Here is a 72,089-nt window from a genome sequence, read left to right on the forward strand (position 1 = left end):
TCATAAATTTGAGAATTTTCTATATATATCCTAGGTATAAAAACTGCTTTACTTATATTCTTGACATTGTTTTATTTGGATAAAACCTTTTTGATTTAATGTACCCAAAATTATCCATTTTACATTTCACAATCTTCACTATCTTTTGTTGATTCATATATTCCTCTCCTCTCCTTAAATCTGATAGCAAATGTGTTCTCTGATTTTCTAATTTACTTATTGTATTTTAATCTTATTTTAGTGAATGGTGTAAGGTACTGGCCTATACTTAGTTTCTGGCAAAGTAATTTCCATTTGCCACAGCATATTTACCAAATACTGATTTCTTATCCCCCAAAATCTGAATCTATGTTTTTTTAAATACAAGCTTATTATAATCTTTTACTATTTTTATGTCTGATCTGTTTCATTAAATCATCTTTTTTTATTTTTTATTAAGCACCAGGTAGCTTTAATAATTATTGCTTCATAATACATTGCTAGACCTCTTTCCTTTAGTTAGTTTTAAAAATTCTTTTGATATTCTTGTTTTTTTTTTTGTTTTTGAACAATTAATTAATATTTCCCCAATTATTTAGATATGATTTTATTTGTGTAAAAAGTTTTATAAAATTATATTCCTGTAGTCCTTGGATTTTTTTTGACAGGTATATTCCCAGCTATTTTATACTATCTGTGACTTTTAAATAGAGTATCTGCAAATTTTGTCTCCAAAATTTTTCTGTGGTTATTTTTTTTAATGTTTGTTTATTTTCCATCCCTTTTCTTGACTTTCACTTTTATTTTAAAGGTGGAATCTGTTCTCAGGGAAGAGAGGGCACTCTTAAATTTCAGTTCTTCCTGGATGCCACCTTGAGCATTATTTCTTGGTTTCTTCAAGTTTCAGTTCTTCCAAGGTGGTATGATGTCCAGGTTCTCTGAAAGTCACTTCCCATTGCTGATTCAATCACCCCCTGAGACTGATGATAGTTTTCAGAGCTCTAGGTACTGTGAGCCACCCTACTCTGGGGCACAAAGTATAGCCCCAAGATTGGCCAGCGCTCTTGTTCTCACTCAGGGCTTGACCAGGTCAGGTTTACTGTGGATTGCCTTGCCCTGAGGTTCTACCTAGAACTTTGATAAGGACTAGCTATGTCTGGGCTCCCATGAGCCAGCACTTTGGGGACTATCTTTGTTGGGGATTGGGGAAAGGAGACTAGTTCTGGGTTCAGATTTGGAGTGTCTCACAGACTGTCTCCAATTGGGATTCAGGTCCTCACAACAAGCCTAGGATGGGACTCTTGGTCTTGCTCTGGGCTTACACAGCTCAAGAGCACAGTGCAGACTTCCTCATTCTGGGATTTGGGATCTTACTGCAGGCTTGCTTGGAACTTTGCTGGGTATGTTCTGAGTTGCATTTTTGTTGGCTTAGGCAGGTTCTTAAGTTTGGGAAGTTGTTTTGAGCCCAAGTTCAGAACCTGGAAGAGTAGATGAGGAGTGTTGGGGCTTGCTGTTAGGTTGTATCATATTTCTTGTGGTAGCCTCCAGCTGGCTATGATATCCTTTCAAGCTGATCTCTGTATGTAAGTTGCTTCACTCAGTATTCTTGGTGGTTCTTTAATTCCAATATATATATATATATATATATATATATATATATATATATATATAGGTATTATTTTAAGGTCAGTTAAAAAGGATTCTCATGGTGGTTTAAGCTTTTCTTGCTTCTATTCCACCATCTTGGCTTACCTCTATATCTTTAAATTTTTAAAAGAGAAACTAATTTTTTTAGAAATGTAAATTGATGACAAAAAATAATAGTGGGAGATTTTAATTTTTTCCCTCTCAGAATTAGTTAAATCTAACAAATTAAGAAGGAAGTCAAAGAGATAAAAATAATTTAATAAAAGATAAATATTATAGATATCTTTAGAGAATTGAATGTGAACAGAAATGAATATGACTTTATCACAGTGGTATATGGCAGTTTACAAAAAATGACCATACATTAGGGCGACAAACATTTTTCATTTTTCCCAGTAGTTTTTTGTCAAACACTGTGTTCATGTCCCAAAAGATGGGATCTTTCAGTATTTTGTAAACAATTCCCCTGAGGACATTTATCCCAAGTCTATTCCAGTGATGTGCCCTTCTGTCTCTTAGCCAGTACCATATTATTTTCATGATACTGCTTTGTAGTATAGTACTTTTTAGTATAATAGTGCTAGGCCCCCACATTATTTTTTCATTATTTCCATTGATATTTTTGATCTTTTGTTCTTCCAAATGATATAATTACTTTCTAAATCAATAAAAAAGTTTCTTGGTAGTTTGATAGGGATGGTATTAAATAAGTGAATTAATTTGGGTAAAATTGTCATTTTTATTATATTATCTCATCCTACCCATGAGCAATTAATGTTTTTCCAATTATTCAGATCTAGTTTTAATTGAGCAGAAAGTGTTTTATAATTGTGTTAAAATAATTCCTGTATTTCTCTTGGCAAATAGATTCCTAAATATTTTATATTGTTTAGGTGATTATAAATGAGATTCTCTTTCAAATTCTTGTTGCTGAGTTGTGTTGGAAATCTATAGAATGATGATAACTTATGTTGGTTTATTTTGTGTCCTTAAACTTGGCTAAACATGTTGATTATTTCCACTATATTTTTAATTAATTCTCTAGGATTCATTAAGTATGCTATCATATCATCTGCAAAAAAAGTGAAAGTTTAGTTTCCTCATTTCTTACTTCCATTTCTTTTTCTTCTCTTTTGATACTTCTAGATTTTCTAGTACAATGTTAAATAATAGAGGTGATAATGGGCATCTTTTCTTTACTCCTGAACTTATGGAAAGGCTTCTAATTTATCCCAATTGCAGATGATATTTGTTGATGGTTTTAAATATATACTGTTTATTATTTTTAGGAAAGGTCCATTAATTCCTATACTTTCAAATATTTTCAATAGGAATGAGCATTGTGTTTTGTCAAAGGCTTTTTCTGCATCTATTGAGATAATCATGTGATTTTTGTTGGTTTGGTTGTTGATAAGGTCAATTATGTGGATTGTTTCCCTATTATTAAACAATCCTTACATTCCTGGTATAAATTCCACCTGATCATAGTGAATAATCTTTGTGATCACTTGCTGGAGTCTTTTTCCTAGTATTCTATTTAAGATTTTTCCATTCATGTCAAATAGGGAGATTGATCTGCAGTTTTTTTTTTGGTCTTTCTAAGTTTGGAATCAGCATATTTTTGTCACAATAGGAATATAATAAAAAACTCCTTCTTTACTTATTTTGTCAAATAGTTTCTTTAATATTGGGATTAGTTGTTCTTTAAATGTTTGATAGAATTCACTTGTGAATCCATCTAGCCTTGGAGATTTTTTCTTAGGGAATTCCTTGATGGATCATTCAATTTCTTTTTTCTGAGATAGGCTTGTTTAGGGAATTCTTGTTCCTCTTTTGTCAATCTAGGCAATTTATATTTTTTGTAAATATTCCCCAATTTCACCAAGATTGCCTTATTTTTTGCTAAACAATAGGGCAAAATAGTTCTTAATTATTATCTTAATTTCCACATCATTAGAGTTAAGCTTGCCCTTTTCATCATTGATAACATAATTTGATTGTTTCCTTTTTATTTATTAGATTAACCAGTACTTTATCTCTTTTTTTTTCAAAGTACCAGCTCCTAGGCTCATTTACAAGTTCAATAGTTCTTTTATTTTCAATTTTATTAAATTCTCCTTTGATTTTTAGGATTTCCAATTGAATTTTTATCTTGGGATTTTTAATTTGTTCTCTTTCTAGTTTTTTAAGTTGCATGCTCAATACATTGAACTCTAATCTCTCTGTTTTGTTGATATATTCACTCAGGGATATAAATTGTTCTTTGAGTACTGCCTTGGCTATATCCCCGATATTTTGATAGGTTGTCTCCTCATTGTCATTATCTTCAATGAGATCAGTAATTGTTTCTATGATCTGTTCTTTAACCAGAAAATTTTGGAGAATCATATTATTTAATTTCCAATTAATTTTTTATTTGTCTCTCCATGGACTCTTACTAATTATAATTTTATTTCATTATGACCTGAAAAAGTTGCATTTATTATTTCTACTTTTTTGCAATGTTTTATGCCCTAGTATATGGTCAGTCTTGGTTAATGTACCATATGCTGCTGAAAAGAAAGTGTATTCCTCTCGTATTTCTTGTATTCAACATATGGTAAGATTTTGGTTTCTAATCCTCTCCGTTATTTGCTTGTGCTTTGTGGGTGAGTCCATTCCATTCACTTTCAGAGTTATGATTACCAGCTGTGTATTTTGCAACATTTTGATTTCCTCTTTTAGTCCTGACCTTCTTTCTCTCACTACTTCTTTCTAAAACAGTGCTTTGCTTTTAATCACTTCCTCTTTTCCCCACTTTTAATTTCCTTCCCACCCCCTCCCTTTTCATTCCTGTCTTATTTTCTTTAAGCTCTATTAATTTCTCCCCACTATCTTTCCCTCTCTTTTAATATTCCCTGACACATTCCTCTCCTTCATTTTTTCACTCTCAACTTCCCTGTAGGGTAAGATAGAATTTGATACCCCAATGGATATAGATACTCTTCCCTATCAGAACTGATTCCACTGAGAGTAAGGTTTGATTATTACCTATTATCACTGTCTTCCTCCCCTTCTTATAATACTATTCTTCCACACTCCATCCCACTGTGTGCCTCTTTATGTGGTATAATTTATCATATTTTTCTTCTTCTTTCTTTCTTTCTTTTAGTACCATCTTCTATCCTCCCCCCCTTTTTTACATATCATCTTAAACAACTTATTACCACAACCTCTGCCTATGAATGAATCATACTTCTATCTACTATGATGATGAAAATAATTTTCAAGATTTATAGATACCATTTTCCATATAAAAATATAATCATTTTAACATTACTGAAGCCTTTAATTTTTTCCTCTTGTTTACCTTTTTATGTTTCTCTTGAATTTTGTATTTGGACATCAATTCTCCACTTATTTCTGGTCTTTTCTTTAGGTATACTTGGAAATTTTCTGTTTTGTTAAAACCACATACTTTCCCTTGAAAGTATATAGTCAGTTTTGATGGGTACTTGATTCTTGGTTGTAGACACAATTCTTTTGACTTCCTGAATATCATATTCCAAGCCTTGAAGTTCTTTAGTGTGGAGGCTGCCAAATCCTGTGCAATCCTGACTGGGACTCCTTGATATATGAATTTCCTTTTCCTGGCTGCTTGCAATATTTTCTCCTTGGCCTCAAAGCTCTCTAATTTGAATATTACATTCTTGAGGGTTGTCTTTTCAGAATTTAATGTAGGGGCTATCTCATGGACTCTTTCAATGTGTATTTTGCCCTCTTGTTCAAGATTAAACAGGCAGTTTTCTTGTATAATTTCTTGTAATATGATGTCAAGGTGTTTATTGATTTTTCCCAGGCTTTGAGGTAGACCAATATTTCTCCAATTTTGTCTCCTGGATCTGTTTACTAGGTCAGTGGTTTTTTTCAATGTGATATTTCATATTTCCTTCTATTTTTTCATTCTTTTGATTTTGCTTTTTTAATTCTTGCTGTCTCATGATATCCCTAGTTTCTACTTGCCCAATTCTAATCTTTAAAAACTTGTTTTTATATATAACCTTTTGATTTCCCTTTTGGGTTCAGTCTATCATTCTTTTCATGTCTTCCTGCTGGTCAATTCTAGACTCCAATGTGCTTATTACTTCATGTGATTTCTGTGCCTCTTTTCCCATGTGGGAAATTTTGTCTTTTAATCTGTTATTTAATTTTTAATTGCTTTCATTTCTTTTTTCCCTCTTTTCTTCCCATTTTTCTTCTATTTTTCTCACTTGACTCAAACTCTTTTTTAAGTTCCTCAAGAGCTTGTGGCTAATTTCCATTTATTTGTGGGAAAATTTTGGATGTGTTTGCTTGCTTGTCACTCTCTGCTGTTGCTGTTGTATTTTGTTCTTTTGTTCCATAAAAATTATCCAGGGTCAAAAGTATTTTCTGCTACTGTTTATTTCTTCTGATACTCACAGATTATGGTTCTTGCATGTTGGTGGACATTGCTTTCTTAACGTCTATCTCACAGGGCTTTGTCTTGGTAGTATCTTCAAGGTAGTTCTTTGTGTAGCTCACTTTAAAGCAATTTGTCCTGAGGCTACTCTTCCAGTCCCTGCTGCCTCTCCTGTGGCCATCTTTGTTTCTGTCTAATCTCTGGGCTGTGCTGCCCAGGTCTGTGTTCTTCAGCCTTGGGTCCAAAGTCTCATTGCCAAGATCTTGCACTGCCATCAGAGATAAGTTTGTGGTCAGTCAGTCCCTGAGAATTTATTGTCTATCCCTCACTCACTCTGACTCTGCTGTAGTAGGTGGTGTAGGGAAGGGGTAATCAGTTCATGCTTTGGTAAGTGTAGTTTCACCCTCTTTTAGCATGGAAATCCCCCAAAACTACCTACCTATAATGCTACATCCCATGAGAGAGCCCCTTTACTCACCTGATTTTGATCTCTGTCCTTTTGTGACCCTTTGTATCGATTGGTTGGAAGGAGATTCAGAACCTTCCTGCTTCAGCCAAAATAATTCTGAGATATCACTATACACCCATTAGAATAGCTAAAATGACAAAAACATTTTATCTGATCTTTTTCTTTTTACAGCTGTCCTGTATAAGACCATCTACAGAGCCCAGAAGCCATGTTCCCTGTATTACCTTCAGGGGGAAAATTATTCAAACCATGCAAACTCACCATTGTCAATAGTATCTACCCATCCCACCTCTCATCAGTGGGTGTTTAAGCAGAATGGTATTTTGAAACATTTTGCTTGTTTGATGATTGTTTGGGCTTCTGGAGCACATTTCTGTGTGGCATGACCAGTGGGGCTAATTATGCCCCTGTTTAAACAATTCCTGAGTGCTTTGGAGTTTGGGGGGTTGCTGTTTTAGGACTTGCAGGGAAATATATTCACTGTGAATGGAACTCTTAGTTCATATGTACTCCTGCCCTGCAATTATATACATTGTCAAATGCAAACCTTTGTTTTTGATTAAGTATTTTTCTTTGTTACACAGGAGGATTCAAGTCTAGGACAGAGAGAAATAAAAGGAATTATTATAATTTAAAAGCAAAAGAGTAATTTTTAAACAATTATTTTAATAATAAAAAAGAAAGAAAAAAGTGAGGCAGAGGGCTAAGAATCACATTATCTTTGAGCCCTTCCTTAGCATCCATTTAAATATTCTTATTTAATTCTGTAATATTTGTCCAGCAACCAGTGAAAAATTTATTAATGGAGGTAATAAATGATATACTAATGGTCATTATTTTTATAAATGAAACTAGATTAAATGAAGAAAGAAACTGAATGGAAGGATTTTACCTATTCTCATAGATTTTACTTGGAAAGATGAATGAAGAATTTTGTTTCAATGCATGACTGTCGGAAGAAGAAACACCATTTTATTGGGGCACTTTGTTATCTAGCAATATAGTGCTTACAAAATAAATCAGGCTACAAATAAAGGAAACTGCGGCTTATATGTCAAGAGGTCCCAAAGCCCAGCCTCTTCATTTTACAGACAGAAACTGAAACCCTTGAGATTTAATAAATCTCCAAGTTCCCAGAAGGAGTAAATAGCAGAACTGTCATTCAAACTTTGGTCCTTCAGATATACCAAAAATTCCTTCCAATCTGACATGTTTCCATTGTTTGCAGAAAAGATGAAGAAATGAATGGGCAAATGAATTAAATACCCTTTGTATATGCAAAACACTGTGTAAAACAATAAATATAAAATGTCAGCTAATGTAATTTATGCTTTTTATACGCCAACAATACCAATATAACCAATATAAGGGGTGCTATAGCTACATGGCATAGTTGATAGAGTGCTGGGTCTTAAGGTAGAAGACTTCTTTCCTTGAGTTAAAACCTGGCCTCAGACACTCCCTAGCTGTGTGGCCTTGGGTAATTCACTTAACCCTGCTTTGAGTTTGAGTTTCTTCATCTATAAAATGAGCCAGTGAAGGAAATGATAAAACACTCCGGTATCCTTGTCAAGAAAACCTTAGATAGGGTCAAAAAGTTCCCCAACACAACATAAAAATGAGTGAATTACAACTAAACAAAACATAGAGAAGATTATAAGTCAAATGAAAAGGTTCTGTAGTCTTTAGAATAAAGAAGCAAAGCAGATGGTTATGCTTCTTATTTAATACCATTTTCCACTGTTACAGTCATGCCAAGTTTTTGTGTTGGACAATTTTATAATTTTGAGGATCTGATGACAAGAAGCTTCTTCATTTTTAGCAGCTGTGTTTTCAGAACCCTTATAATAGACGCCTGATTGCATTTCCTTAAAGGTTGCTTCTACATATGACTTATTTTCCAGGGTGTGCTGCCACTCCCAGAACTATTGTACCTACTTCCCTGTTGCTGGCATCTGTCCAGTAGTTATTATTGGTAGTTACAAGAATGAGGAACATTGGAAGCAAATAAATTCCAAGAAGATATTACTAAGATGCTTCAAACAAGAGCAACATTTACCATAATAGCAAAATAGCATAATAGCACAATAAGAAAATATTGTATGTAAAAACTAATATTATTAAAACTATATGAGAAATCTCATTTAGGACCAAAAATAAAAGAAGAAAATAAAGATACATAGATGTATAAACATATGTAGATTTGTGTATTTATCTACAAATGCATAGATAAATGTGTGTGTCTGTGTGTGTATTTTTCAACAGAATTTTTCACCTATCAGGAGGTGAATAGCACCATTTATTGTGGACTGAAACTGTGGAGTTTGGGTTTGGTGACTATGCTGATCATAGTTCTTAAAACTTTCCAAGTCCTCTTTCCTTACAGTATTGTTGTCATCCCTCAATTGACTCTGCACTGCTTCATTCAAGTCTGCCCAGTTTTTTTCTGATACCTTCTCCTTCATTATTTATTACAACACAATAATATCCATCATATTTATATATGATAGCATGTAAATCCATTTCACAACTGATAGGTACCCCCTACCATTGATTGATTCCAATTCTTTGCCACCTCAGAAAGATCTAAACATATTTGGCACTTTGGATAAAGGGCCAGGCATGAAGTCAGGAAGAATCATCCTTCTGAATTCAAATCTGACCTCAGACAATATATATGCAAAATAAATAAGTCATTTAACTCTGCCTTCATTCTTCACCTGTAAATTGAGATGATGAAGGAAATGGCAAACTACTCTAGTATCTAAGCCAAGAAAATCCCAAATATAATCATAAAGAATTTGACACAATTAAAACAACTGATGACAATGAATGTGAAATGTATTTCTTAATTCAACTGTGTACATACTTTCTTCCTTTGACCAGTTCAGAGGAGAGTGATGTTCAAGTGTTATATCTATGTCTTCCTTATTTGTATAGGCACCAACTTGTGCGCCCCTATTATATGAGATAATTGCTCCTAATCCACCTTTCTCTCCTCCATCCCAGTGCATTCCTCTTCAACCCTTTCTTCTTTTAAGAACATCAACACCAAACCACTTCCAGACATCCTATTAATTAGACTTCCTCTATGACACTTGATCAAGATGTAGTTCAAATGAGATATGTAACATCTTCCCATATTATAATGTAAACAATTTATCCATTTTTAATTTCTTATTTTTATTCATTTGTACTTCCTTTTTACATTCTTCATAACTTTTGAACTTGATTCTCAAAGTGTTCAAATAGTTCTGATCTTTTCATTAAGAATGCTTGGAAATGATTTGTTTTGTTAAAAATCAATTTTCCTCCATATGATTATGATTGACTTTTTCTGGGTAAGTTATTCTTATAATACTATGTCCTTTTCTTTCTATCCTATCATATTCCAATCTTTACACATTTTAAGGTGAAGGTTAAATCTCATGTGATCTTGGCTGTCAACTCTTTGATACTTTAATTATTTCCTTCTGAGTTCTTGCACTATTTTTCATTTGGCCTAGAAGTTTTGTATTAAGTTATGCTATTCCTCTGAGTAATCTGTGGGTTTTTCTCAGGAGTTAAATAATGGATTTCTATTTTTCCACTTGATCTAAAAAATCTAAGGAAGTTTCCTTAAATATTTCTTGACATTATCTAGTAATTTTTGATCATACCTTTCAAGTAGTCCACTGATCCTTAATTAATTTTTTCTTCAATTCTTTTTCCAGAAAAACTGTTTTAGCTATACAATATATTACATAATCATCTCTTTTATTTTGCTCTTTGGTTTTAGTTTTTATTTCTTATTGTGTGAATTTTAAAACTATCCTTACAATTGTCTCATAGAGACATTCATTTTTATTTGTTCCTTTCTAATTTTTAAGACATTTGATACTTCAGCTAAAGGTTGTGCCTCTTTTGTCAGTTAATTTCCTTTCAATTTATTTTCTTCCACTGCTTTCATTTCTTTTTTTAGGTAAAATTATTGTCACAATAAATGAAAAACAGAAACAGAACCCAAAATGGAACTAAATTTTTTACTATACATTTAGCAATCAATACGATTTATTGATTTTTTTTAGCAATGGAACCTCATCTACTGGGGCAGAAATTACACAAAGGAACAAAAAAGACGAAGCTTATAGATGTATAAATTTAGGCGAGAACTGATTCGGATATGAATTTCTTAGGAATAGACAGAACTATTGCTCAGGGCAGGTAGGATAGGAATCGGATATGTAGCATCCTTTTATTGATGAAGTCAGTTCCTTGACTAGTAAAAAGAAAGACTTTTCTTGATGTTAGCTATCTCTTATGTTGTTCAGTCATTTCAGTTGTGTACAACTATCTGTGACCCCATTTGGCATTTTCCTGTCAATGATACTAGAGTTATTTGACATTTCCTGCTACATTGACTTGCCCAAGATCACAGAGGCTAAGATCAGATTTGAAATCAGGGAAATATGTTTTCCTGACCCTAGGCCATGCACTCTATGCACTGTGTCACTTTGTTGCCCTACCATCTCTTATAACCCCAACAAACAGGACTGTCCATGCTATTTCATCAATAAAGGAAGATTGGAGATAGGGAGAAAAGCTGCAATACCAACAGCATTAGAGGAAAAATAGAACTGCGTACAAAATAGAGTTCCTTTAGCTTTCTATGATATCTAGATTTTCCATTTCACCACCAACCCCTGACCAACACTCTCATCACTCTCATTATTTAAATGACTCTTTTTGTCAATGTTTTTAATCTTTTCTTCCAGGAATTCTAGCTGTATATGTGTACAAAATGTGTTATTATAGATATTTTATAGTCAATCTCTTCTGAGTTTCTGTCATGAACATCCCTATCACCATAATAGCTTTCTATGGTGTCATTATTATTACTGTTATCATTATGCTTATTCTTTGAAATACTTTCCTGTTTTGGTATTAGAATCAAGCTCTGTGCACTCCTCAAAGTTATATCTTGAATGATCCTGTTGCTGTTTTCTTAAAGACTGGCGATTGTTGTGTTATGTCAAGCTTTCAGATACAGATAATAGCCCTAATTAATTAGCTTGGCCTGAATGGAAAGAAAAATAATATTTACTAGATAAAAAGGAGTATCTGGCATCCTCACTACCTGTTGTTATAAATGGGGGTAGAATTCCGAGGGTCTGGATGACAATCACTAATTTTGTCTGATGTAACAATACTCAAAGCACATTTTAGTATTGATACTATTTACAATATTTACTTAATTAGAGCTTAAGGCCAAACAATTAGATAAAGTTGAGGCTTGAATTGATCTATTAAGTACATTCATGGTTTAAGGAGATTCTGGAGAATCTGCCTTAAGGCAGTGCAAACTATAGCACAGGATTCTAATGGGAGACTCCAAAGTGACTGAACCAACTTCTTAGTGACTCATGATTTTTTCCTTCACTTTCTGCATCAGTATTTCATCTTTTATACTTTCTAATTTGTTTAGTGAAATATTTTTGTTGAGATGTAGTGAGGTAGAGGGTAGAATTTGCTCTATTTCCTGCTACTCTCTCATCTTGGCTCTCATATTATAAACTATTAATTCAAGGATCAAAAATCAATATCCAATTAGAATAAAATGCCAAATTTTATATATATATATATATATATATATATATACACATATAATATAAAAGAAGTGCCCTATTATTTGTTTCAACAAGCCTTTGGTTCCTCATATGGATAATGCTCAATATCTATATCATGAATAATTGTAATTGTCAAAACAATTTCAAAAGTATACACTCACAACTTAAATCACTTAATGTTAACTAGTTGGAGAGTGAGTTATCTAAGGAAAACAATGATGCCTAGACAAGTACAAAGTAATTTATAAAATATTATTAAGTAATATTAATAAATATTAAGAGAAGTATTACCTCATTAAAACAAAAAAGGGTAAATATTTTGCAGATAGTGTACTCCAAGACTCATATGAATCAGATAATCCTAAGAAAATATGAGTGAAACTAGAGTGAATACAGCAATTAGATGTGAAAAATATAGATCTGCAGTTTTTATAGAAATCTGTCTCCATCAGTAAAATTAATGTAAAAAAGCTATTTTGGGTACACTATTCCTGTGTACTTGATCTGAGGAAATGGAAATGGGAGTTAATAATGTTAAGTTTATAAGAGTGGTTATATCTGACATAATAAGCAAAATAATTTAAAAACAATAAAAGCTAGTTGTATAATCTGGTCTACAAATATGGGAATGTATTTAAAACCAAAAGACCACAGAGTTGTAAACCTCAAAATTTCTTAGACTTATAAATGTTGGAAATTTCACCATTGGGAAATTTCATACTTGAAAAATTTCCTATTGATAGTGGGTCTTGACTATTGGAATGTGAACCCCATTGGCATGGGAGGTTCCTTCTCCTACCTTCTTAAGATTACTTTAGGACAGAAACCTTTTGCTGAACAATGGAAAGGACTTTGACCTATGCTTAAGCATAGAACAGGAATTTCTTTGAGTCATGATTGATTTTAGAATTGATACAATGGAGATACTTGGAATCAATCTCCACCCTATTCAGTCCTAACAGGATTGAGTAAGGGCTGCAGCCTAGATCAAAATTTAATTATTCCAATCTCTACCATACTCAGGTTAACAGGATTTAGAAAGGGCTGTAGCAAAGGAGCAAAGATTTAATTATTTGAAAATATGACCTTCAACAGACATGTGCAAAAGCCAGAGACCTCTGGGCGGTCCTGGGTTAAGCTAGAGCCTCCATTGGCACAGGGAAATTGATGGACAGGTGATTGGTAGATGTGATGACTGAGGGGAGGGAACTTGGATGGTTTCCTTAAAGATAGGGGGGTCTGAAGACTCGAGGGGGTGGTTGAGAAGTTGGTCGGTGTGGTTGGTGTGTGCTCTGAGAAGCTTGCTCTGAAGGAAGCTGAAGGTGGGGGCCTCTGAGACTGTTTCTCCATTTTGGTCACGTGAGTAATAGGGACTGATCTCTTTTCTTTGCCCCAGCTATCTAAGGGCTTGGGCCTTTTGGCCCAGCCTAAACAGAAGGGGTATTTAAGCCCTATTCCCTTCTCTCCTTTTTTCTCTCTATCTCTAATTCCTTTCTTCCTCCTATTGTAATTAAACTCCATAAAAGATTGACTGCTGATTTGAGTTTTCATTTAGGAATTACATAGCTGAATTCCTTGGCGGTCTTAAATTAATATATATCAGTCTTTTAAAGTGATTTCCTTGTCACATTGTGCCTGACCACATGGGAGTCTAAAGAATCGTCTCAATAAACTTTTGAAATTCCTTGCCTTTTTACTATACCGTCTCACACTTAATCCCTTCTTTTAACAAAAAAACTTGGCTTAAAGACAAGCTGCTAGAACACGTGAGTATAAAAAAACTTTTTCTCTCTTCTCCTTTCTCCTTAAGTTAAATTGGAATCAGCAGTTTTTCTTTTTCTTCCCTTTAATCTTAAAACTATGAACAAAAAAGTGACTAAGCAGAATTAACAACCTTGCCCTTGTCAGTTTTGAGAGTAAAATTATACCACTAGGATCTTATCTCAAAGAGACCTCATATTCATCAAAAAAATTTGTTAGAGCAATTTTGAAGAAATCAAACCTATGTTGATGATCATTTATTAGAAAATGGCTAAATAAATTATTTTTGTGTGTGTTTAATGGAATATTATTGTACTATAAGAAATTAAGAAAATGATGAATAGAGGGAAAATAGAAATTGTTAATAATCTTATTCAGAATGAAGTTAGTGGAACCAAGAAGACAATATTTACATTGACGATAGCAAAATAAATGGAAAAATAATTCCAAAACAATAAAAAAGAATCTCATAAAACAGTTTCTGACACATACTGTAGATTTAATAAAAGTTTGCTAAATTGAATTGATCCTCCACCCTAAAATTATAGATTCTATTGTCTAAAAAATGGATCTGCCTTAGATGATGAAAATAATTTTCTTGCATTAATTTAATCATTATATTGGCAAGTATCCATTAAAAAGCCCTACATGTAGCTGCTATGTGTACTCCTTAAAGGAACATCCAGGTTTTCTCACATAGCAGAAACCATTGCCTCTAAGGAATTTTATGTAATATGATGAGAATGTTGATCGTGTGTTAAATAGAATTTTGATAAAATATTTGAAACATGAAATAAATTTAAAAAGGCAAGGGACATAATACATTTCTTATAAATTTTTTATGTGCAAAACTGGAGCTTAATGACCTAACTATTATAAACAAGGCAAGGATACCAGACATTCCAATAGACTCAAGACAAAAATAAATTCTATCTACAACCATAGAAGCAAATACAAATTGAAATATACCATTCTTTAATTTATTTCCTCCATGAATTATCACCTAGAGAAAACAATATCTGTCTTCTTCTATAATATAAGAACAACAAAATATATAGCATGTGATAATATCTGTTCAATCTATATGGCTAATTGAGGAAGGGGAAAGTCTGACAGGGAGAAAGAGAACATGGGTTAAAATATAAGAAAACAAATATTAAAAAATATATTGACATGTAATGTGGGAATTTTGGAAAAATTAGAATGATGCATGAAATCATGAAAAAAAGAATCAATAACTTGAAAAATAAGGAATGAAAAATATTTAAGAAATTGGTAACTTAAAAACCAGAACAGGTCACTTGGTAAAAGAGGCACAAAAATCAACTGAAGAGAATGTCATAAAAAGCATAATTGGACAAATGGAAATGGTTATAAAAAATGTACTGAAGACAGGAATTGGTCACATGAAAATAGAGGTACAATAATTTACTGAGGAAAAGAACTTTTAAAAAAGCATAATTGGACAAATATAAAAGGAGATATAAAATGCTTACTCAAGAAAATCATCTCTGTTCCAGGGGCTAAAACAACATGACAGAATCAAACGCAGCTGCTCTATGCCATCGTGAGAATCCTCTCTGACTAAGATTAAAATATCACCACATAACAAATATAGGAGTAAAAGAAACAAAAATGAGCCAGACTGAAAAAACTTTCAAGAAAAGGAAAAAAAAAGATAGGCATAGAACATATGGGGCACTGTGATGAGAGGAGAACAGATCCAGTTAGATACTATAGAACTGAGGAAAGAGTAAGCTAAGAGCAAGGCACACACCCCCTATTCACATTTGCTGTCACAGATTTAGAAAATAACCCAAGCCAACATTCACTCTATGAGATCTTATTTTTTTTTATTTTAAACATTATTTTATCTGGTCATTTCCAAACATTATTCACTGGAAACAAAGATCATTTTCTTTTCCTCCCCACCACCCCCCACCACCTTTCCCTCTCCCATAGCTGACACACGATTCCACTGGTTATCACATGTATTCTTGACTGGAACCCATTTCCCTGTTGTTGGTATTTGCATTAGAGTGTTCACTTAGAGTCTCTCATTAGTCATATCCCTCAATCCCTGTAGTCAAGCAGTTGCTTTTCATTGGTGTTTTTACTCCCACAGTTTATCCTCTTCTTTGGATAGTAGTTTTTAGATCCCTGCAGATTGTTCAGGGACATTGAGTTGCCAATAATGGAGAAGTCCATCACCTTCGATTGTACCACAATGTATCAGTCTCTGTGCACAATGTTTTCCTGGTTCTGCTCCTTTCGCTCTTCATCACTTTCTGGAGGTTGTTCCAGTCTCCATGGAATTCCTCTACTTTATTATTCCCTTTAGCACAATAGTATTCCATCACCAACATATACCACAATTTGTTCAGCCGTTCCCCAATTGAAGGGCATCTCCTCCTTTTCCAATTTTTGGCCAACACAAAGAGTGCAGCTATGAATATTCTTCTACAAGTCTTTTTTCCTTATTATCTCTTTAGGGTACAAACCCAGCAGTGCTATAGCTGGATCAAAGGGCAGACAGTCTTTTATCGCCCTTTGGGCATAGTTCCAAATTGCCCTCCAAAATGGCTGGATCAATTCACAACTCCACCAGCAATGAATTAGTGTCCCCACTTTGCCACATTCCCTCCAGCATTCATTACTTTCCATAGCTGTCATGATAGCCAATCTGCTAGGTGTGAGGTGATACCTCAGAGTTGTTTTGATTTGCATCTCTCTGATTATAAGAGATGTAGAGCCCTTTTTCATGTGCTTATTAATAGTTTTGATTTCTTTGGCTGAGAACTGCCTGTTCATGTCCCTTGCCCATTTATCAATTGGAGAATGGCTTGATTTTTTGTACAATTGATTTAGTTCTTTGTAAATTTGAGTAATTAAACCTTTTTCAGAGGTTTTTATTAAGATTCTTTCCCAATTTGTTGCTACCCATCTGATTTTGGTTACATTGGTTTTGTTTGTACAAAAACTTTTTAATTTGATATATTCCAGATTATTTATTTTACATTTTGTAACTCTTTCTAATTCTTGCTTAGTTTTGAAGTCTTTCCCTTCCCAAAGGTCTGACATGTATGCTATTCTGTGTTCGCCTAATTCTCTTATACTTTCCTTCTTTATGTTCAAGTTGTTCATCCATTTTGAATTTATCTTGGTTTAGGGTGTGAGGTGTTGATCTAAACCTAATCTTTCCCACACTGTCCTCCAATTTTCCCAGCAGTTTTTATGAAATAGTGGATTTTTGTCCCAAAAGCTGGGATCTTTGGGTTTGTCATATACTGTCTTGCTGAGTTCACTTTCCCCATTTTATTCCACTGATCCTCCTTTCTGTCTCTTAGCCAGGACCAAATTGTTTTGATGACCACTGCTTTATAATATAGTATGAGATCTGGGACTGAAAGACCCACATCCTTTGTATTTTTTTTTTCATTATTTCCCTGGATATCCTTGATCTTTTGTTCTTCCAAATGAACTTTGTTATTTTTTTTTCTAAGTCAGTAAAAAAATTTTTTTGGAAGTTCCATGGGTATGGCACTAGATAGATGAGTTTGGGTAGGATGGTCATTTTTATTATATGGGCTTGTCCTACCCATGAACAGTTGATGTTCTTCCAATTGTTCAAGTCAGGTTTTAGTTGTGTGGAAAGTGTTTTGTAGTTGTGTTCATATAGTTCCTTTGTTTGTCTTGGGAGATAGATTCCTAATTATTTTATTTTGTCTAAGGTAATTTAGAATGGGATTTCTCTTTCTAGTTCTTGCTGCTGAGCTGTGTTGGAATTATATAGAAATGCTGATGACTTATGTGGGTTTATTTTACATCCTGCAAATTTGCTAAAGTTGTTGATTATTTCAATGAGCTTTTTGGTTGAATCTCTAGGATTCTTTAAGTAGACCATCATGTCATCTGCAAAGTGCAATAATTTGGTCTCCTCCTTGCCTATTTTAATGCCTTCAATTTCTTTTTCTTCTCTAATTGCTACTGCTAGTGTTTCTAATAAAATGTCAAATAATAGAGGTGATAATGGGCATCCTTGTTTCACTCCTGATCTTATCTGGAATGGATTTAGTTTATCACCATTGCAGATGATATTAGCTGATGGTTTTAGATGTATTCTGTTTATTATTTTTAGGAATGATGCTTCTATTCCTATGCTTTCTAGTGTTTTTAATAGGAATGGGTGTTGTATTTTATTAATGGCTTTTTCTGCATTGATTTAGATAATCATGTGGTTCTTGTTGCTTTGCTTGTTGATGTGGTCAATTATATGAATAGTTTTCCTAATATTGAACCAGCCCTGCATCCCTGGTATAAATCCTACTTGATCATGGTGGATGACCCTTCTGATCACTTGCTGGAGTCTTTTTGCTAGTATCCTATTTAAGATTTTTGCATCTATATTCATTAGGGAGATTGGTCTATAATTTTCTTTCTTTGTTTTTGGCCTGCCTGGCTTTGGAATTAGTACCATGTTTGTGTCTTTGCTTATTATGTCAAATAGTTTGTATAGTATTGGAGTTAGCTGTTCTTTGAATGTTTGGTAGAATTCACAGGTGAATCCGTCAGGCCCTGGGGATTTTTTCTTAGGAAGTTTTTTGATGGCCTGTTGGATTTCTTTTTCTGATATGGGATTATTTAAGAAATATATTTCTTGTTCTGTTAGTCTAGGCAATTTATATTTTTGTAAATATTCATCCATATCACCTAGATTGGTATATTTATTGCTTTATAGTTGGGCAAAGTAATTTTTAATGATTGCCTTAATTTCCTCTTCATTGGAGGTGAGATCCCCCTTTTCTTCCTTGATACTATTAATTTGCCATTCTTCTTTCCTTTTTTTAATTAGATTGACCAGTACTTTGTCTAAATTGTCTGTTTTTTCAAAGTATCAGCTTCTAGTCTTGTTTATTAGCTCAATAGTTCTGTCACTTTCGATTTTATTAATTTCTCCCTTAATTTTTAGGATCTCTTGTTTGGTTTTCTTCTGGGGTTTTTTAATTTGTTTGTTCTCAAGTTTTTTGATTTGCATTTCCAATTTCTTGATCTCTGTCCTCCCTAATTTGTTAATATATGCACTCAGGGATATGAATTTTCCTCTAAGTACTGCCTTGGCTGCATACCATAAAGTTTGAAAAAATGTCTTGCCGTTGTCATTTTCTTCAACGAAATTATTAATTGTTTCTATGTTTTCTTCTCTAACTATCCAATTTTGGAGTATCATATTATTTAATTTCCAATTAATTTTTGATTTGGCTCTCCATGTACCCTTGCTAATGAATATTTTTATTGCCTTGTGATCTGAAAAGGCTGCAGTTATTATTTCTGCTTTTCTGCATTTGAGTGCCATGTTTCTGTGACCTAGTGTATGATCTATTTTTGTGACTGTGCCATGTGGTGCTGAAAAGAAGGTGTATTCCTTTTTGTCCCTATTTACTTTTCTCCATATGTCTATTAACTCTAATTTTTCTAAGATTTCATTCACCTCTTTTACCTCTTTCTTGTTTATTTTTTGGTTTGATTTATCTAAATTTGATAGTGGTTGGTTCAAGTCTCCCACTAATATGGTTTTATTGTCTATTTCCTCCTTCAATTCTCCTAGTTTCTCTATTAAAAATTTGGATGCTATACCATTTGGTACATACATGTTGATTAGTGATATTTCCTCATTGTCTATACTCCCTTTTAACAGAATATATTTACCTTCCCTATCCCTTTTGATCGGGTCTATTTTTGCTTTGGCTTTGTCAGATATCATGATTGCAACTCCTGCCTTCTTTCTATCAGTTGAGGCCCAAAAGGTATTACTCCAACCTTTAATTCTAACCTTGTGAGTGTCAACCTGCCTCATATTTGTTTCTTGAAGACAACATATGGTAGGGTTTTGGGTTCTAATCCAATATGCTATTTGTCTACATTTTATGGGTGAGTTCATCCCATTCACATTCAAAGTTATGATTGTCATATGTGGATTCGCTGGCATTTTGATATCTTCCCCTAGTTCTGACCTTTCTTCTTTAGCTTTCTCCTTTTGCACCAGTGATTTACTTTAGGACAGTCCCCCTAGTCCCCTCCCTTTAGATGCTTCCATTTCTAGCCCCTCCCTTTTTATGCTCTCTTCCTTTCCCCCTCTCCTTCCCTCCCTTTTTATACTCCCTCCCCCAACCACTCCTTAATTTTCCTTTCTTTCGTGCCCTAATGGATAAGATAGAATTCAGGATCCCACTGGATCTAGATGTTCTTCCCTCTCCGATTTGATTTCACTGAGAGTAAGGTTTATGTAATTCCACTTCATGCTCTCTTCCTCTCCTTCTCATATGAGAGTTCTTCCCCTCTCCTTCCCATGTGTATCTTTATATGGGAAAGATTATTCTATTAAGTTCCCCCCTATTTCTTGAAGTAAATCTTAGTGTTAACGATGGTTCCCCCCCTCCCTTTTCCTTTTTTTGCCCCCACTTTCCCCATATCTTCTTAATGCTCCAATCTTTCCCTATGCCTGTTTCTTCTAACTACTTTTATGATGCATAAAATTTTGGAGAGTTACACAAAACATTTCTCCACATTAATATATATATATATATATATATATATATATATATATATATATATAATTTGATGTAAATGTAGTCCTTATAGAAGAGAGTTTGACTTAAGGAAAAAGATAAGATGTATTTCCTTTTCCCTTTCTTTCATATTTACCTTTTCATGTTTCTCTTGCTTTCTGTGCTTGGATATAGAACTTTCCACAGAGCTCTGGTCTTTTCTTAGCAAATGCTTGGAAATCTTCTATTTTGTTGAATGCCCATACTTTCCCCTGGAAGTATATAATCAGTTTTGCTGGGTAGTTGATTCTTGGTTGGAGACCCAGCTCTCTTGCCTTTCTAAATATCGTGTTCCATGCTTTGGGGTCTCTTAATGTGTTAGCAGCTAGGTTGTGTGTGATCCTTATGGGAGCCCCCTTATATCTGAAGCTCCTCTTCTTGTCTTCTTGTAGGATTTTCTCCTTTTCTTGGAAGCTCTTGAATTTGGCAATTACATTCCTAGGGGTTGTCTTTTGGGGATTTAGTATAGAGGGTGTTCTATGAACCCTTTCTATTTCTATTTTTCCGCCTTGCTACAGAACTTGTGGGTAATTTTCTTTTATAATCTCCTGTATAATAATATTGAGTTTATTGTTTATCTCTGGTTTTTCTGGAAGACCAATAATTAGGAGATTGTCTTTTCTCCCTCTGTTTTCCAAATCTATTACCTTCTCAGTGAGATATTTTATGTTTTCTTCTAATTCATTAATTTTTTGGGGTTTGCTTTATTGATTCTTGCTGTTTTATGATCTCACTTTCTTCGAGTTGCTTAATTCTGGTCTTTAGGGACTGGTTTTGCTTTTTAGCTTTGTCTGCCCTTCTATTGGATGCTTCGAGCTCTTTTTCCAATTGAGCAGTCTTATCTGTCAGACTGCTGATCTCTTTCTCCCATTTTTCTTTCCAGGTTTCTATCTTTTGGATAAGTTCCAGTTTGAGATCTTCCAGGCTTGTTGATAGTTTCCATTTTGGGAGGCATGTTCTGATTTTTTTTTTATTTCCTCCTCATTCTCTTCTTTTCCTTTGGTACTTCCACCATAAAAGTTTTCAATAGTCACCTTTTTCCCTTTCTTCCTGGAGGCTTGATTTTGGGCCATGTGAGCCATCACTTTGGTGGTTTTATTCCTTTTTCCTTTTTGGTCTGGGGTCTGGGTGATATGGATGGGTTTTCTCTGAATTTAGGTTGGCTCATACTAGTTCTTCCCAGCCTCCGAGGTCTCTTAGAGAGCTGGGCCCCTGATCACATCCTAACTGCCCAGGTGTTTAGCTCCTCCCATATAATCAGTGTGTGGTCTGCCTCTGGTGTTTAGCTCCACCCAGATGCTCAGCTCTGCCGCCCCGAGTAAGGCTCCATAGCCCGTGCTCAGAGCCGGGTTCTCCAGTGAAACAGCTCAGAGACATTTCCTGGCAGTCCCCAGATCCCAAGGACCCTGGAGTGCCCCCCCCCAGACAGAGACGTTCCCCACTCACTAGGTGTCCCAGTGAGTGGTCCAGTAGCTCACTCTGGTTTGGTGGGGGAGATTGGGGAGGGGGAAGGGTGGCTCAGTTCAGGTTTCTGTGCAAGCTTTTCTTCCTTCTTTTTATAGTGCTGAAATGTTCAAACCCCACATACTTTCGCCTCTGTGGGGTACTGGGGAGTCCTGTTCCGCCAAAGGTGATTTTTATGCTCCTTTGATGTAGTCTATTTCATTCTGTGCCTGGGAGAGGAAGCGTGTGGCATCTAGATTGCAGCCATGATTACCCGGAAGTCTCTACTCTATGAGATCTTACCTAGGCAAATAGTTGTACAAGCCAACCCATACCCCCTGAAATTTCAAACTTGTGGAGGAATCTGCAGTCTCAGCCCAGAGCAGTCTGGGTTAAAGTGGACTGACCATGTGGGCCAAGAGTAAAGCCAGGAATCCCAGTCTGGGGTTGGAATGGGGTCATAGTTCATACTTTGGGGTGTTTGATAGTACTAAGTATTAATGTTATTGCCTAAAGTTTATGGCAGAGCTCCAAGGCAGGGCAATCAAGGGTGTGCCTGACTGAATCAAGTACACAATGAGAGCAAAAACTTGAGCTTCAGGCTAGGGTTAGAATTTGATCAGGCCGTGATCTAGCCTGACCAGAATGAAATCAAAAGCTTGTACCTCAGACTGAGACAAGTCTTAAAGCCATGAGCATCTCAAGGGTCAATTGACTCAGGTGGGAGAGGGGGTTTTCAGAGCTCTCAATCCTCAGACCATAACATTGGCCTCCAAGAACTGAAACTGGTAAAAACCTAAAAAATAATCTAAAATCCACATCAAGGGAGGATTGAAGTTCAAGAGGGTACCACAGCATCCCAGAAAATAAGGTGTACCTTTAAGTAGATATGAAAAATGAGTAAACAAAAAAAAAGCACCTAAATCTAAAGATGTTTTTATGGAGACAAAGAACAAAGTGTAGACACAGAAGGGAACAGTGAAATAAAGTCCAAAAGTAAAATCTGGATTTCATAGGTTCTGGAAAGGATCAAAAAAGACTCCAAAATGCAATTAAGAGAGGCAGAGGAAAACTGGGAAAGAGAAATTAAAATAATGCAAAAAGAAAGAAAAGGGATGCGGGGGCAGGTGTGTAGCTCAGTGGATTGAGAGCTAGCCCTAGAGAAGGGAGGTCCTAGGTTCAAATCTGGCCTCAGACACTTCCCAGCTGTGTGACCCTGGGCAAGTCACTTGACCCCCATTGCCTAGCCCTTACCACTCTTCTGCCTTGGAGCCAATACACAGTATTGACTCCAAGATGGAAGGTAAGGGTTTAAAAAAAAAGGGATGCAAGGAAAATGGTTCAATCACAAAAGGAAAACCAAAAACTGACAAAAGAAAACCAGGCCATAAAAATCAGGACTGACAATCTAGAAAATAATGATTTCATGAGAAACCAAGGAATAATAAAGCAGAATAAAATGAATAGAAAAAAAGAGGAAAACATGAAATACATCACTGAAAAAAAACCAACCAACTTAGAAAAGAGATCTAGAAGAGACAATTAGAGAATTATTGGACTATCTGAAAGCCATAATGAAGAAAAAAACAAGCAAACTGTAGCAGTCAGATTGCCTTAAAAGAGAACATGCTCAGTCTTGAGCATGCGCAGTATTGCTCATGGCTGGGAAGGCCTCTGACCCTTGACCCCAGCTTCTCCCAGGTTAGGCGGGAAAACAAGTTTCTTTGTTCTCGCCTGGTTAAGAGAAACCACACCTATGCCTTGTCATTAACCAATGAGTGTCATCCCTATGTACTACGTAGCAAATGGTATTTATGGCCCAGCAAGCTCCGCCACACGCTTCTTCTCTTTCAGGCTAGCTGATGGCTGTCCTTGCAGCCTGCCAGAGGCCAAGCTCCATCTTTAATCTTTCTCTATTCATCTCTCTGACCTGTATTGTACTGGTAAAAGCCTTCGGAATGGTCCTTTGATCAGAGCTTGGCTGTGGCTCATTGATAATTAATAAAGACTCATTCTGACCACCTCATATCTCTAATTTGACTCCATCATCCCCCTCGTGGTATCTAAAACTTCTATCCTGTCTCTATCTTCCTACCTTGTGACTTCTCTCCCCTCTGAGAGAGACTACAGCAAACAAATCTTTGGATAGCATATAACAAGAAATTATTGAAGATAACTGCCCAGAGATCCTCGAACAAGAAACCAAAATTGCAATTCAAAGAATTCACAGATCACCTCCAAAAAGAAATCCTTTAATGATATCTTTCAGGAATGTAACAGCTAAATTCAAGACCCTGTGTGACACTGGGCAAGTCACTTAACCCCCATTGCCTAGCCCTTACCACTCTTCTGCCTTGGAACCAATACCCAGCTTTGATTCCAAGATGATGGAAGGTAAGGGTTTAATAAAAAAGAAAGAAAGAAATACAAATAGTTGTATTTCATCTGTTTTCCCAGAAGCTATACCTCTCTTGAGGCAGCTAGGTAGTGCAAAAGAGAGGGCACAGGGCCTGGAGTTAGGGAGATCTGAATACAAATCTGGTCTTAGACACTGACTAGTTTTGTGACCATTGACAAGCCATTTAATCCCTATTTGTCTCAGTTCCCCATCTGTAAAATGGATTCACTGAAAAAAGAAATGGCAAACTACTCCATTATCTTTGCTAAGAAAATTCCATGGACATTATCTGGATTCTAAAGATTTTTTTTTCCTTGGAACCATATAGAGTTTGACATGAATTAATAACCATTGCACACATGCATGCACACACATACACATACTTACACACATTACAGATAAAGGAGGGAGAATCACCTGACAACTCAAGGTATCAAGAAAGTCTTCTTGGAGAAGAAATAGACCTGAGAGTCTAAGTCTTGAATGTAGGAAAAACTTGTATTATAGCTATGAAGTCTACTTTACCTTTATTCCATTCTTAGCCTTTTCTGTTTTTTAAGGAAAGTTTCAGTTAGTTTATTGTTGACTCTATTTTCTCTACCTAATAATTTTCCACCTGTCTTTCAAGGTTTTCTAAAGGTTATCTTTTCCATAAAACCTTTATTCAGCTTCATGACCTAGAAGTAATTCATTCTTTACACTATCTCATAACATTTTATACTTTAATAAAGTTTCCTGATTCTTCCCCAAACATGAATTCTACATATTCCCTCCCTGCTCAAAACTATTAGACCACTCTGAATTTGTATGTTATCCATACACTTGTCATATTTTAACTTAAATTTTAATATTTTTCTATTTTGGTTTATTTGCAAATTTCCTACAAGGTTTTAATCTTTTTGAGAGCTGAGATTCTGTATTATTTCATTTTTATTTTCTAAAATTTATCATTAATTCAGGGGATTAATCTGGATAAAATGGGTCAAATTTTATCTACTAACATGTGTGGAGCAAAACTCAAATACCTTTTGTATGTGACACCATAAGGAATAAGTTCTTTCCTGGTATAACTATTTCATATTATTCCCTAATGTTCTAAAATGTAACTGTTGCAATATACCATATATTCATAAAGATTAGAGAGGAACAAAAAGGCAGGACTTTGAAGATGGTGGGAACACAATATTTGTTGAGTTCATGAATTCTTTATTGTTCAGTCATTTCAGTCTTGTCCAATATTCTATGACCCCATCCCGGGTTTTCTTGGCAAAGTTCCTTCTTCAAGCAAATAGGGTTAAGTGACTTGCCTATGAATACAATTGTTAATTATCTGTAGCCAAATTAGAATGAAAGAAAATGAATTTTCTTCACTCCAAGCCTCAACCACTTAACTAGAAATCAGGGAGAATCAAAATACAATTTTACAGTTGAGGTGTACCTTAGAAATCATTTAAATCAGCCTCATTATTTTACAGATGGTGAAACTAAAGAAAAGAAATATAATGGAATATAATTTAAATAGCTGGCTGATGACAAAAATAAAAGTACATTTGAGAGTCAATATATTTGTATAATATAATCACCTCAAAACAAAATAGAATTCTAGTGAATAAGGAATGATGGAATAATTATGGTACATTAAAATATAGAAATGTGACAAGTAAAACAATAGCTATGATAGTTATGAAGAAGTAATGGAAGATATAAACTGATGCCAAGTGAATATGAAGAACTAAGAAAACTATATGAATAAAAACTACAACCATCTCAAAAAAGGAACATCTACATTAAGAAATCTAAATAAATGCTGCAGTAGCATATAGAATAACCATTGCTACAAAGAAGAAATAAAGAAGTGGTAAATCCCTAATTCTTTTGTAGAGGCGCATGTTGTGATATTGGAGGAGTCCATGGATGTGGAACATTGTATAGCTGTAAAATTTTTTCCATTGTATCAAAATGTTTTGCTAATTTCTGTATCTGTTTTTACTTTAAAAATTGCTATATGCTATGGTTATCTGAGAGAGTGAAATAGGAGACATATGCACAAAGTGTAATCCATATGATAAAATAAACAAAAAATATAAATATATGCATATACTTTTGTTGATTATAAAAGAGAAAATAAGTTGGGTACTTAGTTACCTAACAGAAGGTTGGATTCATCTAGGATTAAGCAAAGCATCATTTTGAGATTTTGTTATAAAGATAGGGAAATTAGCAAGGCTAGACTATGAGGTGTTGATAATGGTTATTCAGGGACCCAAAAAAAAGTTTGATTTAGTTACAGAGATTTCAAGCAATACATAAGAGTGAGGTTGGGTAAGCTATCAGTCATATAAAAAAAAAAACCTAAAAAAAAAAAGGATTTTAAAGCTTAGTTTTGGGTAAAGACAAGTCAGGGAAGAGAATTTTTGGGTGGCCATAGAATCTGAGATTTCTTCTTAGAACAGCTATACCATTTTAATTTCCCATTATACACATTTTTTCCAACTTAATCACAAATTGAATGCTATTTACATTATTGATGATGAAAGTTATAAAAGTTATAAAATTACAAAAGAGAAGTTATAATGGAATTTTTGAAACTCCCACTATCACCCCCAATCTTTATTGGATTGAAATAATACTTCACTGATATCACCTTAGAACTAAGTGCCACCAAGGGCTACTGGAACTTGCATTGTTACTACTGCTAATGCTATAGATCTTTTCCCTGGTGCTGTGCATTGTCACAACCTTCCTTGGAAGAGGACTGGAACATCTTATGTCCTTCTGCTTATATACCAGCTTTAAGTGATCAGGTTTCTAGTGATGGGTTTGGTAAGAATAATAAAGATATCTAAGGTCCCAAAGTACCTGCTGTTGGGGTTGGGGGCCATGGATTTTACAGGACAAAACTAACTTCCACAGCTTGACTGTGTTCATCCTTCTACTCTTGGAATACTAAATTAAGAAAAATGAAAGTTAATCTTTCACAAATTCTTGTTCCTAGGCTTAAGCCTGTTGTCATTCCTTTAACATTTTTATCTATAGAGATGTCATTATCATCGCAGAGCATCTAATGTACCCTAACCTTGTGGTAGGGAGTGGGAAATTTCAAAATATGATTTAAGGATGCTACCAGTTACATATTTACAACTTCAGAGTGACCCTTGGCTCTTCTCTCTCACATAATTATTAAATGCAACTGGTTATTGATATTGACTTATCTCCATGTTATTTTTCACATCTTTCCACTTCATCATACTCCCCAAATCACTAACTTAGTTTTTAGTCCCTCATCACTTTTTATCTGAACTACTTTAATAGCAACTTAAATATTTATCTCTTAAATTTCTTCTTTTTAATTCATCTTTTAAAAAGCTTTGAAAGCAGACTTCCAGATACATCTAACCATGTCATTTTCCTGCTGAAAATAATTCAGTAACATCCCTGACTAGAATGTAATTTGTTCATATCTCTACTGATCAAGAAGCTATTTCCTCTCAATATTGTATTTTAAATTAAACTTAAAAGCATCCATTCAGATGCTGTGATTACAATTGTAAAATACATAGACAAAAGTCCAGATCTAAAGAGCATTCAAGAAGCTATATCCCAGGGAGCAAATCCACATTATTTGTGTGTGGCTGCAGGACATAACACAGAATTATGAATCCATGATACAGCCTTAGCACACAAATGAAAATTTAAGGGGTATAAGGCTGAGTCTAAACATGGGAAAAAATATCTAAAAATTGGGGGCTTGGAAATAGACTATGGGGATGGTAAAGCATAAACTAAAATTGAAGAGCAAATAGAGGTAGAACAACAGATGTTAAGGGATGTAAAAGAAATCAAAGATAAAATATATGTGATAGAACCTAAAGATTCAGAAAAATACAAAAATGTTATTAAAACAGACAACAGCAAATATAACAACAGTTTTGACTAACAATGATAGGGAAATTGCAAAATATAGATTACCAGAAACAACAGATCCAAACTTAAAATCTTCAGTACACAACAACAACAAGGTTCCACACACAAAAGATCATATCATAACAAGAGAAAATGCACAACAACGAATGACAGCAAAACATTATACATTAGTTCAAGAAACAAACTTAACTGAGTGTTCTGAGCCAGAGCCAAGAAAGCAGTCAGTTAAAAAAAGAAGACAAAGCAAAACATTGTTTCAAATATCTATTAAAACAATACACAAGCTATGGACAGAAGACAAAATGAACTTGAACTTGGTTCTAGCAGGTTACCAAGTACTTAACAGTAAAAACAAACAAACAAAAAACAAACAAACAACAACAACAAAAAAACAAAACTTCCGACCTCTTCACCCTCTACATGTACAATCTTTAAAATTAGATTTGGACTGGGCAGGCTCTGTTTCTCATACAAACAGTAACTGACAGGAAAAAAGCTGAAAATAAGTCTTTAAAAGTGACCATTGGAAATGAAAGTCATAGAGTTAAGCAGAGAAACAAGCAGACCTCCTGAAGAAGTGGTAGATGAGAATATTAAAGGGGAAGACAATATCCTTGACAATCAGTACAATCAAAGCTTAATTCAGAAGTCAAAGGGTTTTACCCTAAACCATCTTCAGAGAAAACTTCTATTAAAACAATGCCACAACTCCCAGCTTATGATCTTTCAGAGATCTGAAAGTACTGAAAGTAACTCCACTTGCTTAACTGTCAGTCAAACTGAGGAATTAATCAAAAAGCATGTACAAACAAGAGAAAGCAAAGAAATGAAGGGAAACTGAGAACAAATGGGAAATAGACACAAAATCAAACAATACCAAAACTTTTTTGCATATACATTCAAACCAGAACAAAATGTTACCTTCACAATCCCTGACTCTATAATCTGCAAACTACATCATCTATAACAGAAGCACATAAGAGGAAGGGAAGCTTAAATCAATCATGCATTCCCATTACAGATGTATGCATTCCTCTAATTCAAGCTTTCCCTGGAATTTGTACAGCCTCTACAAAGCATGTTCAGGAAAGCAGAAAAATCTCTATTTTTACCATGGTCACAAAAAAATCCTATACAAGCTCTTAACAATTCATATACACAGAAATATGAATCAAACAACATTTTGAAACTCAATGAAGGGAAAGTTTATAACAACAACATAGAAATACCAACCAGAACACATGGAGAAATTAATTCATTGCAACTCAAAACACATTGAAACCTGATAGTCCAGAACTAGAACAAACACAAAGTCAATTCCAACTAGCAATGGGATATAGTAAAAATTGAGTTACAAGCACATATGGTTAAAGTCAATAAAGATACAGAAAATGGGGAACCACAAGTAATGATCACAGTAGGAAATGAGATATACAGATCTTTTATAGATACAGGTGCCACAAGATCAGTTCTCAAAACATCACCAGAGAACAGTTCCATTGTGGGGTCTGTCTGTGATATGGAAATCACTTTAAAAGACTGATATATATTAATTTAAGGTCGCCAAGGAATTCAGCTATGTAATTCCTAAATGAAAACTCAAGTCAGCAGTCAACCTTTTATGGAGTTTTTAATTACAAACAGGAGGAAGAAAGGTAATATATATATATATATATATATATATATATATATATATATATATATATAGAGAGAGAGAGAGAGAGAGAGAGAGAGAGAGAGAGAGAGAGAGAAAGGGGAGAGAAGGGAATAGGGCTTAAATACCCCCTCTGCTTAGGCTGGGCCAAAGGCCCAAGCCCTTAGATAGCTGAGGCAAAGAAAAGAGGTCAGTCCCTATCACTCACGTGACCAAAATGGAGAAACAGTCTCAGCCTCCTTCAGAGCAAGCCCTCCTCTCAGACCTCTCCAGAAGCTCTCCCTCCAGAACCTCTCTCCTCTCAGACTCCTCCAGAGCAAATCCTCTCAGAGCAAAACCTCCTCTCTCCTCAGACCCCACTATCGTTAAGGAAACCATCTAAGTTCCCTCCCCTCAGTTCTCACATCTACCAATCACTGTCCATGTCTTCCCTGTGCCAATGGTGGCTCTAGCTTAACCCAGGACCGCCCAGAGGTATGTTTCCTTTGCACATGTCTGTTGAAGGTCATATTCTCAAATAATTAAATCTTGATATTTGCTGCAGCCCTTCCTAAATCCTGTTACTCTGAGAAGGGTGGAGATTGCAAGTTCCAAGACCTGGTTCTGTCATTCCAAGTATCTCTTTTGTATCAATTCTAAAATCAATCATGACTCAAAGAACTTCCTGTTCTATGCTTAAGCATAGGTCAAAGCCCTTTCCATTGTTTAGCAAAAGGTTTCTGTCCTAAAGTAGTCTTAGGTAGGGAGGAGAAGGATCCTCCCATGCCAAGGAGTTTAACATTCCAATAGAGTTCTTACTATCAGTAGGAAATTTTTCAAGTATGAAATTTCCCAATGGGGAAATTTCCAACATTCATAAGTCTAAGAAATTTTAAGGTTTACTTGTCCAAGTCAAAGGTGCCACAGGAGAAACTAAAAGGGTTCCTAAATTAAAATCAAAGATAGTAAAACTTGGTCCTCTCACCATCAATCACACTTTTCTCTTGATTTTTGAATGTCCTTCTAACTTGCTAGGCAGAGATCTCCTATGTAAGATAGGTGCAATGATTCAATGGGATCAAAGTGGGCAATTCTTCCTACATATTTCCAAACATTTCTTAAAACACCACCCAATGTTATTCCTAGAACAATTGGAAGTTGATGAAAAACAGCTAAGTGAAGGAACTATTTCTGAAATACCTAAAGATATTCTGGAGGATGTTTGCACAAAACATTCTAGTGATGTAAGGCTTTTAAAATCATTATTTCCAGTAAAGACAGAGGTCACAGAAGGAACTCCACCACAATAGGTAAAGACAAAGAATCCATGTTTATACTGATTCAAAGTATGCATTCAATATTCTACATGCTACAAGACAGATTTGGAAACATAGAGGATTTTTAATATCAGCAGGAAAAGAGATTGATTATGGAAACACCATATTACAGATTTTGGAAGCAGTGCAATTAACTAGAGAAGTTTCAGCCATGCATTTCAAGGTTCTCTCAATGGGGAAAGATCACATCTTATTAGAGAAACATAGGGCAAACATAACAGCATAATATGGGGCTCAGTTTGTTCCAATCCATATTCTGAATTTCTTCCAATTTAGAAGGACAATTGAAAACAAGCCTATAACAAAAGGTAAATTCAGGACTAGAAAGAAAAACTTGGAGCAAAACAACTAAGGTTCATATGGTTCTTTGAGAGAGGTAGTCCCATCTTACCAAAAGCCTTGTATTTTGTGCAATGCCATTCATGAACAAAAGCACTATAGCCACAAGCAATCATCAATTCTGTAAAACAATTTTGGACAGCTCCTGGAATTTCCTCTTATGTTATTAGAGTTTGTCAGAAATGCAAGATCTATTTAGAGTTCAACCAAGGGGTGTATAGAACCAAGGGTTTGGAAGGGCAACCATTGGCATATATACCTTTTGAGAGTTTACAACTTGATCACATATGCATGCCAAATGACAAAGTGCTTAAGTATTGTCTTGACATAATATATTATTTGACAAGATGGCCAGAAGTTTTTCCAGCTAAGAAGAACACTGTAGCTTTTGTGATAAAAATCCTTTTGAAAGAGATCATTCCCAGGTTTTGGATCCCTCAATATTTATATTCAGACAAGGGGAAGCACTTCACACATCATATACTCCAAGAAGTGTATAAAAACCTAGGGATAAAAGGAAATAATCACACTGTGTACCATCCTGAAAGTGCAGGCCAGATTGAGAGATTCAACAGAGATGAAAAAAATGCTTTTTGGCAAAGTCTGTAACACATCTATCTTGGACAGATGCTCTGTCAATAGTAATGTTTCATTTCAGGACAAAGTCGAGTGGAGAATTACACCTATCTCTATTCAAGATGTTATATGGTCATGCAGTGTAGAATGGGAGAAAAAAACCTGCATATGTATCAATGTTAGTAGGAGAGTGCCAGCTCCATAAATAGATTCAGGCTATTCAACAGGGACTCAAAGAATTATATGAAATGGGCATATTAAAACAAAGAGTTCCACTAGAGTATTTGTTGCACAGTATAAAACCTGGAGATATAGTACATATAAAGAACTTATACTGACAATCAGTAACAGATCCAAATTGGTTGGGTCCACATGAAATTCTGTTCATTTCTCCACCAGCTATAAAAGTTGCAAACAAAGATTCATAGTTCCAAAATAGTCACATAAAATTGAAAAAAACAAAATATAGACACAGAACAAAAGAACACTCACAAACTACTCAAAACTTAGAATCAAATAAAAACCCAGAGAATTAATGAAGAAAACACAAGAGACCACTGAAAATTCCAGTGACTAAAAAAATTAATATCACATGACACTCATATTAAGTTCTAGTGCAAGAGGAAAGATCCCATCAGTCAACATGAAGATAGACACAAATATGACTACCATAGATGAAGAAAAAGAACAAAAGATAGAAGCAAAGAAGAAATGAATCAACTTACAACAAACAAGGGACAACTGGAACTTTAAAACATGCAAAAATAGGATAGTCAAAGGAGAAAGACAAAAGGTATACCGTATATGTAAGACTAGTGTGGAGTAAACATAAAAAACACAAATTAACATCACACTATAAAAATGCAAACAACACTACATAACTTCAAGAAAGAAGAGAACCTACAGACAACCAGTAAGACAAAGGACACCTGGCAACAAAAAGGGTAAGTATGTGCCTGTCCCAGGACATATTAGACATGATACAACATAAAAAAATTGATTTCTAGATATGGACCTCGTGTCAATAAAAGAGTATCTGAAGATTGCATATGTGCAAAATGTATATATGTATATGCTATCTAAATTATATACTTCCTAAATCTATAGAGTTTTTTAACCTGACAAGGACATGTTTCATTTCCTTGTAGGGCTAACTGAAAAGCCCTGTAAAATATATCATATGTAAATATGCACATACTTGTATCATATATGCATCAAAGTAGATAAAACTTACTAACAAAATTATAAACTATAGAAAAATGTAGCAATTAACCACATTAAAATAATAGCATAGGGAAAGAAGCAGAAAAGGACTAGGAAAAAAAGTTATGTTTTTTGGATAGTCAACTTAAGGATAAGAGTAGAGCATATTGTTATATTTTGGATTCGGATACTAACAAAAATAAGATAGATAACCAAGCAGGATAGGGTTAACTTAATATTATTTTGCAAACATAAGTAGGTTAACATTTAAAATAGAAAAATATATATCTTAGCATAAGATAACAAATGATTAATAAGGAAAGCTGTTGTATTTTTACACTGAATTTACTCTTTAGATTTGAGAAAAACCTATTTGTTGTTATAAAAATTGTTCACCCATTACTACATTGTAATGCAATTTGTATTACCCTTTCCTACCCAAAACTTTCATATATAGTATTCTTAGCATAGGTAGATAGAATACTAGATAGAGTAAGATAGTAAGATAGGAATTTATTATTTTGGTGGGATAGAACATAGGATAAAAATAGGAAAAGACCGTGCACAAGCAGTGTGATTTTTTAGCAAAAGACTTACAAAAATCAAAACGAGGATATTGTAATGATGAGAAGTAGGGAAAAAGAATCATTGGGGGTAATGGAATGTTGAGAGTTCTATATTTGCATGAGGCAGGAACAACAGTTGAAAACTGGACAAGGATTTCTGGGAAATTCTCCTTAGGAGGGGGTCTTGAGTACTGAGACACAGAAGGGAATTGAAGGAAGAGCTGTTTCTCTGGGACATTTCAAGACACTTTTGGAGATTTCTGAAATCCTAACTTCACTGGTTTCCATGAATAAACCCTAAATTCTCTGAAGAATTTCATTACATCAACTATTGAGATACTGGATTCAATTTGGTGAGCAATGCTCTCTCCCCCTTTCTACCTCTCCCCTGCCTACAGGACTAGGAATGACTGAGAGGGGCAACTAGTTAGACATAAATTAGGGTGACCCACAACCCCCTAACATTTACCTGCTTTTCCTTTATTCCAGTTCACAAATAAATCACGCTGAGCAGACAGAGAATTTAATCTTCTTTATTTACATCTAGAGAGTAAGCTCATTGGCAGACTCCATCTTGCAGCTGGCTTTCAAGAAGACATGAGGGGGAGGCTTGTGAGCATCCTGAAGAAGCTCATAGTCAGATTGGGGTGCCACATACCTCTTCCTGTGGAGAAGACTGCCCCACTGCCTTTGAAGGCTGACAGGGCCATCAAGGGGCAATCCTTCACTGAGGGGAGATCTCCATGGTGTCTCCCTCAAGTAATTTAGAGACTATGGGAGGGGGTAGTGAGGGAAGCCATTTTCATCAACCCTTTCCACACTGCCTTCAACCCTTATTTCTCCATCTAAGGATCAAGAATTCCCCAAAATTAAATTACAAAATATCAGATAGTAAATTAGGTGGTAAAGTGGAAAAGGTGCCAGACCTGAAGTAAGGAAGACTTGCCTTTCTGATTTCAAACCAAGACTAAGACACATTAGCTGTGATATCCTGTGCAAAGCATTTAATCCTGTTTGCCTCAATTTCCTCCTTTTCAAAATGAGCTAGGGAAGGAAATGACAAACCACTTGAGTATATATTTTCCAAGGAAACACCAAGTGGATCAGAAAGTCTCGGACACAACTAAAGAACAACAGAAAATGTCAGATGTTTTCCTGAGATATGGGGAAGAAAGACAATAGTTTCTGCCCTTACGCATCTTATTTTTATTATAAATTTCATGTCCATAAATAACTATAAGAAGAAAATGAAATAATTACAAAGTGATTTCAGATGTGATGAGAAGAAGAAAACAAGCATTTACTCTAAACTATGCCTTTTAGTGGAAGTTCAGAACTTTTCCAAAGGTTCTATCTTTGGAAAGTTTCATGTACTGTTTTCCCTCAGAAATATCTTGACATATCATAATTGTGAATCAAAAATGAGTTGTATTCAAACATATTTAATTTATCTTTAATTTCAACCAAAATTGAAACACAAATTGTTGCCATCATCAACATATTATTGTTGTAGTCATCACTATTACTATTTTTGTTATTTGTATAAAATGAAAGAACCACAAAATATAAGGGTTGGAAAGGATCTCAGCAGCCATTTAATCTAACTTGTATCTGAGAAAACTCTCACCTCTACAGTATATTAGACAAGCTCTTGCTTAGAGATTTAATTTATGGCAAAACCCACTTTCTCTAGAGGCAACTCATTGCACTTTAGGATAGTTCTGTTAAGATGTTGTCCTCCTTAAATCAAGCCCAAATTTGTGTCTCTGAAACTTCCATCTGTTTCCTACTTCTGTTCTTTGAGGCTAAATAGAATACATCTGATCTCTATTCTTCATTCTTCAACCCTTGAAATATTAAAAAAAAAGGAGTTCTAATGTTCACCAAAACATTTTACTTCTCCAAGATGAAAAATTCTTATTTTCCCAAATATTATTTTCATGTCAGGAACTCAAGGTCCTCCACCTACTTACCAATGAAATGTAGGCTTCTTGAGCCTAAATATTTTTTTTTTAATTTGGATCTTTAGAACCTAAACTTGAACATTGTTTGGCACATGAGGAATATTTGTTTCATTGAGCTGAACTAAATATTGTTTGGCATTCTCTGGGAACTTGACAGTTCATCAATTTGTTTCTTAATAATGTTAACAATATTAACCATAGTACTATAGATAGGCTATGAACAAGAAAGAGGAAGTTAATGAGTCTTTATTCCAGGACAATATATCATGTTGTTAACTTTATTGAGCTTGTCCTTAATTAAAACATAAAGTTTTTCCAGGTGAACTGTTACTTAGACACGCTTCTCCTGAATTATGGCATTTCACTTTTGAGTATAGGATCACATAGTAAGTTTCCAAAACAAGATATGAACTCACTGCTTCTTGATTCCAGGTGTAGCATTTTTCATTGCAGAAAATAGCTGCTACATTTAATCAAACAATCAATTAAACATTTATTATGTGCCTACTTTGTGTCCTAAGTAGTGGGGATACAAAAGAGGAAAAAAATAGTATATATAAGATATTAATTTTATTCCTATTGAATTTCATTTCATCCAGTTCAATACAATGATCTAGGTTTCTGAAATTATGAAAAAATCTGTACTGGGTAATGTATTAGATACTTCTCTGATCCTTTTTTATTGACAACTGCAAATATAACAAGGCTACCCATGCATTCATCCAAATAATTGGTCCAAATGGCAAATATTTCATGGCCAAGCAAGATTCCATGGGGAATTATAGGGAAAACATAATAATAATAGCTATGTGAATAATAAATAGGAGATATATAAAAAAGGGAGAACACTAGGGTTAAAAAGGGTTCAAAAAGGCTATATAAGACAGGAATTTAGTTGAATTTAAAGGAAATTAGTTAAGTCGGGAATTGGATCAGAATCAAGAGAGCATTTCTTGAGAGGGTCCTCAAAAATATCAATGAGTGGAATTTGATTCAGTTCATTGAATGAATGAAATTAGAACCTACTTAATTCTACATCATCTAAGCCACTTCTCCCTGTCATATCTGCATGAACATAATGAAAAATTTTGTGAAATACCTTGCTGAAATTGAGACAAAATGCATGTACAACATTCTTATATTTACCAATTTGAAAATTTTGTATGTAAAAAAAAAACAAACTTAGTCAGACATGAATTGACTCAATGCATTTTATATTGATAATGCAATTAATGAGCTTGATCAATTAATTTCATTAAATGATACTAAAGATTTCCATCATTCTCCATTATTTTGAATTTCTTGTACTGATTCCAAGTAAAGAAAAAAGGAAGAATTACTAGGAGTGGATTAGGGGTTATTTCTGTTCAGTTATATTAAGGGTTGTATTAATTGGACTCTGAGTCCCTTGCAACTCTGAACTTCTATGAAACCAAAAACAGATTATAAAGACTATAAACATATTTATTATTTATAGCTATTAGAACTTTCTATATAAAATTCAAGAATCAAAACCGTTTCATTGTTGTTGTTATTATTATGGCCAAACAGGAAAATATGTTAACTTAAGGAAATTATTTGTTTTAATTTGTTGTAAAGGAAACAGTTAACTATACCTCAGGCTCAAATAAATTATTAAAAGATTAAATAGAGCTACTGGTCTCTTATATATGAGATTTCAAGCTCTTTAAATTTTTAAAAATAGCATCATTGTAGTAGTCCCAACTTACTTAAAGAAGTAGACTTTTCAGTAAAATCTCTTCACACATCATGGGAAAAATGAAGTGCTTTCTCAGTTCTGATTAAGTAATTCCTCTCTCAATATCTCCAACATATTGAAAATGACATTTTATTGGATTTAAATAATCAATGCTTCCTTGTGGCAGATTTTCTATTTTTCTCTAAAACATTCCTTAATTTCTATATCTAGGAAGCCAGATTAGTATGTAGTACAATACAACTGAGGTGGTTTCACAGAATTTGAGGCACTTTGAAAGTGATATTACTTTAATTATTGCTTTTCTTTTCTTTTAATTAGATCATTTGATTTTTCCCTTTTCTCATTTCTTTTACTTAAGGTACATACAATCAATATTATTATTTTTTTATTTTGCAGTAATGTATTTAAAATATATTTGCTATAATGGCAATGCATGCCCAAAAATATTAGATTATAAAAATTATGGCATTGATTGTTTAAAAAATTATGGGACTTTGCTTAATGATTCTGACTGATTTCAGGATGAGAGAATATAAAAAGAGCCATTGCACAGTGCCAAAGAAGAGCAAAGCTAAACTGCATAGTCCCAATCGAGCATAAGGTGAAAGAGACCAATCAATCCCAATAGTATTGATCAGTATTTTGAGCCAAGACAAGATGACTTCAAATTTTTTTGGGTTTAAGGTTGCAGCTTTTAATATGGCTTAAAGGCAGGTTTTCTTTGTTCCACATTCTACCAAGTATCTCAAATTTGGCTCCTACCTGACTCCTATAATCTAGTCCCTTTTATGTCCTTCTTGCTGTGACAAACTTTCTACAGTCCTGGCTACTGATTGGGTAATTGCATAATTGCTTAAATCATTTTATTTGGGCCCTATTTCAAGGACCAATTAGAGATTTATTTTTTCTTTACTTAGAATTTTTACATATAAGACTTTGATAGTCTCTATTTCTTTTTTTTTTAATTAATTTTTTTATTTGAGCATTTCCAAACATTATTCACTGGTGACAAAAATCATTTTTCCCACCCTCTCACACCTCTCCAATAGCTGACGTGCGATTCCACTGGGTATCACATGTGTTCTTGATTCGAAACCATTTCCATATTGTTGGTATTTGCATTAGAGTGTTCATTTAGAGTCTCTACTCAGACATGTCCCCTCAACTCCTGTAGTCAAGCAGTTGCTTTTCCTCAGTGTTTTTACTCCCAAGGTTTGTCCTCTGCTTGTGGATAGTGCTTTTCTCCTAGATCCCTGCAGATTGTTGAGGGACATTGAATTGCCACTAATGGAGAAGTCCATTACATTTGATTGTACCACAGGGTATCAGTCTCTGTGTACAATGTTTTCCTGGTTCTGCTCTTCTGACTCTGCATCACTTCCTGGAGGTTTTTCCAGTCTCCATAGAATTCCTCCACTTTATTATTACTTTTAGCACAATAGTATTCCATCACCAACATATACCACAATTTGTTCAGCCATTCCCCAATTGAAGGTCATCCTCTCATTTTCCAATTTTTGGCCACCACAAAGAGCGCAGCTATGAATATTCTTGTACAAGTCTTTTTATCCTTATTATCTCTTTGGGGTACAAGCCCAGTAGTGCTATGGCTGGATCAAAGGGCAGACAGTCTTTTATCGCCCTTTGGGCATAGTTCCAAATTGCCCTCCAGAATGGTTGGATAACTTCACAAGTCCACCAGCAATGAATTAGTGTCCCTACTTTGCCACATCCCCTCCAGCATTCATTACTTTCCATAGCTGTCATGTTAGCCAATCTGCTAGGTGTGAAGTGATACCTCAGAGTTGTTTTGATTTGCATCTCTCTGATTATAAGAGATGTAGAACACTTTTTCATGTGCTTATTAATAGTTTTGATTTCTTTATCTGAGAACTGCCTATTCATGTCCTTTGCCCATTTATCAATTGGAGAATGACTTGATTTTTTGTACAATTGATTTAGCTCTTTATAAATTTGGGTAGTTAAACCTTTGTCAGAGGTTTCTATGAAAATTGTTTCCCAATTTATTGCTTCCATTCTGAATTTAATTATATTGGTTTTGTTTGTATGAAAATTTTTTAATTTGATGTAGTCAAAATTATTTATTTTACATTTTTTGACTCTAAGTCTTGCTTGAATTTAATATCTTTCCCTTCCCAAAATCTGACATGTATACTATTCTGTGTTTGCCTAATTTACTTATAGTTTCCTTCTTTATGTTCAAGTCATTAACCCATTTTGAATTTATCTTGGTGTAGGGTGTGAGGTGTTGATCGAAACCTAATCTCTCCCACACTGTCTTCCAATTTTCCCAGCAGATTTTATCGAATAGTGGGTTTTTGTCCCAAAATTTGGGATCTATGAGTTTATCATATACTGTTTTGCTGAGATCACTTTGCCCCAAGTCTATTTCACTGATCCTCCTTTCTGTCTCTTAGCCAGTACCAAATTGTTTTGATGATTGCTGCTTTGAAATATAGTTTGAGATCTGGGACTACAAGGCCCCCTTCCTTTGTATTTTTTTAAATTATTTCCCTGGATATCCTTGATACTTTGTTCTTCCAAATAAACTTTGTTAAGTTTTTTTTCTAAATCAGTAAAGAAATTTTTTGGAAGTTCCATGGGTATGGCACTAAATAGATAAATAAGTTTGGGTAGGATGGTCATTTTTATTATATTGGCTCATCCTACCCATGAACAGTTAATATTTTTCCAATTGCTCAAGTCTAGTTTTAGTTATGTTGAGAGTGTTTTGTAGTTGTGTTCATATAGTTCTTGTGTTTGTCTCAGGAGATAGAGTCCTAGGTATTTTATTTTGTCTAAGGTGATTTTGAATGGGATTTCTCTTTCTAGTTTTTGCTGCTGAGCTGTGTTGGAAATATATAGAAATGCTGATGACTTATGTGGGTTTATTTTGTATCCTGCAACTTTGCTAAAGTTGTTGATTATTTGGACTAGCTTTTTGGTTGAATCTCTAGGATTCTTTACTTAGACCATTATGCCATCCACAAAGAGTGATAACTTGGACTCCTCCTTGCCTATTTTGATGCCTTCAATTCCTTTATCTTCTCTAATTGCTACTGTTAGTGTCTCTAGTACAATGTCAAATAATAGAGGTGATAATGGACATCCTTGTTTCAATCCTAATCTTATTGTGAATGCATATGTTTTATCCCCATTGCAGATGATATTAGCTGATGGTTTTAGATATATACTGTTTATTATTTTTAGGAATGACCCTTCTATTCCTATGCTTTCTAGTGTTTTTAATAGGAATTGGTGTATTTTATCGAAGGCTTTTTTTTGCATCTATTGAAATAATCATGTGATTTTTGTTGGTTTGCTCGTTGATATGGTCAGTTATGTGGATGGTTTTCCTAATGTTGAACCAGTCTTGCATCCCTGGTATAAATCCTACTTGATCATGATGGATGACCCTCATGATCACTTGTTGGAGTCTTTTTTCTAGTATCCTATTTATTTTTTTTTTGCTTCTATATTCATTAGGGAGATTGGTCTATAATTTTCTTTCTCTGTTTTTGATGTGCCTGGTTTTGGAATCAATACCATGTTTGTGTCATAAAAGGAGTTTGGTAGAACTCCCTCTTTGCTTATTATGTCAAATAATTTCTATAGTACTGAGATTAACTGTTCTTTGAATGTTTTATAGAATTCACTTGTGAATCCATCTGGCCCTGGGGATTTTTGATTAGGGAGTTCTTTGATGGCCTGTTGGATTTCATTTTCGGATATGGGATTATTTAAGAATTCTATTTCATCTTCTGTTAGTCTAGGCAGTTTGTATTTTTGTATATATTCATCCATATTCCCTAGATTGGTATATTTATTGTCATATAATTGGGTAAAGTAATTTTTAATGATTGACTTAATTTCCTCCTCGTTGGAGGTGATGTCCCCCTTTTCATCTTTGATGCTGTTAATTTTCTTTTCTTCTTTCCTTTTATTAAATATATTGACCAGTACTTTGTCTATTTTGTTTGTTTTTTCAAATTACCACCTTCTGGTCTTGTTTATTAGTTTAATAGTTCTATCATTTTCAATTTTATTAATTTCTCCCTCAATTTTTAGGATCTCTATTTTGGTTTTCTTCTGGGGTTTTTTAATTTGTTCGCTTTCAAGTTTTTTTTTTTATTTGCATTTCCAATTCATTGATCTCTGCCCTCCCTAGTTTGTTCATATATGCACTCTGGGATATGAATTCACCTCTGATCACTGCTTTGGCTGCATCCCAAAAGATTTGAAAGGATGTCTCACCATTGTCATTTTCCTCAAAGAAATTATTAATTGTTTCTATGATTTGTTCTCTAACTAACAGATTTTGGAGTATAATAATATTTGATTTCCAATTTATTTTTGATTTGGTTTTCCATATACCCTTAATGATCATTATTTTTATTGCCTTGTGATCTGAAAAGGCTACATTTATTATTTCTGCTTTTGTGCATTTGTATGCCATGTTTCTGTGACCTAGTATATGGTCAATCTTTGTGAATGTGCCATGTGATGCTGGGAAGGTGTATTCCTTTTTGTCCCTATTTATTTTTCTCCATATGTCTACTAACTCTAATTTTTCTAAGATTTCATTCACTTATTTTACCTCTTTCTTATTTATTTTTTTATTTGATTTATCTAAATTTGATAGTGGTTGGTTCAAGTCTCCCACTAATATGGTTTTACTGTCTATTTCATCCTTCTATTCTCCTAGTTTCTCCATTAGAAATTTGGGTGCTATACTATTTGGTGCATACACTTTGACTAGTGATATTTCTGTGTTATCTATAGTCCCTTTTAACAAAATATAATTGCCTTCCCTATCTCTTTTAATCATGCCTTTTTTTGCTTTGGCTTTCTCAGATATCATGATTGCAACTCCTGCCTTCTTTCTATCAGTTAAGGCCCAGAAGGTCTTACTCCATCCTTTAATTCTGACCTTGTGGGTGTCTACCCGCCTCATATGTGTTTCTTGAAGACAACATATGGTAGGGTTTTGGATTCTAATGCATTCTGCTATTTGTCTTCATTTTATGGGTGAGTTCATTCCATTCACATTCAAAGTTATGATTGTCACTTGTGGACTCCCTGGCATTTTGATATCATCCCCTAATTCTGACCTTTCTTCTTTAGCTATAACCTTTTAAGCCAGTGATTTACTTTAAATCAGTCCCCCTAGACCCATCCGTTGATATATTTCCCTTTCTATCCCCTCCCTTTTTGTTCCCTCCCCCTCCCCCTCTCCTTCCTTCCCTTTTTGTCTTCCCTCCCCTCCTACCCCCTTGGTTTTCCCTTCTCCCTACCTTTTGGATAAGATAGAATTCAAGATCCCAATGGATCTGGATGCTCTTCTCTCTCAGAGTTGTTTGCACTGAGAGTAAGGTAAAATTAAAAACTCTCTTCCTCTCCTTCTTTTAGGAATTTTCTTCCCCTCCCCTTCCCATGTGTATGTTTGTGTGAGAAAGATTATTCTATTTAGTTTTTTTTTTTCCTTTTCCACATATTTCTTGGAGTATATCTTAGTACCATCAATGATTCCCCTCTCCCTTTTCCTTTCTATCCCCCCTTTTTCCATATCATCTTGATGCCCGAAACGTTCCCTATGCATGATTCTTCTTACTACTCTGATGATACATATAATTTTTGGGAGTTACACATTACATTTTCCCCACATATTAATATATATAAATTGATATAAATGTAGTTCTTATAGAAGAGAGTTTGAATAAAAGAAAAAGATGACATTTTTCTCCTTTTCCCTTTCCCTCATATTTACCTTTTCAGGTGTTCCATGCTCTTTGTTTTTCGATATCGAACTTTCCAAAGAGCTCTGGTCTTTTCTTTGCAAAAACTTGGAAATCTTCTATTTTATTGAATGTCCAAACTTTTCCCTGGAAGTTCATAGTCAGTTTTGATGGATAGTTGATTCTTGGTTGAAGACCTAGCTCTCTTGCCTTTCTGAAAATCATGTTCCACACCTTACGGTCATTCAGAGTGGGAATTGATTGGCATTCCTTTATATCTAAATTGTCTTTTTCTGGCTTCTTGTAAGATTTTTTCTTTTGCTTGGAATTTGGCAATTACAATCCTGAGAGTTGTCTTTTGGGGATTTATTGTACAGGGTGTTCTGTGAACTTTTTCAATGCCTGTATTGCCCCCTTATTCTAGAATCTCTGGGCAGTTTTCTTTGATGATATCTTGTATTATAATGTCCAGATTATTATTTATTTCTGGTTTTCTGGAAGGCCAATTTTTCTTTGATTGTCTCTCCTTCCTCTATTTTCCAAGTCTATCACCTTGTCAATGAGATATTTTATGTTCTCTTCTAACTTCTTAGACTTTTGGCTTTTCTTTATTAATTCTTGCTCTTTTGCAAGCTTATTGTCTTCCAGTTGCCTGATTCTGACCTTTAAAGCCTGGTTTCCTTTTCAGTTTGGTCAAACTGGTTTTGTAGTTGCGTGAATTCCTTTTGCATTATTTCCCACTTTTCCTGCCAGAAGGCTTCCATCTTATTGATCATTTTCGATTCAAATTCTTCAAACGTTTGTGGAGAGTTTCCATTTCCTTTGGAGGGTATCAGAGCATTTGCTTTTGCTTCCTCTGTATTTTGTATTTTTGCTGAATAAAATGTATCCAAAGTCACCCCCCTTCTTCTTGGTTTTCTTGGTGTTTGTAGGTTTTTGCACTTCTGTACTGTTTGCCATCTCTATCAGAGTGAGGAGGACTGGCTCTTCGTGTATCTGTTGATGGTCTGAGGCTTTAGCCCCAGGCAGATTGTCCTTACTCCACAGCTGTTCTGTCTTCCCAGGGAGGCCCAGGGTCTGTCCTCCCCTGCCTGACGGCGTTTTGGGAGTTACTGTTCTCAGTTCCCTCCCGTTGCTTCTCCGCTGCCTTACTTCCATGCTCTGGAACTGGCACAGCACTGTCCGCAAGGTTTCTCAGTGCCTTTGCTGGCCCTGAGGTTTCTCTTCTTTCAGAAGACTCTGCTCTCTATGGGGAGAGGGGTTGTGGTCTCCCTGGGTTTTGAGGGCTCCTGATGGGATTAAGTTCAGCTGGTGTGGGCCTAATGATCCCCGAACCAAAACAAACAAACAAAAAAAAAAAAAAACAAAAAAAAAACACAATATTCCTCCTCTATAGTCTCTGTTGAAGCCTGGAGACTGGCCGAGAATACTTTCAAGGTAAGCCCTTTGGAGCAACCCCTTTGCTGGCCCTGAGGTTTCTGTCTTGTCAGAAGCTCTGAGGGCTCCTGATGGAATTGGGTTCAGCTGGTCCTCTAAACCTGGAACCTCCCTTGAGACTCAGATGGAAGTACCCAGCCAGGGGGCTACAGACTTCCCCCTTCTCTCTATGTTTCCCTGTTGTCAGTGTTGGGAGCCCTGGAGACTGGCTCAGGTTGCTTTCAAGGTGAGTCCTTCAGAATAGCCAGCCCTGAGGCCCTTTTTCAGGCCCTGAGGTTCCTGCTGCTGCTCAGAACTCTGGGTTGGGGGGGATGGGTCTTGGGATCTTCCTTCTACCTACCCCTTAGATACATGTGTTCTAGGGTTCTGGCTTTTTGGGGGCCATACCTTTTGATCCAGGTCCAGAAGGAGGGTTCCCCGGGTCTGTCCTGTTGTTCAGTTTGAATTTCGGTGTCCTAGGAGCATTCAGTTTGTGATCGGTAAGGAAGGGTTTTCTGAGGTCTGAACTTTCATTGCTTCTAAGCCACCATCTTGACCAGAAGTCTTCTGATTGTCTATATTTCATGTAGAAATTAATGATCTTTTTTTATTCAGATTTTTTTGCTGATTTTGATTTCTCTTGTCAATTGATTCCTACCCCTCAAAACTCATCCCTGCATTCCTAAGTATTCCCTGTGTTTTTCAACACCCTCTTCTGGAGGGAATGTATAATTACTCAAAATTGCAAAGTTTAAATTCTTTTTGAGAGTTATTTTAGGTTGGGAAACATGCTACCTCTCCACATCCAGAAAGTGAACTATTTGGAGAAGGCACCATGAAGATGCCTCCATAGACCACAAGCTGTACCAGAAGATCCAGAGTGAAATTTGTGATGTGGTGATTTGAACTGTGTTGGGTTGCATGCATTTGTTTTGTATGCATACTCTTATGCTGAAGGGGACTGCCCCCTAACTGGCTTTTTGTCAATGAGACTAGCAATCATTGGTTTTGTTCTCTTTTCTTCTTATTCTCAAATTATAGTACTTTCAAAGTTGGTTATGTTTACAAGAACCATTGGAAATACTAGTCTTCCATGGATCTTGAGGGGGAGGGAGGAATGTATAATTGAAAATCTGTTACCATAAAAAAAGAGCTATATTTCCCAGGAACCTACTGACTTCTTGTCCTTATGTACTTCCTGTAGACAGCGGATATTAGGCAAGGTTGTGAAGGGTGGCATCTCTTTACTTCCAGTCCCAAGCTTGGTGGTGTTTGAACTGACTAAGCAGTCATGGACACATGGTCTTTATTTTGTATCTTCTTTATTATTTGATTTCTAATGATCAATAATAAATCTCTTAAAATATAATATTTTTATTATTGAGATTTATTTTTAATTTTTTACACTTAAGATTCTTAGTGATTTGTATACTTTAGTGCATAAAATTATAAACTATTTCTCATAGAGCTTTGAATTGGTAGCTTTTATAAGAAATTTTGCAGCTGGAAAGAGGAAGGTTTAGAGGTTGAATTTTCAAGGGTATGCTAGGTAGTGCTGAGATAGATGTCATTAACATTTATAAAACACTTCTTGTGGAGTAGGAGACTGCCTGCTGTCTCAGTATCAATCTAGTAAGTATGGGGAGGTTGAACATCAATGCTTTGGCTATTGAGTAAGGGATCCTCTGGCATAGAAACCTAGGAAATGAAATATTTCAAAATGTCACTCTGTTTTATACAGTTCCCTGTCATTTTGCAATGATGGTGGAGAAGGGGAATTCAAAGCAAAGTGCCTAGTACATAAAATAATTACAAAATAGATATTTATGAGTTGATTAATTGATAAGTTTCTTGAGGACAAAGACTAATTTTTATTGTCTTTGAATTAATAACTCCTAGTCCAGTGATATATAGGTATGTATGTTTATATACATAGATGTATATACATCTATGTATACATACACATATGTATGTAAATATACTTGTTGACTGATATGAAAGATTTATTCATTGAAAGATCAAACCAAATGGTACTTATAGAGTTACACTAAGTAAACACAAATGAAAAAAATGAGACAATGAGTAGAAAGAGTAGTGTAGTATCCTTGGAGTTACAAACAAATAAATAGGCAGAGTAAGATTCTTTATGCAAATGCAAAGCCAAAGAGAAACATCACTTCATATAATATGTGTAAATAATGCAGAGGACAGTCCCAGTAAAGCTATGTGAATCCTCTGTGAAAGACTTTAGGGAGAATAATTTTATGGAATAAAATGACATCAGTTGGTTGTAAGCAATACAAATTAAATGAGAATCCTCATCAAGGAGATCACACAAATCAGTGGAAATATTGAAGAATGAGAACATACAATCAAATTTAGTCAGTTCCTGAGTCACCAAGCATTTATTAAATTCTTCTTGTAGTAAGACACATAAGGGTACATAGAAAACTGAAAATAAAGCAAAACAAAGAAACAGATTTTAAAAGAGCTTCTCCTCTCAGGGCTGGTCATATATATGTACAAATTATATATGTATGTAGACATATATTTGTCTCTGTGTGTGTATGTGTGTGTGGGTTTATACATAGCATAAATGCAATGTATTGGAATATCATCTCAGAGCAAAGCCACTCACAAGTCAAGGTTGAAAGGGTAGAATTGAGGAAATTGTTTTGATCATAAGTTCTTACATCTAAAGCTGGAAGAGAATTTGAAGACATTATAGATCAGAAGGTCTATTTTTTTAGATTAAGAAACTGTGACTTAATAGCATTAAATGACTTGCCATATATCACAAAGTTAGATAGTTTCAGAGGCAGAATTTTAATACAGGTCCTGTGACACTGGAATGTATGCTGTTGTTTGTTTTATATTCATTTCTTACCTTTATAGTAGTATGAACTGGGTTTTATCATATTTTTGGCCTTTTGAATTGTGGAATCAATAAAAACTATGTCATTCATCAAAGTTGAATAAGAATCTACATTTCATATGATACATCACAGAAACAGAGATTTTAAATTGAATGACATCTCCCCTGATGCCTCTTTTCTCTGTACTCTACTTTCTAAATGTCTTCATATAAATCACATGTGCAATATTTTCTAATTCTTTAATCATGTATTACTCCTACCAAATCTAAATGAACATGTCTAATTCTTGACAAAGTAGAATGTTGCCCCTATGACTGGTAATATTCAGAAGTCCTTTTTTTTTCCCTCATCAGGAAATCATTCATTAGTATGAATAAAGTTTATTATTTCTTTTTAAACTTAGTTTACATTTTAAATAAAGTAAGGGTTAAAATGAAATATTTGACTAAAATATAAAATTCAAAGTATTATTGCTCAAAGTAAAGTGACCTTTAATAGCTTTTATTTACAACAAAAAGGTGAAAAGAGGCAAAGTAAAGAAATACAAAAGGGTAGAAAAGACATTAACCTACTCAACCAGGACTCATTGATCTTCAACCAGAATTAAACTCTCTCCAGAAGACAGGAAGGGAAAGCCAGCTATCTATTAACCCAAGTTCCCTTCAAGAGGTCAAGACAATGACTTGAGCTGAAGGTGATTCCTGAGGCCTGTTTTCTTCCTTGAGTCAACCTTCTTTTTGAATCTGACTTCCTTCTTAGAGTATGACTTACCTTTAGCCTCAGAAATTCAGGGCCTTTCATAGAGGCTTCGTATTTCCTCCCCTCTTCACAGGGGCCATCACAGCTTCCAAATTGTCTAGCACTGTCAAGGGGGCAGTGTTTGTGGGAACCAGTTAGCACTTTCTGGAGGGGTGAGTACTCATCAAAAGGGTCCATAGTTTTCTGATTGGACAGTTTCTGAGGGTAACTCTTAAAAGAATTCACAAGCTTCTTATTGATTGAGTTAGAAAAAAAGGGTGGATCTCTCCAAGTATCTTGCTGGCTTCTCACCTAGCACTAACTACAATGTGAATTCACTAAGTGGTTTGGGAGCTTTTCCACCTAGTTCAAGCTTCTGTTGATTCAATCAAAAGCTAGAAAAAGGAGAGTTAATCCTATCTTCACCATCTAGTAAGGTACTTAAGTTAGTGTTAACTCAAGATAGACATTACAGTAAAGAATTCTTTTTCACATTAGACAAGCCAATTCCTAAAGCAAGAGACCATTTCTTGCACATAAAGACACTAATTTATTCTTCTGTTCGTTTTTTTTAATAAATTTCTTCTTTTTTAAAAATTTGGTCAATTTCAAACATTATTCCCTGGTTACAAAAATCATTTTCTATTCCTCCCTTCCTTCCCCTATCCCCTCCCCTCCTGTAGCCAACACATGACTCCACTGGGTATTGCATGTGTCCTTGACCAGAATCCATTTCCATATTGTTGGTATTTGCACTAGGATGTTCATTCAGAGTCTACATTCCCAATCATATCCCCCTTGACCCATGTGATCAAGCAGTTGTTTTTCTTTGGTATTTTTACTCCCACAGTTTTTCCTCTGAATGTGGATAGTGTTCTTTCTCATACATCCCTCTGAGTTGTTCAGGATCACTGCATTGCCACTAATGGAGAAGTCCATTACATTAGACTGTACCACAGTTTATCAGTCTCTTTGTATAAAATTCTGATTGCTCTGCTCCTTTTGCTCTACATCATTTCTTGGAGGTTGTTCCAGTTCCCATGGAATTCCTCCACTTTATTGTTCCTTTGAGCACAATAGTATTCCATCACCAACATATACCACAATTTGTTCAGCAATTCCACAATTGATGGGCATCCCCTCATTTTCCAATTTTTGCCACCAGAAAGAGCACAGCTATGAATATTCTTGTACATGTATTTTTCCTTATTATCTCTTTGGGGTACAAGCCCAGCAGTGCTATGGCTGGATCAAAGGCCAAACAGTCTTTTAGTGCTTTTGGGCATAGTTCCAAATTGCCCTCCAGAATGGCTGGATCAATTCACAACTCCACCAGCAATGAATTAATGTCCCCACTTTGCCACATCCCCTTCAGCATTCATTACTTTCCTCTGCTGTCATGTTGGCCATTTATTCTTCTTTTCAAACTTATGCTTTTAACTCAGTTTTAAACCTTTCAAAATAAGGAATTTTTAAAAAAGCTTGTGAAGATACTCATTAATCCTTGCAATTCTCCATGATTATACATATTTTGTCCTATTCTACATAGTTCTCAGGCTCAAGATCATGACTAATTTCTTCTCACTTACCTCATGAGTTCCTATTTTCTTTTGTTAATTTATAATTTATTCTATTACTCTGGCTTCCAAATTTTCCCTTTGATTTGGAACTACTGAATCCTTGTATGCATTCATTTGAACAGGTCAAATACCTTTGTTAAGAAATAATCATTGAAAATTTGGCCTCTGTGTGTTATTGTTTCTACTCAGATTCTTAACACCATAAATTCAGATGTTGGGAATTTGAAAGTGAGTATTAGTAGTTTATTTGGGCAAAATATTAAAAAACAGCATCTTGAGAAAAGTTTTGAAAGCCAAATTAAGGCAAAGGGCATGAGGTATATATATATAAGTAAGTGATTAGAAGAGTCTATTTAATGCCAGAGTATAAAGAAACAGACATAAATTTTTGGTGGATAAAATTCTTTTAAGCATAGTAAAGTTTGTATTTTACAAATGAGTTTCCAGAATCAATAATACTATTGTCCTAGAATAGTGTGCAAGAGCAACATTCTGAGCACAGAGATATATCCAGGTTATGAATTTCCCTATGACCAAACTTATGAACTAAGGTCAAACTTCCATATCTCAAAAATTGGGACTATGACTTCTATTAGGGGAGGTAGCAGTATTGAAGAGTGTGCCCCAGGCTTGAAATCAGTACTATTTGGTTTGCTAATCTACTTCAGTTGATACTTGAGAACTTCCCTCAACACCTTTCAGCTTGCTTTGTTTTCTTAATTTATAAAATTAGAATATATCACTGACTTCTCAGGGACATTTAGAAGGTAAAACAGGCAATAAACTTAGAAAACTTCAAAGCAATACATTAATATTAGCTCATTCTTATTATTCCCTACATATTTCCCTACTGGGATCTATTACTGCACATAGAAACAACAGGAACTAAATAAATTTTGTTTTTGTTTTGTTTTATGGCCAGAAATTTCATTTATATTTATTTAGTTAACTGAATGGGATGTAATATAATAGACAAAACTGAGAGATTTAAATCTCAGCTAAAGAATGAACTAAGAGAAAAGTGGTTATACTGGAGAAAATGTCAGGACTAAGAGTACATAGAACATGGAAGAAAGTTACTAGGGATTTTACATTTTATAAACATGCTAATTTATAATTTTCCTTTTCTTAGAGAATGGGAGACCCACTACTGATCTATATTCTTGTCTCCTATAGAAGTATTCGTGAAATTCTGTAATTAAGAAGTGAATAGGACCTACATTATTATCTAATTCAAAAAATTTTATTTTTACATATTTAAAATTGATGTTCCAAGGCTATGACAACAGTGTTGGTGAAGGTGATAGCAACAGAGGCAGCTGCAGCAGTTTTAGTATCAGCCACAGGGACTGATCAGGACAAGATGGTGAAGTAAGAAACATTCAAAGACTCCCCAATTACCCTTCAAATAACCACAGAAGAATAAAAACACCTTAAAACAAATACTGGAGTTGCAGAACCTACAGAAGAGAGAAATGTTGTAACCCAGAACACCATGGTGAGACATCAAACAGGATTAATCTCACTGGAGTAAAAAGATAGACTACTGAAAAAGACTCAGATGAACTCACATCTGACATAAGTGTGAGCTGCAAGGGAAAGAGAAGAGCCAGTTCAGGCCAGTCTCAGCAGGGTAAGGACAGGAACCAAGCCAATATAGAGCAAGAAGAATGGGGAAAAACTCAGCCCTGTTTAGTCCAGCTGGAGCAGATGCTAGGCATTCACTACCTAGCACAGGAAGCAATGGAGAGAATTCAGTCCAACAATGGTGTCAGGCCTCAGAGGGATTGGGCAGAATATAATTTGAACCAACTGAACCAAATAGCTGCAAATCTCCATTCAGCAGGCCAAACAGGCCTGTTCTACAGGGTGGTCAATCTAAATTAGCTGAGCCATCCCCAAGCATAGTACAAGTGAAGAGCAGTACTCCATCCTCGTAGGGAATGAACTTAAGTTTCATCATGTAGACAAAATCAAGAGAAAAAATAACCACAAAATGAGCAAAAGACAGAGAAAAAGCCTGACTCTAGAAAAACATCTCAACAAGAGAGATAACCAAAATATGAGGTCAGAAGAAAACAGGAATACAAAAATAAAAATATATAAAATATCAAAGGAAAGTACGAAAGGATATCAAGCCCAAAATATATCCTTGGAAGGTATCAATAAAATGGAGAAAAACAAATAATCACATATGATTGGGGGGAGGGGATGGGGAGTATAAGGAGTGGTATTGGTGACAGTAAAGTCAAGATGTGGAGAAACTGATTTCTACCAAATTATCATGAAAAAATCAATTACAAAATGTTTCAAAATGAATTCTAGAGTGGCATAAAACACAAAAAGACAAGGTGAACTTTACCCAAAAACAACTTAGAAACCCAGTACAAGAGACCTATTGCACTGGGGTAAAGGTGGAACACAATGTGTCAAGGCAGGTTCCACTGAGGCAACAGGTTTTGGGCACAGCTGAAGCAGTAGGCAAAGCTTCCAAAATTTTCAGCTACAGATGGTAAAGAGCAGGGGAGCTTTGGACAACTGCTGAGAAGGAGATTGCAAGAGTCACTTTTCTGACTCTAGGTGTAAGACTCCTGTTGCATTGCCCATACACAGAACCAGATCTCAGCCTGCACCACAATAACAAGGAGAGAAGTAGCAAACACCAGCACTTGCAGCCACAGAGAACAGGACAATTTAATTACAATTACAAGGGGTAAAAAGAGTGCTTTTGGTTACTCACAGAACATAGCACAGGCTAGAAAAGTATGAAAGACATCTCTCTTTCCATCACACCACCTTAGAAGAACTGAAAACAGATAGATCCCAGTGCCAACTCTGAGTGTAGCTGCCCAAAGAACCTGAAGCTTGAAACAGTGCTCCCTTCATCATACTTACAGAACTCAACTTTAACAGGTTTTAAAAAACTCAAAGAATAGGAAAAAGGCAAAAAAGAGAAAACAACAACAAAGAAAGAAATTCAAGATAGAAAGTTAATTTGGTGGCAGACTCAAAAGAAAACAACAAAGTCAACACTACAATATCCAGAGCCTCCAAGGAAAACATTAATTACAAAATTACAAATTACAAATTTAAAAATTAAAAAAAATATTTAATAGAGGACCTTATGAAGGAGATTAAAAATCAAATAAGAGAAGCAAAAGAAAAATTGGGAAAAGAATCACACAGAAAAATTGAGCATAATCACTCAGGGGGGAAAATGGGTATTCAATGAAATAAAGGATTTTCAAATATTTCTGATGAAAAGACCAGATGCAAAAGGAAAATTGGACTCTCAAATATAAGATTCAAGAGAATCATGAAAAAGATGAAAAAACAGAAATCAAAAGACATTCAATAAGGTTAAGCTATGTATTTCCCTATATTGGGAGATAAATCATAAAATGCAAAAAAAAAATATCATCATTAGGACAGAATGTGAGGGACAGGATGAAAAGGTAGAAAAAAAGGATAAATGAAAAATAAGATGGATAAAATGTAGTTTGTAATCATTATTCAAAATGTAAATGCAAACTACATTTCATCCATCTTGTTTCTCATTTATCCTTCTTTATCTAACTTTTCATTCTGTCCCTCATATTCTGTCCTAAATAGAAGAGTATATCGGAGTGAATTACAGGCCCACAATATGGGGTCTATAAGAAACTCATTTAAAACAGGGAGTTACACAGAGTAAAGGTTTACAGTTGGAACAAAATCTAATTTGCTTCAGCTAAAGTCATCAAAGAAGGATAATTATGATCTTATAAAAACAAAAATGAAATTTCACTTAAAGAGATAAGAATGGAAATTACATTTTCCTTTGATAAAAAGATTCTAGACAAAAATGTAATATCAATATTTAAACATTTATTCACCAAATGTTATATAGCATCCAAACTTCTAATGGAGAAAATAAATGGGTTATAAGAGTATATAGATAATAAAACCATATTAGTAGGGGACATTAACCTTCCCTTCTTGGTATTAGATAAGTCAAACAAAAATAAACAAACATGAAATAAATTAAGGAAGCAAACAGAATTTTAGAAAAGTTAGACTTCATAGATCTCTGGTGAAAAAATAATGGGAATAGAAAATAATAAACATTTTTTATCAATACTACATGGCACTTTCATAAAAATTGATGATACAATAGGGCATAATATTCTCACAACCAAATGTAGAAAATCAAAAGTATTAAATGTATCTTTTTCAGACTGTAATTCTATAAAAATTACACTGAACAAAATGGACTAAAAACTAATACAACATTAAATAATGTATATTAAAGAAAGATTGGTTCAAAGAAAAAATAATAAAAACATCATTAAGGATAATAATAAGGAGAAATCATGCAAAATTTTTGTATATTCTGCCAAAGTTGTACTTTTAAAAAGATTTATTTCTTTAAATGTTTATATCAATAAATAACATAAAAGCACAGCAATGAATTGTTTTTATAACTAAAAAACCTAGAAAGGAACAAATTAACACCCTCTCAATTAAACATCAATTTAGAAATCCTGAAAATTAAAAGGAAAGATTAATAAGTTTGAAAGTAAAAAAACACTGAATTAATAAATAAGAGTAGGAGTGGGTTTTATGGGGACAGTCAGTAAAAAGGTAAACCATTAATTTGATTAAAAAAAGAAAAAGAAAGGAGAAAATAAAATTACAAATATTATAATTGAAAAGGGGAAATTTCCCACAAATGAAGAGAAAATTACAGCAATTATTGGAGTCATTTTATCCAATTACATGCCATTAAATCTGATATTCTAAGTGAAATAGATAAATGGTGAAGGAAATATAAATTTCCCAGATTGTTCTTTGCATATGATATGACAGTATATGTAGAAAATCTTAGAGAATCAACCAAAAAAAAATACCCTAATCAACACAATTAACAACTTTAGCAAACTTACATAATACAAAATAAACTCACAATAATAATAAGTAATCCTTTATACTACCAATAAAACCCCTAAAAAGAAATGGAAAGAGAAATGCTATTTAAACTTACTGCAGATAATATAAAGTACCTGAGGATCTACCTGACAAGACAAACCTAGAAACTATTCAATCAACACAGCAAAATGATTTTCATTCAAATTAAATAATATTTAAACAAATGGAAACACATTAACTACTTATTGGTAGACTGAGTCAATATAATAAAAATGATAGTTCTTTCTAAAAAAATTACTTATTCAGGACCATAACAATCAAACTTCTAAAAAATTTTATTACATAATGTGAAAAAAAAAAGAATTTCTCTGAAAGGGAAAAATACCTAGAATATCAAGGGAATCCATGGAAAAATATGAAAGAAGGCTGTATCATATCTCAAACTACATTATAAATGGAAACCATCAAAACAATTTGGTACTGGTTAAGAAATTGATTGAAGGAATAATGGAATAGATTAGGTACTCAACACACAATGGTAAATGATCATAGTAATTTGGTGTCTGAGAAATTCAAAGATCCAAGTTTTTGAAAGATCTCCCTATTTGACAAAAACTGCTGCCAAAATAGAAAATAGTATGGCTGAAATTAGGTATGGATCCACACCTAATTACATGTACCAAGGAGAAGTCAAACAGAGGGTGATACTATAAATAATTAAAGGAGCACAAAATAGATATAATCAGACCTAAAAGTAAAGAAATAAGTTATTTCAAAACAGACAGAGAACATTTGGAGATGAAAATAGTTAACTTTGACTGCATTAAATTAAAATATTCTTCCTGAAACAAAAGCAATGCAGACAAAATTAAAAGGCAAATAATTTTAAAAAAAGGTTTATAGCAATTCCCTCTGATAAAGACTTCCATTTTTCAAATATAAATAGAACTGAGTCAATTATTTAAGAATAAAAAGCACCTCTCAATTTACAAATGCTCAGTAGATATTAAAAGGCAATTCTGAGATGAAGAAATTAAAACTATGTTTAGACATATGAAAAATTTATCTAAATCACTATTGATTAGAGAAATACAAATCAAATAATGCTGAGTTTCTACCACACACCCATCAGATTGGCTGACATGACAAAAAAGGAAAATGATACATGTTGAAAGAAATGTGAAAAAATTAGGGTACTAATACACTTCTATTGGATCTTTGAACTGATGCAACTATTCTGAAGAGCAACCTGGAGCCATGTTCAAAGGGCCATCAAATCATGCATAGCCCAGAAATACACACATACACACATACACACACACACACACACACACACACACACACACACACACACACACATCTTTTGTGGTGGCAGATGAGTGGAAACTAAAGAGATGTTCTTTAGTTGGGAGATGGTTAAATAAGCTAAACTGTGGTATATGGTTGTAATGAAATACTATTATGTTATACAAAATTGCAAACAAAATCTCCAGAACTAATCTCTCCAGAAGCCAGGAAATAAAGGCCAGCTACTCACTCACCCAAGATGAAGTCCAAAGGAGAAGATCCAGGAGCAGTCCCTGAAGAGGCAGTCCAAGAGCCAAAGTCAAGGTACAAGCTAAAGGTCAAGTCCAAAGCCACCTCCAAAAGCCAAGTCACCAGAAGAAGCTCCTCAGACAGGAAATTCAGGACTTTTTTATAGTCCTTTTTCATGTCACTTTCTGTCCCTTCCCGAACTTTACAGGAATCAACTACAGTTTTTCAATTTGCTTAGTACTGTCCAGGGGGTGGTCTGTGGCCTCTGGAGCTGTCACTCACTTTATTAAGTGACTTGGGAACTCCCTTACTTAGTTTTAAGTAGAGGTGTTTAAGTTTTTGGTTGATTAATTTAAAAATTGCTGATTGATAGACAAAGAAAGTTTGATTCACACTTCACAATGACATACTTTAAAAATAAAAAAAAATGAGCATGGGAACATATACAATTTATATTTTCAGACTTTCCAAATTGGTATTCCTATAGATTTTTACTTTGAATACCTAGAAAAATTGGAAGGTGATAATTAGGAAAGTGAGATTGCTCATTCAATTCTATGTCCCTTTACCTGATATTCAAGCAGGACCAGCACCTAAGGTGTGTAAGGGGGAAAGGGAGATTTATTTATATAAAAAGGTTGGATTTTATATTTTAAGAGTATGGTTGCCAGGAATTTAATTAATTCCAGAGATTTTATTTACAATTTATTTGAAAAATGTAGAAAGAAAAAGCAAGAAAATCAGAGCAAGGATAAGGTAAGATATTTATTCTCAGCACTAAGTAATTTATCTCTACACCCCTACTCCTCAGGAAGAGTTAGTTTCAGCCAGCCTCAGCAAAACTGAGGACCTGGGGAAACCTCTCTCAAGAGTAGGTCTTTCCTGAGGTTGGTCTCTTCAGAGAAAAACCAGAACTTAAGAGTCAGCCTTTCACTCACCACATATCAGTCCAGTCAGCAGATTCTTTATCAGTCTCATCAGGAAACAGGGTCTCATGTCCAGTTGGCACTCCAAGGAATGAAGAATTGTCTTTTTTTTCTAGGAAGTAACAGCTCCTTTTAAAGATGTTTCCTTTGCTTCACTTCCTGTATCTTCCCCTAATTTTATGTCTACCAATCACATTCGATGCTCTGCTTTAGGACTGCCCAGAAGGCAGTCAGTCGATTCTGATTTGCCACCCACCATCTAACACATGGATAACAGACCTCCCCCACTCAAGTGTGAATTGGAGTGTTTGCACCTTTGGTGATTAAATCTAAAATGTGTAGATCTTCATACTCTTCAGTAGGGTGTTCTAAAAATAGACAAGGGTTACAATTTAATCTTCACAAACAGGGGAGAGTTAAATATTTTCATTGGTATAATCAGGAGAGAATTGAATTTAATCTTCATAGGTGTCAGGGCTTCCTGTGCCCTATTCAGGCCTGATCAGACAGGCTAAGCAAGTTTGAAGGGAGCCAACAGATTTTGTGAAGATTGGATTTAGCTATCTCCTGATTGTAATAATGAAGATACTTAGTCTGACAAAATCAGGAATGTTTATACCCATAATTAAGGATTAAGTATTCAGGAAGATGGCCTTTGAAAAACATGTGCAGAAAACAGCTGATAGACCCCTGGGCTGTCCTAAGTGAAGATTAAGCTACCATTGGTACAAATGAGATGAAGGAAAGTGATATAAAACCATCCATATATTTTGCATCACTTCCTCTCTTGGATCTCTTTCCCTGGAGAGGTGGCTCTGGCTGGTGACTTCCTATGAGCAGGCCTGGGCACCAGTTTGATCCTGGAACTCAAGCCTAGAGGAGCTCCCTCAAACAACTTCCTTGAGACAGTCACATGGTGAGTGATAAGACTGAATGCCTTTTCCCTTGGCTCTAAGGAGAGGCCCCCTTAAAAGAAGATTCCAAGGTCATCCACTAAATTATAAGCCATTGTAAGTTGTCTAGACTTTTGTCTTGCCACTGGACTTTGATGGCTATGGAATTGAAAATAAGACTGCAGACTATGCAATTTTGACTCACTTAAATACTTTTTCACAGACTGAGTCAATACCTTAACTTTGATGTTCTTGGTCTTTGAAATGAAGGATGAATGATATATTCTTACTCAGGATGAACAATATCTTCTTATGCTGAGTCTGGATCAATTTTTTAAATTCCTTATTAGAAGGAATACTGATTCAAAAACATGAAAAATGGAAGAATAATCATTGAATATTCACACACACACCCATTATCCCTATATATTCTCCTAATTTTGTTCATCACTCCTCATTTTTGGCAAATATTTTCTTCATTTTTGAAGCCCTTATATTCTGTTTTACAATCAATACTATGTATTAGTTTTATTCATCAAACATTGTGTTGATATGTTCATTTACCCCTATATATTGTGTATCTAATCTACTCCATTGATCTAACACTCTATTTCTTATCTAGTACCATACTGTTTTTATGATTGCTGCTTTATAGTACACTTTGAGACTTGGTAATGCTAGGCCACCTTCCTTCACTTATTTTCATTAGTTCCTTTGATATTCTTGATCTTTTGTTATTTCAGATGAATTTTGTTATTATTTTTTCTAATTCTATAGAATAATTATTTGGTAGTTTGCTTTGGCACTGAATAAATATGTTGATTTATGTAGAATTTACATTTTTCTTATATTACCTCAAACTACCATTGTATAATTAATATTTTTCCAATTGTTCTTGTCCAACTTTACTTGTGTGAAGTGTTTTCTAATTGTGTTCATATAATCCCTGTGTCTTCCTTGACAAGTAAATTTCCAGGTATTTTGAATTGTTTAGAGTGATATTAAATGGACTTTCTCTTTCTAAATCTTTCTGCTGGACTTTGTTGGTTATATATAGAAATGTTGATGATTTCTGTGGATTTATTTTGTATCCTGCAGCTTTGCTAAAGTTATTAATTATTTCAACTAGGCTTTTTTTTAGATTTTATTCTCTAGGATTCTCTAAGTATATCATGACATTATCTGCAAAGAGTGATAATTAAGTTTCCCTGTTGCCTACTTTAATTCCTTAAATTTCTTTTTCTTCCTTTATTGCTAAAGCTAGCATTTCTAATATAATTTTAAATAACAGTAATCATAATGGGCATCCTTGCTTCACTTCTGATCTAATTGAAAAGCCCTGTAATGTATCACCACTTCAAATTATACTTGATGAAGGTTTTTGGTAGATACAGCTTATCATTTAAAAGAATGGCCCATTTATTCTTATAATTTCCAGTGTTTTTAGTAGGAATTGTTGTTATTTTTTGACAGAGACTTATTTGGCATATATTAGCATAATCACATGATTTCTGTTAGCTTGGTAATTGATATGGTCAACCATGTTGATAGTTTTACTAATATTAAACCAGCCCTGCATTCCTATTGTAAATTCCCCTTGGTCATAGAGAATGATCCTTGGTATATATTGATATAGTCTCCTCGATAGTATCCTATATGAAATTTTATTCCTTTATGCATTAATGAAATTGACATATAATTTTCTTTCTCTTTTTTGTTCTTCCTGGCTTAGGTAAGAGTACCATATTAGTATCATAAAAACAATGTGCTAGGATTCATTCTCTGCCTATTTTACCACATAATTTATATAGTATTGGAATTCTCTAAATGATTGATAGGATTCACTTGTGAATCCATCTAACCCTGGGGTTTGTTAGTTTCTTGAATGATTCATTGATCTGTAATTTCTCTATTTAAGAATTTAAGCTTTTAGAGATAGATATTTCCTGCTATGAACTGCTTTGACTATATTCCATAAATTTTGATATGTTGTCTTCTCATTACCACTAATTAATAAAATTATTGATTGTCTCTATAATTTGCTTTTTTACTCTCCCTTTTTAGCAGTGAATTATTTAGTCTCCAAATAATTTTTAAAATGTTCTTTCCATGGAGCTTTATTGAGTATAATTTTTATTGTGTTATGATCTGAAAAGGATGCATTTATTATGTCTGCTTTTCTGCATTTGGTTATGAAAATTTTATGTCATATTACATGGAAAAATTTTGCATAGGAGCCATGTACTGCTGAAAAGAAAGTATATTACTTCCTATTGCTATTCAGTTCTCTCCAGAGCTCTATTCATTCTAATTTTTCTAAGATTTAATTCACTTCATTTACTTCTTTCTTGTTCATTTTTTGGGTTTGATTTATCTAAATTTGAAGGGGGAAGTTGAGATCCTCCACTTGTCTAGTTTTATAGTCAATTTCTTCCTGAGGCTAATTTAATTTCTCCTTTAAAAAGTTTGAGGTTATACCATTTGGCGTATATATGTAGAGTACTGATATTACTTCACTGTTTGTAGTACCTTTTAGCAAGATGCAATTTCCTTCCTTAGCTCTTTTAATCAGATTTAATTTTGATTTAGCTTTCTGAAATCATGTTTGCTACTTCTGTTTTTTTTTTCTTTTATCTTAGCTGAAGCACAATAGAGTATGTTTCATCCCCTTCTCTTTACTCTGTGTGTTTTTAACTGCCTCATATATGTTTCTTGTAAACAACATATAGTAGGAGTCTGGTTTTTAATCCATTCTGCTATGCATTTCCATTTTATAGATGAGTGCAGTGCATTCACATTCACATTTATGATTACCAATACCAACTGTTTATTCCCCTCCATACTATTTTCCTCTTTTGATATTGCTCTTTTTCCTTTCACTCTGATCCTCTTCACCATTGTTTTGCTTTTTATCACCCTTCGCACTTTTTCCTTCCCTCATTACAAACCCCCTTTCTTTGTCTTATTACACTTCTATTGTTCTATAGGGTGAAATAGGATTCTAAACCCCAATGTGTATGGTTGTTATTCCCTCTCTGATCCAGTTATGATGAGAGTAAAGTTTAAGCATTGCCTGTCATCACCCTTTCCCTTCCTTCCTCTGCAATAGAATTTCACTCCTCTTTAGGTGAGATAATTAACCCAATTCCATCTCTCCATTCCTTTTTCTTTTAATTCAATATTCTTTTTTACCCCTTGACATTTTTGCATATCATATCATCCAAGTCAGCTTACTTCCCCACCCTCTCTCTATTTATATTCCTTCTAATTGCTATACTACTAATAAAAGTTTTTAAGAATTACAAATATGAGGGCAGTTGTATAGCTCAATGGATTGAGAGCATGGCCCAGAGATAGGAGGTCCTGATTTCAAATCTGGGCTCAGATATTTCCTAGCTATGTGAGAACAAGTCACTTAAACCCCATTGCCTAGCCCTTGCTGCTATTTTGCCTTAGAACCAATACACAATATCATTCCTAAGATAGAATGTAATTATTTAAAGAAAAAAAGGATTATAAATATCTTCTTACCATGTAGAGCTACATTCATCTTGAGTCCCTTAAATTTTCTCTTTTTTATTTTTTGGATTCTGTTGGGTTTTTGAACTTCAGATTTTCATCAAAATGCTTGAAAATTGAATAACTTTTATTGAATAACAACTTTTCCCCCTGAATGAATATAGTCATTTTTTTCTTGGATAGGTGATTCTGTTGTTAATCTATATCTTTTACCATTTACAATATTATATATTTCCTGCCTTCTGATCTTTTAATGTGGAAGCTTGAAAATTCTGTCTAATCCTGAGCATAACTTCATGTATTTGAATTTTTTCTTTCTTCCTGCTTGCAGTTCCCCCTTGGTTTGAGGGATCTTAAATTTAGCTATTATTTTCCTGGGAATTGTCATTTTGGGATTTCTTTCTGTAGGTGATCTTTGTATTCTTTCAAGTTCCTTTTTACTCTTTTGTTCAAGAATATCTGGTCAGTTTTCTTTGACAATTTCTTGTATTATGATTTATAGACTTTTTAAAATAATGACTTTTAGATAGGCCAATGATTCTTAAATTATCTTCCTGGATCTATTTTCCAGGTCAATTTTTTAAATGCAGTATTTCACATTTTATTGTTTTTTTTTTTTTTTTGCTTTATTCATTCTTAATGTCTTATGAAGTCATTAGGTTCTAGTTCTATTAGTTCAATTCTGATTTCTAATGAATTATTTTCCTCCATGAAATCTTGAGGTTATTTTTTTAATATGGCCTCTTTCTTCTTGCTTTGCTTTCATTTCTGTCATCCCCCCCCCCCCCCGCCTCTCTCTTTTTTTAAACCCTTACTTTCTGTCTTAGAATCAATACTGGGTATTGGTTCTAAGGCAGAAGAATGGTAAGGGCTAGGCAATGGGGGTTAACTGATCTATCCAGGGTCACATAGCTGGTAAGTATCTGATGCCAGATTTGAACCCCAGACCTCCTGTTTTGGGGCCTGGCTTTCAGTCCACTAAGCTACTCAGCTGCCCTCTGGCTCTCTTAATTAATTACTGAAAGCATTTTTGAATTTTTTCAGAAGCTGAGTTCAATTCATATTTTTATTTGGAGCTTTGCTTCCACTGTCCCCTTCTGTATCTCTGTATTTCTCTTTGTTGCCATAACAGTTTTACAGTTTTCTATGGTTAGGTGTGTGTGTGTGTGTGTGTGTGTGTGTGTGTGTGTGTGTGTGTGTGTGTGTGTTTGGTTGTTTGCTCATTTTCCAAGTCTTTTTTTAAACTTTCATTTTTATTTTATAGGTAAGCTCTGTTCTCAGGGAGGATAGGTCACTTTCTTAAACTTTAGTTCTTTCTTGATGCCACCCTTAGCCTGGGTTTCTGCAAGTTTCAGTTCTTCTAAGATGTTATAATGGCCTGTGAGTCTGGAGTCCTGAGAGTCACCCCCGACTTCTGATTCATTTGCCTCCTGTTAATGTTGATGGTTCAAATTCTAGCCTCAGGCTTGAGCATAAGCTTTTGTTCTCACTCTGGGCTTGATTAAGTCAGAAACACCACAAACATTCCTGTCCAGGAGCTCTGCCTTGAACTTTGACAAAGCTTAGTCAGGCTCCCACTAGTCAGCATTCTGGGGAATGTCTATTCTGGGGAATATACTCTGATTCTACCAACTGTCCCAAATTAGGATTCAGTTTCTCACCACAAATGGAGGTTGGGAAACTTGGCCTCACTCTTTGCCCATAAAGATCAGCCTGCTTAGCACAAACTGCCCCAAGTTAGAATTCTAGAACTTGCAATAGGTTTACCTGGAACTTTAAGATGTATGCATTGAATTAGGCTACTATTGGCCTAGACAGGTTCTCACTGCCTGGATGTTGGCTTGGGCCCAGGTTCAGAACCTGGAGCAATAGATGTGGGGTAAAGAGTATGGGGATTAATGTTGGCCTGCTCATATGAACTGTAGCTTCCTGCTGCCTATGATCCTCTTTTACTCTAGTAACCCAGACACTCTCTGCCTATTTTTCAAGAAGTTCTTTGTCTGAAATTTGCTTCACTCTCTCTTCTTTTTGCTTCTTTAATTGGAAAAAAAGATTAGTTGGAGAGGATTATCATGGTGGTTTCACTCTTCCCTTCTTCTACTCCACCATCTTGGCCTCTGGGAATATTCTTTTTTAAATAAGATTCTCTGAATTATACTTTCTTCATTAATCCAAAATTCATTATGGAGCTTAATCTCAGTCAATCACCAAGTAAGTTGTTATTATTTGGCAAGTGATTGTGTTACAAAGAAAAACAAATATATTGTTTCTCCCCAAAAAAGTTTAGTTTCTGGTGGAGATACAATTATACACACACACACACACACACACACACACACACACACACACACATCAGCAACTTTTAGATTAATCAATCAACAACTGAAAATACCCCTACTTAACACTTTACCTGTCACTAAGAGAAGAGTTCAAAAGTCCAAAACTCTCAACTCCAAAGGGGACTGCCCAGCCCTGAGTAGGGCTATGCAGTTATGAAAGTATGATTAGTTCCTGTGAAGAGGGGAAGAGACAGGAAGTGATGTGGAAAAAAGACTATAAAAAGGCCATGGCTTTCCAGATTCAGGACTTTGGCTTCTTCTTCTCTCTCTCTCCAGATCTTCTGGCTTGGAGTCATTCCTGCCTTGGTGCTTGAAGAGATGCTTCCCTTGGATCCTTCAGTGGTGAGTGGAGTGATTCCTTCCTTGGATCTTCACTGAGGAGATCCTCTCTGCCTGTTGGTGCTTCAGTGGGAATTCTGGTGAGATTCCTGGCAGTCTTAGCCTCATGTGCACTGAAATTCTTGGCTGATTCTTCAGTGTCTCCTGGTTCTTCAGATTTTGGCTTCCTAAATAGGACTTTGGATTCTGGTGAGATTCACTTTTGGATTCATATTTGCAGTCTGGAAATATTAGGATTAAACATAGGGTGTTTTGTGGCTAGGCAGTATTTTCTGTCTCTTTAATTATATTTTTTTCACTTTCACTCTTTCTACCTCTTTGTAAATAAAGCTGCTAAAAGTCATTTTGACTTAAGCTGTAATATTTTTAAATTGGTGACCACAATATTACTTTATAATTCTCATATTTAGCATAAAACCTAATTTTAAATTCCTATTACATACACATATATGTATATATATACATACATACATACACATATACAAGGCATATACATAGTATATGAAAAGTAAATATAGCTTTTCTCATTCAATCCCCTTGACAGCTTCTGACAGAAGATTTTTTTTAATTGAATCTAGAAGAAAGCCAGAGAAAGTAGGAGAAATGTGAATGGATAATAAGCCCAATATGGAGGACAACAAGTGTTAAGGCATGAAATTAAATGGGTAATGAGGAACAAATAGATTGTTTATAGACCAGTTATAGAGTACATGGAGGAGTTTAAGTTTAAGAATTTTGGAAATATGAATATAAAACAGTTTGCAAAGGGATTTAAATGCCAAGAAGAGGACTTATATCCGCTCTTGATGGTACTAATAATAAACAATTATCACAAACATTAAGATTTATATAATATCTACTACATACCAGACTTTATACTAAGGATTTTACCAATATTATCTCATATTATCCTTCCAACAATCCTGAGAGGCAGGTGCTATTATGATATTTATCTTACATCTAAGGAAACTGAGGCAATCAAGGGTTAAAGGATTTTCCCAGAGCCAATAACTGTATGAAGCTAGATTTGAAATCACATCTGCCTGAATGCAGGACTAGCACTCTATCCATTAAAGGGGTGCCAGTGGAGTTTGTTGAGTATGTCTAGTACTGGGTCTGATACAGTTTGATATGAATTTTAGGAAAATAATTTTGGCAGCCAATGGTGGTTGTAGGTTTCAAATTGATTCTCCTTTATAGTTTGTAAGAAACAGTAGAGATCTCAGATCTTAATAAATTCCTTTGGTTAAATGTACTTAGGAGGAGAATTTGTTGTCCCATATATTATTATGATAAACAATACTGAAAAAATACTTAATATATTACTTAGCTTAAGGGAGGCACTAGGTTTATTTCATAATTTATAGAAATAAGGAAGCCTGAATTATAATCTTTATTCCACAGATCATTTGATGGTACCGCCTAAAAAAAGCAATAAGCTTCAGTATATTTCCATTTTCTTTACTTTCTCCTTGGACACTTAAAATGTGTCTTGGTCTACTCTTCTCTATTTGTAAGGTTTTGAGGAAATGATATACAGGGTTTATGATTACCACCTGAGTATGAATTTGAGACTGGTATATTAAAATATATGTGATCTGATTAAATAAGATTAGATGTTTCCTGGTGACATATGAGCTTATGCTTTTTTTTCTTTTGTTTGTTTTTTATTACTCCCAAAATTATGTTCATATATTTTTTCAAGAATTGCATTTATTCCAGTCTTTGTTTTAAAGCAAGTTCTGCTTTATAGAGAAAAGAGTATCTAGATCCTCTAGTTCATTATTTAAGACCTTCCTTCTATAGCTCAGATAAGATCTGGGTATATCTATTTCAAATCTTGTTAACACTGGCAAGTAGGATCCTCATAACTAGTTATAGATTAATTTTAATTCAAGATTCTAATCTCATTGGAAAGCTCAGTTCTTGGAGTATGCCTATCTCTATCTCTAAAGATACTACAAGTATCTCTAAGCATTCAGGATATCTTTCTAATGCTTTTTGATTGGACCACTATTCTGGTGTGTTCAGTCTAATCACCAGTTACAGTTATTATTTCCACTATATTATTGATTCAATAATTAGAGGTTGACTATAATTTCTTGGGAAAAAAAGGAGCTCATCTCCTTCCAAAAGGAAACTTTTGACTAAGAAATTGTGTGCTCACTGGTTTCATGGAAGCTCTGAGTGAAAGATAGTCCAAAGGCCCAAAGTGGTTTGTCCTCTTAACTCCAAGTTAGTCAAAGAAGAAAGCAAATTAAATAAATAAGTAATCATTAGAGTCCTTTGTATGCATATCCATTTCTAGCCCAGGATTGAAATAATAATTCCTTATATAAAAACATAATAAGAATATACAAAACAATTATACCACACCTTTATACAGTCTCAATTCAAGAGAAAGGGTTTTCGCTATACCTGATCAGAAGCAGACTTAAAAAACATCTATGTGGGCAATTTCATTAGGTAGAGTATACAACACATCCTGTTACACTTACATGATGCTAGGATTGGCAAGGCTTCTAAACTAGACACTGAAGTGGGACAAGCTGATCTTGGTGCTATAGAACAACCTGATAGTCTTTTAAGTGCTGTCCAAGACAAAGTAAGGAAGTGCTTGGACAGATCTGCAAGGTGGAAAGTAGTGGTAAATGAAACAGTACCTTTAAATAGTCTGTTCATCCATAATGAATAGTGTGAAGTTATTACAGTTACTGGGAAAGTCTATGTTCATGCACTGCATGACTTATGACTTAGGTACTGAGTTTGTGGCTAGTGTCTTCCAGTGCCCTAAATTTATGTTTTACTCCCTAGATAGTTATATGGAAAGCAGGAAAAGTTTTATGAATGTATATAGCCTCAGTAACACCATAAAGTAAACACATTCTCTCTCTCTCTCTCTCTCTCTCTCTCTCTCTCTCTCTCTCTCTCTCTCTCTCACACACAAACAATTACAAATTCATAGGCATAACTACAATTAATTAGGTCAAAAATATTTGTAATATAAAACAGGGTAGTTGCAACATTTGATCCTTAGTAAACAATCTCCTGCTGGTTTATAAACTGTAAAAGTACATGAAAATCTTTTAACGCAATCAGTGTAGAGAGGAAATCTAAAATTGCCAGTAAAAATACCTACATTATTTTCTGCTATATATATACACAGGGAAATACACTGAAGGTTTAATAATTTGACTTCAATAATATGGGAAGTTACAGCTGTCTCTTTCTTATCTGTAATGGATATTATTGATCTTCATATAGATGGTGAATTGATCTTGATTAATTACCACTGTCAGGTAGCTTTTGGTGATAGATGGTTGATGAACTTGCTGGACATGATTTATTCCAACAACTTTATTAAAACTATGATAGGAGTAGGGATGGGAAAGGAGGTAGAAATTAGGATGAGATATCTTAACCTAACACTTATATTTCTATACTATACCCAGAATCCCTTTGTCCTGCAAGGGAATTTCTACTTATTCACCAAATTGAATCTGTTCTCACTCTCCATGAATAATTTAATCTATCTCTCTAAACCTATTCTCAAGAGATGATCTTAAAATATATGATTCTCCTTAATTCCAACTATCTTCAACAAACTGATCACAAATGGCTGTTAGGATTGGGGTCCTGTCAATTTCTCACAGCAGTGGTCCCTTAAACTGACACAGCTTCAGTCAGATGGAACAGTGTCCCCCGCTGACTGCTTTTCTCTCTATGAGAGAAAATTACTCACACCAATAAATCTCTCTTCCCATCAAAACATGAAGTTCTGATTTTTCAAAGTCAGTTCTCTCAAATTTCCTCACAGAGTGATCAGAAGAAACTTCCCAGATACCTACTCTCTGAAATCAAACTTAAGAGGCTGATCCATTATCCAAACTGTCTTTTCCTTGGGATTTTTGGGAGTTTTTTTTTTTTGTTTTTCATAGTAAGTTGATTTAAAAGTTTTATCTTTAAATAGTCTTTTTTCTGTAATAGTATAGGTTACATTGTATTATTTTGTTATTGAAAATGTTTGCATTTGAATTTTATGTAAATGTAATATGGGATATCCATTTTTGCTTAAAGGGATAGATTTAAAAGTGACCAACATTTTCTGTAGGCTGGAAACCTTGCTTTTAACTAGAGTCTGTTATTTAACTAAACTAATTAGCTAATTAACAAATTGAAATTTACATTTCCCCTTGAGATAACTTTGGGAGAAAATGTTTTCTTTCCAAATAGATTTCTTAACCTAAACTAAATTATTCTATAATTCTATTTTAGAGACAGAGAATGTTAGAGAAAGAAGAATGAAAGTAAGGAAATATCTTGCAAAAATATTATTATACAAAATATCCAAAACATATATAATATTATTTCCCTCTCAAAGTTACCTTTTAGTAAAGAGGTGGATAGAACCCCCTCTTTAAGTTTATATTTTAGGAGTATATAAAATTCTCCTCTGAGGTAAAGTATATACTTTAATATTTAAATTTTATATAATTTTATATTCTTAATATATTTTATTAAAATCTATTTAATAATTCATTATTTTATCTTAATTAATTTTACTTTTTATTTTTATGCATAAAGTATTTTATTTAGTAGCTCGTTATAGATTTAATATACCTATTTAATATATTGTGTGTTATATTAATAAGTATTATTTTTAAACCTTAAGTTTTATACTTACCATTTATATCTTAATGCAAACCTCTATTTTACCAAAATCCAAAGCTCTCATTAAATTCAAATTTAATTGCCTTTAAAATACTTCATTCTTCTTAGTTCTTGATAGTAGTCCTCAATTTCTATGGAAAGATCTCTAGTTGCTCTTCATTGTGTTATAATACTCTCTGTCCAGTGTGTCCCAGAAATACTACATAGTCTTTTGAAATAGCTTCTGTAGCAATTCCATTGTCCTTCTTCTGTTATCATTGTGTAATAGTCTTTATCCTATTGTAATTGTAGTTGTCCTTGTCTTGTTGTCATTGTAGATATTCTTGTGGCAGTCCTGCTGTTGTTGTGTTGATCTTCATCTTCTTACTGTTAACTGGCATCATCTATTGATGATGCATTCTTCACATGGGAGAAATTAATCCATGCTAACTTCTCTTCTATTTTCATTGCTGTTGTGTGGTGAGCAGGTTGTGTCCCTCCTGTCCTATTGAACTTTTTGATATAAATTATATCACTGGGATTTATGATATGTAATGAGAAATCTAAAGGTCCTGCTTTCAGAATTTCTCCTAAATCTTGAAGCTTTTTGATTCTATCCTGCAAGTCTCTTATATACTTATCAGTTGTTATATCCCCAGCTAACATAGAAGTATACACAGGACTAAATGTCTTTGATTGTAGAGGATGGCCAAATAACATTTCATATGGAGATATATGTAAGTCTTCTCTTGATATTGTTCTCAGATAGAATAACGGTAGTGGCAAAACATCAGGCCATTTCAGATGAGTTTCTGTACATAATTTGCCAATCATGGTTTTGATTTCTCTATTTAACCTTTCTACTAGGCCAGAATTTTGTGGATTGTAAGGCACCTGAAACTTTGGTATTATTCCTAGACATTAATATATTTCTTGTTAATACTTTATCAGTGAAATGTGAGCCTCTTTCCGAATCTGTCCTTGATGGTAGGGGTCAAATTTGGATATGATATCCCTTAACAATAATTTTGCTACAAATTGACTGTATTTTTGCTTGATGGAAGTACTTCTGGCCATCTTGTTAGTTGATCTAAAATCAATAAGCAACATTTATAGTTCCCAGTTTTTGGCATTGAAATAAAATCTATCTGCAAATGCTCATATGGTGTAGAAGCTAGAGGTCTACCTTTTATCTTTTGTCTAAATATATGTTGGTTGTATTGTTGACATGTCTGACAAGATGAACAGTTTTTTGATGCTATGTTAGTAATTCCATGGGCTATCAATGTTTTCTTAACTGAATTAACTAACTATGCCTTGTGTGTCAAAATGACACTTCCTGTATATATTTTGACAAACTTGATTATAAAATGTTCTTAGTAATAGGTTTTCCAATTGAGGTTATCCACACTCTGTTTATCTGCTTTGCTTTAAAATTCTGTCTCCATTTCTTTCCTTCCTTTCTTCTCATTATATGGTTTTGCAAATCTGCTTTACCTATGATTGATAGATTTAAAATTAATTCAGGACATTCCATTGCTCCCATTTTTGCTGTTATGTCTGCTCTGTGATTTCCTCTTGAGTCAAAATCATTTCAACTTGTATGTGCACTGAAATGAATTACTGCTAACATTTTTGGCAACTGTAGAGCAACTAAGAATGCATTTATTATTTATGCATTTGCTATTGTCTTCCCAGATGATGTTAAGAATCTAAACTGTAACCACAGAGCTCCTACTATGTGACTAATGCCAAAAGCATATTTAGAATTTGTGTAGATGGTAGCTCTTCTATCCCTGGCTATTAGACATGCTTACTTCCATTATATTAGTTCAGCAGCTTGAGCACTCAGATTTTATTGAAGTGTTGCTGACCAAATTGTTTCAAACTCTGTAACCACAGCTGCACCTGTGTACCTTATTCCATCCCTCATAAAAGATGAGCCATCCATGAACAGTACCATATATGCATTTTACAATGGAGTATCATGTAAATTATCACAGGGCTTTTCTGCAATGTTCACTACTTTTTCACAGTCATGTAGGGTGTGGTCATTTAGAGTTTCTCTAAATGGTTGGTAAATCAGGTAACAGTGTAGCTGGATTGAGCACTGAGCATCTTTTCAATGTGATATTCTTATTGCCTAGCAAAGTGATTTCATACCTAGTCAGTCTCTGATCTGAGAATGCTTACATTTATGTGTCTTAAAAGCAAAGCCTCTACTTCATGCAGGCACATTATAGTCTATAGACATCCCAAATCCAGATCTCTAGCTTTTGTGACTAGTAGTGCTGTGGCAGCTACTTCCCTGAGACATGGAGGAGCTCCTGTGGCAATTGGATATAGAAGTACAGAACAGTATGCAATTGCTTTTTGCAATGATCCTAAAGCTTGAGCAAGCACTACAGAAGCTACTTCTTTTCTCTCATGCACATGTAAGACAAATGGTTTCTTATAATCTGGTATTCCTAACGCTGGAGCTGAGAGAATAGCTTTTTTTTTTAACTTTGCAATTGCTGCTAGATGTTTAGCACTTAACTTTAATGGTTCTGCTACTATGTCTCTTGTTAAGTCTGTTAGTGACTTAGTAATCTCTCCATAACAGGAAATCCACTGTCTGCAGAAACCTGTTCTTCCCAAAATAGCTCTGAGGTATTTCTTTTTCAGTGTACTCAATTTTTGGATGTCAGCAATTCTTCTCTCAGAGATGTATCTTGAACCTTCTGCCAGCATAAATCCTAGATACTCTACTTAGGACGACACCACTGTACTTGTATTAGAAATCTTGTGGCCTCTCAAATAATTCCATCAGAAGATGCTTGCTATCTGCTTCAGCCATGGGGGATGCTAACAGCAAGTCATTCACAAAATGGATCAGTCAACTGTCTTTGAATTCTATATTTGCTAATTCTTCTGTTAAAATTTTGGAGGACAATGGGGGACTTTCAACATATCACTGTGGAAGATGGTACCAGATGTATTGTGCGCCCTTTCAGGTAAACACAAATATCTTTTTGGAGTCT

The sequence above is a fragment of the Monodelphis domestica genome, chromosome 1 (genome assembly GCF_027887165.1).
Source record: "Monodelphis domestica isolate mMonDom1 chromosome 1, mMonDom1.pri, whole genome shotgun sequence".
Lineage (NCBI taxonomy): Eukaryota > Metazoa > Chordata > Mammalia > Didelphimorphia > Didelphidae > Monodelphis > Monodelphis domestica.